Source organism: Octopus sinensis, linkage group LG4 (genome assembly GCF_006345805.1).
Source record: "Octopus sinensis linkage group LG4, ASM634580v1, whole genome shotgun sequence".
NCBI lineage: Eukaryota > Metazoa > Mollusca > Cephalopoda > Octopoda > Octopodidae > Octopus > Octopus sinensis.
This window is the reverse complement of record NC_043000.1, coordinates 15101365-15166780: the sequence shown is the minus strand read 5'-3', so window position 1 is coordinate 15166780 and position 65416 is coordinate 15101365. Positions and strand designations below refer to the sequence as shown.

General features: G+C 36.9%; 2 protein-coding genes across 6 annotated transcripts; both read right to left on the bottom strand.

Moving 5' to 3' along the window:
* Positions 1 to 5621: 5621 nt before the first annotated feature.
* LOC115210940 (39S ribosomal protein L11, mitochondrial) lies at positions 5622 to 11186 on the bottom strand. 2 transcript variants are annotated; one of them, XM_036501794.1, is made up of 4 exons: positions 10967 to 11186; positions 9752 to 9847; positions 7692 to 7785; positions 5622 to 5920 (listed from the first exon to the last, which is right to left on the bottom strand). In XM_036501794.1, exons 1-4 carry the CDS (start codon positions 11150 to 11152, stop codon positions 5658 to 5660), a joined length of 639 nt encoding a protein of 212 aa, XP_036357687.1. In that variant the 5' UTR covers positions 11153 to 11186; the 3' UTR covers positions 5622 to 5657. The 2 variants fall into 2 exon arrangements, with proteins under 2 accessions (XP_036357687.1, XP_029635591.1); XM_029779731.2 differs by having other exon boundaries at positions 10878 to 11093.
* An 11375-nt stretch (positions 11187 to 22561) lies between these two features.
* On the bottom strand, positions 22562 to 60108 carry LOC115210677 (high mobility group protein HMGI-C). 4 transcript variants are annotated; one of them, XM_029779348.2, is made up of 12 exons: positions 59939 to 60108; positions 43858 to 43929; positions 39712 to 39738; positions 36729 to 36764; positions 35396 to 35452; positions 33404 to 33451; positions 29672 to 29719; positions 28628 to 28675; positions 26008 to 26049; positions 25008 to 25037; positions 24292 to 24339; positions 22562 to 23179 (listed from the first exon to the last, which is right to left on the bottom strand). In XM_029779348.2, the coding sequence occupies exons 2-11, from the start codon at positions 43906 to 43908 to the stop codon at positions 24292 to 24294; spliced, it is 435 nt and encodes a 144-aa protein (XP_029635208.1). In that variant the 5' UTR covers positions 43909 to 43929; positions 59939 to 60108; the 3' UTR covers positions 22562 to 23179. The 4 variants fall into 4 exon arrangements, with proteins under 4 accessions (XP_029635208.1, XP_029635209.1, XP_036357686.1 ...); XM_029779349.2 differs by lacking the exon at positions 26008 to 26049; XM_036501793.1 differs by lacking the exon at positions 43858 to 43929 and having other exon boundaries at positions 59939 to 60097.
* Between the last annotated feature and the right edge of the window lie 5308 nt (positions 60109 to 65416).

Sequence of the window (65416 nt, the reverse complement as noted above, 5' to 3'; positions counted from 1 at the left end):
GAGTTCCAACTGGTAACAACATTGCATTTATACCAAAAGTGGTTAGCTTAATGATTTATCTCCAAAGCTTGTGCCACAAATAATCATTTCATAGGAGCACAACCTAGGGCCTTACAACACCAGGCAAGCTACTACAACTAACTGACTCAAGATTTGTGACAAAAAAACTATTGATACATGTCAGCTTAGTCATTCTGTATCAACGGTCTTACATATGGGTACTATGTGTAAGTGTGGAGGCGCAATGGCCCAGTGGTTAGGGCAGCGGACTCGCAGTCGTAGGATTGCGGTTTTGATACCCAGACTGGGCGTTGTGAGTGTTTATTGAGCGAAAACAACTAAAGCTCCACAAGGCTCCAGTAGGGGCTAGTGGTGATCCCTGCTGTATTCTTTCACCACAACTTTCTCTCACTCTTTCTTCTGTTGGCCTGCTTGCTTAGCCAGCGGGGTGGCATCATTTGAAGGCTAAAACAATGCGAAGTGCATCGTGATCAGCGATGTGTAGCAACATCTGATAGTCACGGTGATCACTATGTGTAAGTACAACTTAGAAAAGCAATATCACTACTTTATATGATACGGTTCATGAGCAATACAATGGTGAATGTGACCAGAAGATGACAGTAATAATTTTCACTTGTCTTACAATACATAAAAGTAAATTCATTGAATTCCTAAAAAACACTTTATCTCATATTCTATGAATTAATTTTTGTTTAACATCTAATCAACAGTTACCTTTCATTTCTATCATTAGATGTAAGGAGGCTCTGATGACACCATTTCAGTAATGTTAACTAGTTGACCTTGGTGTCAAAGTAGTTAAACTGACAGACAGCACAGTCAAAGGCTCTAAACCCTAACTTTGATATTGCATTACTTGTCACATATATCAAGTTTCTATCTGGAGATATGTTTATTGTTAGAGCATGTATTTGTACAATTAAATATTTTTCCTGTTACTAAGCAAACAAACTTGAAGTGAGAGTGACATTTATATTTAGTTGGGTTACAAGGAATTGTAATAGAAAAACCACAAACTTTGGACTTGAGCTCTGTATTGCAAATGCCCTTATCACTAAAGCCAATACGCACAAATAATAATAAAAATAATAATAATGAAATTATTGTATACAGTGCTCAGATGCACCACAACTTGTCAAAAGTGCGCATAATGTCTGGAAAGCGAACAGTGTATGAGTCAGATACATGCTTGCGTGTGTATGGAGGGGAGAAAATCAGGTGTAGTGTTGGCAAATCTCAGAAAGCATGAAAATTTTGAAGGATGCAGTGCTCCGACAACTAACAACTGATGCCAGCAGTTTGTTCCATGTTTATAGGTGAATATGAAAAAGTTTGTGAAGGAAAATAACTAAATCTGGTATAAGGGATGTATATAAAAGCTTCTATTTTAATTTAACTCCAGCTCAGAGATATGGTGTGTGAGCACTATCCAACTATACTAATATGTGTACCATCTAAATAAAATGTCCAGCAAGATACTGTGTGACAAATCAGTCATCGATTAGATCAGAATATGCCACTAATGTAGTTATTTGAAATACAGTAGGCTTATAGTGCTCCTAATCATTAACATATACACACTGTCTTTCATGTAAAAAGCACCTGGTACACTGTAAAGTGGTTGATGTTAGGAAGGGCATCTAGCCAGAGAAACCATACCAAAATAGATGACTGGAGCCTGATGCAATCCTCTGGCTTGCCAGCTCCTGTTAAACTGTCGACACAAGCCAGTGTAGAGAACAGACAGTAAATGATGATGATGAAACATACAATATAGATATGGTATTACCAGTTTTGTTAATCTTTTTATTTTATTAAAAAAAAATTAGAGATTAAAGAATCTCTAATTCTTCCCTTTAAACACAAGTTATTTCATTGAAGTTTTTAGATAAAATCTTTGTTGTTAAAACTGGTTACAAAAGAGTCTTCACTCTCGCAGTTCTGTTAACTCTTTAACATGTACAAACATAAAGATCTCTCTTGTCAGCAAACAATAAGTCCTGAATATTACTCTTTTACTTGTTTCAGTCATTTGACTGCGGCCATGCTGGAGCACCGCCTTTAATCGAGCAACTCGACCCCGGAACTTATTCTTTTTTGTAAGCCCAGTACTTATTCTATCAGTCTCTTTTGCCGAACCGCTAAGTAACGGGGACATAAACACACCAGCATCGGTTGTCAAGCAATGCTAGGGGGACAAACACAAACACACACACGCATATATATATATACATATATACGACGGGCTTCTTTCAGTTTCCGTCTACCAAATCCACTCACAAGGCTTTGGTCAGCCCGAGGCTATAGTAGAAGACACATGCCCAAGGTGCCACGCAGTGGGACTGAACCCAGAACCATGTGGTTGCCTGCATTAACTTATTCAAATCCTGTTTGCACCATTTACACACAACTGTTTTTCATTAAAACTGATTCGTAGTTATTTAGATTTGAACACTCCAATGAAACATGTATAACTTCTTCCCAAGAATCATTAATATTATTCATTTCATTACTTGCATTATATAATTTTTCAAGAATTCTTTGACTGACTAATATCTCACTGTAATCAACTGACTTCTAAGATAATATACCTCGAAAACCATAACTACCTGATCTAGGCTGTAAAGTAATGAAGTTGTGTTTGGTGAAATGAAAATGATTTCAATAGATGCACATATTTGAAGTGAGTTGAGATTTGAGGATGCCCATGAGCTTGGCCAGAAGCAGAAGTATTTTGAACCCAAAATATTCTTTTCAAAAAATTGTTCAAATTCTGTGCAATTGAAACTTTTGTAAGATTTCCATAAACAAGCCTTTCATTGCTTCAGGAGTATCAGAAGGATAAACAAAAGATTGTTTAATGCATCCAATTGCATATTTTCTCTTAACAACATGAGATGACCTTTTGCCAGGTTTGGACAGAGAGTTATTTGAGGCACAATTTTCCAGTTGAGACCCACCCTTATACAATGTGTCGTAGCCATGTATCACCTCTGTAACAAGACACCTGTACTTGTCCCGCTATCATATTTTGGCCTTTCAATACCTGGCATACAACCACCTCGCCACTTAGTCCTTTTTTTCTTTTCTTTTCTGCTCTTTATGTCTTGCAAGTTGCTTGGGAAACTCACTGGTGCCAGCAGCATTCAAAAACGCACCCAGTACACAATGTAAAATGGTTGGCGTTAGGAAGGGCCTCAAACCATAGAAACTGTGCCAAAGCTAACACTGAAGCTCAATGCAGCCCTGCAGCTTGCCAGATTCTGTCAAACTGCCCAACCCATACTTGCTTGGAAAACAAATATAAATTGATAAAGCTCTTCCAGTCACCAACCTTTACCTGTTTTTCTAGGAATTTCTCCTACAGGAGTTCAACAGTGCAGAACCAGTCATGTCAACATGAGTACAGGTATGTTTGAGTGGTTACGAAGATGGATCTTGGGTTTGATCTCACTGCCTGGCATATTGAGCAAGTGCTTATTACCATAGCCATGAAGGCATGTGGCTTTGTGGTTAAGGTATTCAGCTCATGATTATATTGGGTTGTCCAGAAAGTTCATGCTGATTTATAGTAGCTTACCTTTCGACTTATTTTAGAACAAGGTTGTGTCCATAAAATAGGATTTGAATACACCTCCATTTAGAGTACAGTTTAAGCTATCTGTTCATTGAAGAAGATTTATGTTCCTATAACCTGTGTTAATTTTGTAACCCTTTAAAATGGAAGATAAGAAAGTTCATTTTCGGCACTTGATGCTTTGGGAACCAGACAGAAATTGCTGCAGCTCGGCTGGGATGTGTTACCCCACCCTCCATATTCACCAGATATTGCTCCTTTGGATTTCCACTTATTCAGGTCTCTGCAGAATAGTCTTAATGGTAAAAATTTCAATTCCTTGGATGACCTAAAAAGATACCTTGATGAATTGTTTGCCATGAAACCACCTCAATTCTGGGAAGAGGGTATTTTCAAGTTAAAGGAAAGATGGAGACGCATTGTGGAACAAAATGGTTCATATTTGGTTGATTAAAAATGTAATGGCAAAAGGTTTAGCAGTATTTCGTCTGCCACTACGTTCTGAGTTCAAATTCTGCCGAGGTCGACTTTGCCTTTCATCTTTTCAGGGTCGATTAAGTAAGTACCAGTTACGCACTGGGTCAATATAATCGACTCAATCCGTTTGTTTGTCCCCTTTGTGTGTAGCCCCTTGTGGGCAGTAAAGAAATAAGAAATATAATTCTGTAGTTCTTAAAAAAATTTTAACACCTTCAATCACATCAATTATCCTTGCTTTCAAGTCTTCTAAAGGTTAATGCTTAGCTGAATAAACAATAGTTTTCACATGTCCCCATAAAAAGAAATCCAATGGAGTCAAATCTGGTGAAATGGAGGCCAAAATAATGGTCCACCTCTTTCAATCCATCATCATCATCGTTTAATGTCCGTTCTCCATGCTAGCATGGGTTGGACGGTTCGACCGGGGATCTGGGAAGCCAGAAGGCTGCACCAGGCTCCAGTCTTATCTGGCAATGTTTCTACAGCTGGATGCCCTTCCTAATGCCAACCACTCCGTGAGTGTAGTGGGTGCTTTTTACGTGCCACCCGCACAGGTGCCAGGCGAGGCTGGCAATGGCCACGGTTGGATTGGTGCATTTTACGTGCCACCGGCACGGAAGCCAGTCGAGGCGGCGCTGGCATCGGCCAAGATTCGGATAGTGCTTTTTACGTACCACCTGTCCAGGGACCCTGGCATCTGCCGGGTGCTAGTCATAGGATTGGTTCAATTTCGATTCCGATTTCACTTGCCCCAACATGTCTTCGCAAGCAGAGGGGGTTGGCATGGGTGCCTGTCGTCAGATGAGGTTCGATATCGACTTCGCTTGCCTCAACAGGTCTTTGTGTCCAAGGGAGGAAAGGCATCCATAAGTGGGCTGTTAGGGAATTTCTCATTCAGAAACTACCTAACCTATTTCTTTACTGCCCACAAGGGGCTACACACACAGAGGGAACAAACAGATTAAGTCGATTATATTGACCCCAGTGCGTATCTAGTACTTATATAATCGACCCCGAAAGGATGAAAGGCAAAGTAGACCTCGGCGGAATTTGAACTCAGAATGTAATGGCAGACGAAATACGGCTACGCATTCCGCCCGGCGTGCTAACGTTTCTGCCAGCTCGCTGCCTTCTAGTTAGAAACTACCTAACCTGCAAAGCAAAGTGACAAGGTGCCCCACCTTGTTGAAAAACTGTATTCTCTATCAGTTCTGATTGTTCAAGCTTAGAAATGGAGTAATTTGGTAGCATTGCACCATGACTTAATGGACACCCTGTATATTAATTGAACAGATTTGCTGTAAGCACTTTCCCTCTCCTCATACACATAAAGACAAAGATGCACACACACAAACATAGAGCAAGGTGAGGAGAGAGAAACATCAAAACATGTCGGGTTAAATAAGTCAGCAATACCAAAACATGTCATACTCGTGACATGTTTTGGTATTGGGTCAAGCAAATCGACCCCAGGACTATCAAATGTGATAAGTGCACCAGCAAACAGTAGAAAATTACAGAGTTAAGATATATCCCTTTCTTTTTTTAAAAAATATTTTATTTTCTTCTCTATGTCTCATATTCGTAACATCTTTGCCTGCTTCAGTTCTTCAAGTCTCTCTTCTTCTGCTTTCACAAAAGCACGTCTCTCCTCCAAAAATTCAGTGTATTCCTCAACATCTAGTGACGGGACAACCTTAATGCCACATGACCGGCATGTTCCAATAAGGCCCTTACAAATGTTCTGCAAGGATTGACCTAAGAATGCTGGATCTTCACTTTTAATTTTAGCAATTTCATAAATATGTTTTAAGGTAAGCTTTCCAGATACTTCACCTCCTGAAATGAAAATAAAAGGAATTATTCAGAAGTAATACAATCTTTTATTACCAATCTTTGAAATAATAACCAGCATCATCAATTACCATCCACTTTTGTTTAACAGGTTCAGTCAGAATTTGTAGAGGTAAATCTTTTTACAGCTAGGCGTCCTCTCTGTTGCCAACTCTCAGGAGCTTTCTCCGTCCGGGTTGCAGATCCGTGGAACAAGCTGCCAGACGAGATAGTGAAGATGCCGACGACCGCTTTGTTCAAAGCCTCCCTTGACTTCAAGTGGCCTGAACTCTTTACATGAACACCACCCTGTACTTAACTCCATGTCCCCCTACATGGCCTTGCTATTTGCTTTTGAGCCAAAATTAACTAACTAACTAACTGTTTCCAAGCAGGATAATATTGTCTCATAGCTAGACATGTTTTCTACAAAAAACTGGAAACTCACTAGCATGATGGTGATGGTCGTATACAACCATTATGTGATATCAAGAAAACACACACACACTCATTATTCCAAACTTAAGGGAAAAATTCAATTCAGAAATACTAAATCAAATTTCACAAAATATAATATATTATATATATATAAATTAGAAAAAATTTGAATAATAACCAGTATCATCAATTAACATCCACTTTTGTTTAACTGGTTCAGTTAAAGAAGTTATTTTATATATATATATATATAAAATGTACTGTTCTGCTATTGGTGTGATCAACAAAAACGTACCTCATCCAGCGAGAGATATCATTTAATATACACAGGATTTAAATTCAAGCCACTGTTAGTTCCATGTTGTGGAAACACAATTGTTGGACAAGCTTATATAGCATCTTGTGTATTTTCAAGCAAACTTTCAGACACAAATATACAACATGGTCAGTGCTTTTTGAAAAAAAAAAGTCCCAAAAAGGATAAGAGGACAGAAAAAGAAAACCAAAAATTGGGAGTTGCTTCCTTTTAGACTGTTTAAATCAGAATTAATATGGTTGACTAGCTTAAGGTGACCCGCTCTGCGCACAGGTGTGGGTGTGCTTGTTACTTTCTGTTTCTTAAATCTTGCCTTAATTTTCAAAATTTCAAACCCATTTTCTGCGCTTAAATTACAAATCCGCTTTCACTTTACCATGTTGAAAATTTGATTGAAAACGGGCAAAAGGTGTCCAATCTAGACCCCCAAAATCAATAAAATCCCTGTTTTCACAGCAAAGCAACCACTGTAGCTTCCCAAAATGTCTCCCAATCAATTTCTCGACTCAAGTTACCCCCTCCTGTAAATTTTAATCCCCTTCCAACCCCATTTAGACCCCTTTTTACATAAAAATCCAATTTATATCAATGTTCACCTTCTTCATTTTATAGATTAGATAAAAGATAACCGACTCTAGCCCCTGCAACAACACAAAAAGCCGCTTTTTTTATTTTAAATTGTACACACCTCTCATCACCTGGCATTAAAGCCACAGCCCTCAATACTGCACCCACTTAATGAGGAAGTTTGTTTTGCTAGTTATTTGGTGACCTCACCAGTGCCAATGCCTGTAAAAAAAACATCCAATACATTCTGTAAAGTGGATGGCATTAGGAAGGGCATCCAACCATAGAAGCCATGCCCAAAACAGACACAGGAGCTTTGCACAGTTCTCTAGAAAGCCAACTCCTATGAAACTGTCCAATCCATGCTAGCATGGAAAACAGACATTGAATGGTAAAGCCACACAGACACACACACACGCGACTGTAGAAACTAATTCAAAATAAAACACATCTTACCTCCCACCATAGCTGCTTTCTCTATGCCTGCTGCTTGTTTGAGGAAATATGATGTTGGTGGAGTTAACAAATCAAGTTGGTAACTGCGATCAGGCTAATAGATAAAACATTGGATGATAAGTTGATTAATAGAAATATTTTCCTATCACACAAGAAAATAGTTTATAATTACAATTGAGAAGAAAAATAATCTGACAAAATGATCAAAATTAAATATTGTGAATATCACAACACAGCTTAAACTGTTTAATAGTGAATACAATAAATGCACCCTTTCAAAGCCTAGCCAGGCTCATGAGCCCCGGTTTCTATGGCGTATGTGTTCCCCAGCTGGACGGGACGCCAGTCCATCGCAGCATTACTCATTTTTGCCAGCTGAGTGGACTGGAGCAACGTGAAATGAAGTGTTTTGCTCAAGAACAAAATGCGTTGCCCTGTCCAGGAATCGAAACCACAATCTTACGATCATGGTGCTGACACCCTAACCACTAAGCCACACGCCTCCACAAACTGTTTAATAGTGAATACAATAAACAACCACTAATCTATCCTCTTATCTTTTTTTCTCCCATCTTTAATCACCCCTGTTTATGCTATTTTCATATTTACTAAAATTTGATTTGTTAGCTTACAAATCATCTTGGTCACTACTGTGCTTCAGTATCATTCAGCCAAATTTCCATCTCAAATAAGATCTATATCACCTTCTTAATATCTGTTCCTCTCCCCTTTACCCATTTTTTTTATATACTCAGCTATGAAATGTTTTGGATTAATCAGGCAAACTAGGGTAATTAAAGTTATGTACCATACCAAAGTCTAAACTCATTAGAATGCGGTCAATAGCACAGCATCTTAGTCTCACAGCCCTTCTGATTCTAATACAAACCTGTACTAAATAATGGCAGTAAGCGCTTGGAAAACTGCTTTCCATGCAGTTTCAATACTCATTTCAGTCAATTTCCTTCCCTCATTCTTTGTAGCTTTCTCTCTTTGCAAGAATAGAGCCCTAACCCTTCCCTGACAAAGGGGTATGAGATGTTTTGCCACAGCTATTTTGGTGTTGCTGATTCGATATGGACTTATTTGATAACAGGCATGCTAATGTTCCTCTTGTTCTCTCCTTCCCTTCCTCTTTGTTTCTATTTATGTGAATATGAGCATATTTCTCTATGCGTATGAGAAGGAAAATGTTTATGTTAAGTGCGTTCAATTAATACCAATATGTCTGTCTCTCTCTTTGTATCTATGTATATATTTCTGTGGGTTTGCCTCCAACACCAAAAAGTGCAGTTGCCAAAACAGGCTGAATGTCCAGTCAGTTGTACCTATTCATCAGCATCCAGTCGTCTCGTTCAGGCTGACGAAGGGCCTGGACTATATACATACAAAAGACTGAATTCCATAAAAAATACCTGAGAAACAAGTGAATGTGATAGACTTAACATAACCCAGTAGTTTTGTTAGGCTTATTGCTCAACATAGTTAACACCTCACACATGCAATACCCTCACATTCTTTGAAATGTGGCCCAACTAAAGTCGAAGATAAAGTTCCCAACAATGTGATTTATTTTATACAAACTAATCAGTGCCGGTACCACATAAAAAGCATCCAGTCCACAGTGGAAAGTGGCTGGCATTTGGAAGGGCATCCAGCTGTAAAAATCATGCCAAAACTAACTTTGTCTGTGTTAGTGCTACGTAAAAAGCACCGAGTCAACTCTGAAGAGTGGTTGATGTTAGGAAGAGCATTCAACCATAAAAACAGACACAGTAGTCTAGGGTAGTCTTCTACCTGGCTAGCTCCTGTCAACCGTCCTACCTATGCATGCATGGGCATGGAAAATGGATATTAAACAATGATGATAATCAATAACTACCGAAAGTGATTCAATTATGAGGAGACGTTTCTTTAATAACTAGATGAAAAGTTAACATTTAATATTTATTTACATATGCAAAAGAGTGGTGAAATGGTTTAAACAGAAGTGTACCAGATTACAGAGCTGTAAATTATATCTTTTTTACAAAAGAATAATAAAACAAAAATAATCTTACATTTACAGTGATTTTGGTACGCATTGGGATGCCAGGTTTAAAATGAGCAGTCTTTTCATTAAAATCTCTACAAAACGTTCCTATCGCAACACCAAGCTGTAGAAAACAGAAACATTTAGATTATAGGATACAACGGTCATAAGGGATCACAATAACAGAGGAATGACTAAACTGTTGAATTTAGTTTAAACATACTGTTACAAGAAAATAAGTTATGAAATCTCTAGACAGAATGGTACTTTCACCATACACGTATATTCATTCATACAATATTAAAGAAATGCAATAAGAATTTTTTTAAATCTTACATCTATTGTTATTTTGGTTCGCTTTGGGACACCAAGTTTAAAATGGGTAGTTTCTGATTAAGGTATCCCAAATATTCTCTGGTAGATAATTGATGTTTCAAATTACTATATCAAGCGACGTTCTAAGGAGATAATTCCAAACAGAAATCGATACCGAACCAGAACCCTAGAAATACACAATGTTTTTGTTTTTTCTTTTAGTCTCAACTGATACCTGCATCGCTAGTATGAAATTATGTTTAACTACAGTTGCACTAGTTATTTGCATTTCTTACACAGACATTTTTTTCGGAGGAAGGGTTCATGCAGTTGATACGAAAAGTGAAATTGTGCCAGGGCCCTTAGTTTAGCCTATACAGGACAATGAATGGGTGAAAGACAAAGTTGACTTCGAATTATTGACAGTAAACAAAGTAAAAACAATATTCAACGAAGTCCACTTAAACACAAATACCTATTTCTTTAGTAACCACAAGGGGCTAAAAACAGAGAGGACAGACAAACGGTTTAAGTCGATTACATCGACCCCAGTGCGTAACTGGTACTTAATTTATCGACCCCGAAAGGATGAAAGGCAAAGTCGACCTCAGCGGAATTTGAACTCAGAACCTAACGGCTACGCATTTCGCCCGGCGTGCTGACGTTTCTGCCAGCTCGCCGCCTTCTTAAACACAAATACCTCTAACTTGTGTACTGCTTTCAATGTCGTAGCTTTTCGAATTATTCAAACAACTATCTAAATATAAGGGGAAAACAAAAACACGACCGATATTTATACACGTGCCCTTAAACAACCTTGACTATATTCTGAGACTTACCTGCCCGAGTCGAGGTCCTAATGGCGGAGCAGCTACAGCTTTGCCACATGGTATAATAGGTTTTAAGGTCTGAGTTTGCCTCTGCTTACTTTTATCCATAACTTGTTTACCAGCCATGCCAGCAGCTTTCCCAAATTTTCTCCCAGCTTTAGAAGCCATCTTGCTGAATGTCGTTTGTGTCGATTATCTCCCTTGATCAAGAGACATAATCCTGACTGTCTTACAATTTCACTTTTTTTAAAGTAATTGGGTTGCAAAATGAGAGCAGATGACATGAACACGAGTCTCACATAGCGTGATCTGTTTCTTTATTACCCACAAGGGACTAAACATAGAGGGGACAGACAAAGGGATTAAATCGATTACATCGACGCCAGTGCGTAACTGGTACTTAATTTATCGACCCCAAAAGGATGAAAGGCAAAGTCGACCTCGGCGGAATTTGAACCCAGAATGTAATGGCAGGCGAAATACCTATTTCTTTATTATCCACAAGGGGCTAAAAACAGAGAGGACAGACAAACGGATTAAGTCGATTATATCGACCCCAGTGGGTAACTGGTAGTTAATTTATCGACCCCGAAAGGATGAAAGGCAAAGTTATGACGTAACGGCAGACGAAATAGGGCTACGCATTTCGCCCGGCGTGCTAACGTTTCTGCCAGCTCGCCGCCTTTCTAACATACATTGATCGTGTAACCAAATGAGACATCGACACTTCATCTCCTATTACTTGTGAAAGATGCTGACTTGTGAAAGAAGACTAAAACATACAATTCAAATAGCTCGTCCGAATTTGGACGAGAGTTTCATTTTAATCTTTCTATGTAGAGGAATAAAGTTAGTTTTCCTTAGTTATACCACAGCATAAACAAGTCTGAGTGACATCGAAATGACCTAAAAGGTTAGAGGATACGATAAACCAAACTAGGACTAATTTAAGAATTGGGGCAGAATGTTTGGATTCCTTCGGAATCAATTTGACTATTGCACTTCAGATGTATAAGCGCTAAACTTTTATTTACTTTTTATAATACGAGGGTGGTCTGATAAGTTCATAAACTAGGATCTTTTCGGTTTGAACGGCTGTTTTTTCTAGCGATGTCATATGAAATTGTCCCCCATAATTATGACCCTAGTATCGATCTATTGCATTTCAATCTGTTTTAGGGTTAGGGTTTTGGGGGAAGGGTATCTTTTTTTCTTCAGAAATATAAATAAACCCAATCTGTTTCTTAAACGAGGGACATATTCATACAGCACAGAATGCTTTTTAACTCAATAGACGTCGCTGATTGGTTGAAATTGCAGAAATTGAAGAAAAAAACAACAAATATCTTACAAACTATAGAATTTTCTCAATAAAGCCAAGAGAAAAAGATGTTTTATAAACACATTCTACCAGTATACGAAGTTTAAAATTTTTTAGTTACCTAGAAATTATGTTAAAAACTGCCGTTCAAACCGAGAAGATCCAAATCAATTTGACTATTACACTTCAGTTGAACGAGCGCTAAACTTTCATTTACTTTTTATAATACGAGGGTGATCCGAGAAGTTCACAAGCTAACTACAAAGAAGTGGTGCAAGAGCTACAGAATATTGCATGCATTAATTTCAACACATTTTATTAACAGCTGCATTGCTTCTTTCCAAGTAAAATGATATCTGACTGTTCAAAGAACACTTCAAAAGTAACTGGCAGCAACATTCCTTGAAAATGGACAAAATTTGGCATCGTGTTGTTATCCTGCACCTGTGGTAAAACGGTTTAGCCACCAATATTCATGTTGACATTGTTGCTGCATTAGGGTATGACACTCCAGCTTTATCAACAGTACAAAAGTGGGCAGCTGAGTTTAGGAGAGGAGGGGAGAGTCTGGAGGTTGACCCAAAGCCTGGACGTCCTGCAACTGTCACCGTTAATGAAAATATTGATCGTGTTTAACTCAGTGATGGATGACATGTGATTGATAGCCAATGCTACTAGAATATCTTGTAAGAGAGCTGAGAATGTTCTGAACAATGAGCTTGGTAAGTTTCTGCTCGGTAGATGTCACATCTATTGACACCTAATCAAAAGCACACCTGGCTGATCATATCACAGGAAAATCTGACATTATTTAAAGCAGATCCAGCTAGTTTCTTTGAACATTTCTTAAGCCAGGATGAGTGTTGTCAGCATCTCTTTGAACCAGAGACAAAGAGACAATCCATTCAGTGGAAACACTTCTCCTTACCTGCTCCCAAAAAGCCAAGGTTGTTTTATCTACAGAGAAGGTGATGGCCTGTTTTGGGGGGATGCAAAATTATTTTCAAAAGGGCCACACCATCAATGGTGGGTACCATCCCAAATTGCTGAGGTAATTACGAAAGGCTATGAAGACCAAATGCGCAGAAAACTGACAAAAGAGGTTTGGTTTCATGAGGACAATGTCGTAGCACACAAGTCCTTGGTTTCAATGGTTGCTGTGTGTAACTGTGGCTTTAAATTGATTGATCACCCTCCCTATTCTCTTGATTTGGCCCCATATTCCCCAACATGAAAAAGCACTTGGCTGGGAACTAGTATTGCACTAATGTCATATAGGCTGCTGATGACTTTCTTGCCCAACATGGTAAGTTAAGTTGATTTTTTGGCTCAAAAAGCAAAAAGCAAGGCCATGTAGGGGGACATGGAGTTATGTACAGGGAGGGTGTTCATGCAAAGAGTTCAGGCCATTTCTGGTCAAGAGAGACTTTGAACCGAGCGGTCGTCGGCATCTTCACTATATCGTCCGGCAGCTTATTCCACGGATCCGCAACCCGGACGGAGAAAGCCCCTCTCCTTCGATTGAGATGAAATCGTCGCAGATAGAGCTTTTCGGAGTGACCCTGCAGCCGACGCTTTGGAGCAGGAGTGAAGAACAGCTCTTTCGAGAGGTTACACTTTCCGCTTATGATGTTGTGAGCAAGAATGAGATCACCGCGGTGGTGGCGTTTTTCTAGAGAATAAAGGTCGAGCGTCTTCAGCCTTCATAAGACAAATGCTTGAGACCAAGAACCATGCGGGTAGCCAGCTTCTGGACTCTTTCGAGATGATGTATGTTTTTGAGGAGATAAGGAGAAGAGGCTTGAATCCCGTACTCCAATATGGGTCTCACCAGCGTGACATAGAGTGGTAGGAATATGGCTGCTGCGAGAATTCCGAATGACTGTCGAATCAAAAACAGAACTCAGCGTGCTTTGTTGGCAGCATGGACGCACTGGGCCGAAGGCGAAAAGGAAGAATCCACCAAGATACCCAGGTCCTTTACCTGGTTGGTCCTCTCCAGCAGCAGACGACCCGGCTCGAAATCAAGTTGAGTTGCAGAAGAGCCAACAGGCAGATGACAGCACTTTGACATGTTTAGACACAGGTCCCATTCGTTAGACCATCTCTAAACTTGGTGGAGGCATCGACGAAGATCATCTATATCACCACGAGGAGCGACCAGTTTGACATCATCGGCAAATAGAAGGGTATGTTGCATGAGGTCATCGGGCAAGTCATTTATGAAGACTAAAAATAATAGGGGCCCAAGCACTGAACCTTGAGGCACACCACTGCTCGCACTGGAGACGTCGGACAGCGAACCATTAACTTGGAAGGAGCGATCTGAGAGGAAGGCACCAACCCATCGTACAATATCCGGATGGAAACTATATGCTTGAAGCTTGACAAGTAATAGGTGGTGGTTAACCGAGTCAAAAGCTTTGACAAAGTCCAATAAAACGATGTCAACAGCATCACCATCATCCAGGATACGTGTCACCAATTCTTCCATTACCAGTAAGTTGGTCAAGCTTGATCTCTTCGGCACGAAGCTGTGTTGGGAATCGGAGATAGAGGCTGTGTTTTGGAGGTGGAGCAACATACTTTTCTTAAGGATGGTTTCGAACATCTTGCTGATTATTGAAGTAAGGGAAACTGGTCGGTAGGTAAGCGGGTCTTCGCAACTCCCTTTCTTGAAAATTGGGCAGATTATCGCTGTTCTCCAGTCCGCAGGTACAACACCCGTCGCCAATGACATATTGAATAGAAGTGTTCAAGGTTCGCAGATGACCGGAGCCAACGCTTTGATAACCTGTGGGTGTATGCCGTGACCCTTGTTGACATCGAGGCCTTGAATAACGCGTTTGACTTCGTCCCGAGTGATGCCCGATCTAGGCATTGGAGGTACCGATCTATCAAATGGAGGGGGTTCACGACGATCATCTTGTTTGAAAATAGTTGAAAAAGCCTTGGCAAATAACTGACTCTGCTGATAAGGGTCCTCAATCGATACACCTGTTGAGTCTACCAACGTTGCAATTTGGTTGTTCAAGCGGGAATTCCGTTGGACATGGGCAAAGAAGGTTTTTGGATTGCGACTGGCGTTTGCCGCGATTCTGTATTCATATCTGAAGTGTTCTTCTTTTTCAATTTTCACGGCTCGGTCTCGTTGAGTTTTGTACACCTCAAAAGCTGCAGTCGAATCTAGATCTTTGAATTTAGCCCAAGCAATATCTCTGAGTCGAAGTTCTCGTTTAACCTTCTTCGTCACCCAGGGCTTGTGTTTCTTCTTATTGGGAAGCCCAACGGGAACTGCTTGGTCAGTCAACCAGATTACATATGCTTTGAGGGACGACCATAGTTCGTCAACTGAGGACATCGTCACTAATGGGATCCAATGGAAATGTGTGGGCCACAAAGGGGACAATGTTGAAAAATAAACCTCATTTCGTCACATTCTATAATAGTATCTGGGTCAACTTATGAACATTTCAGCTGATCCTCGTATTGAAGTGATAAAAAGATAGATACATGTTTGGGATATTACAGTCACCAAGTGGATGGCATTTATTTTCAAATAGTTAATTGGACAAACTACTAAATTAAAAAAAAATTTTTTTTTATTTCTTTTCCAAAATATTGTTACCGAGTTCTTAACACACCAACAGATAAAGCTGTCACTATCTGTTTTTCTTGCTAGTCTCCTCCATTTTATCCTTTTAGGTTTAGGCTGAGTCAAGGTTTGGTGTGTGATGTAGAAGTGATGGCAAGTAAATCTTGAATGTACAGAAGGAAGAAACCGGACTCTAGAGCATGCTCAAGTTGATAGAATGTGGGTCAGAGAGACTTACATCAGTCCATTGCAGTAATATGATCAGACAGGAAACCATTGATTCAAGAGTTGAGATGGATGGAACCCGTGAAAGGGCAACTGACAGGAATTTCATTGCCAGACACAGTGGAAAGACAAAAACAGCATTATTCGCCAAATTTCTTGAGAGTGAGAGTCACTGATGACACAAGAGAGGTCTACAGTAGACCTGGTTTTATAAAAGCCATATTGGTGGTCTTTAAAAAGGAAGAGAGAGGGGTTTAAGATATTGGAGGCTGTTAATAGCCGTCTCCCTCACATTTTACATATGAAGAGTGTGGCAGGAGAGTAATTGGCTGGCTCAAGTTGTTCTTCTCTGAGGGAATGGAATACACTGATCGGGTTATATCCCTGTGGAGACAGATGAAAATGAACGACTGAAGAGCAAGCTTTAGGATGGAATATTTGAGCATAATGAAGAATACATTTCCAATCTGGTGGCCTTGTTGCTTTTGATGAAACTGGTAGTACTTTCACATTCAGTGTGTACATGGTGGGATGGAAAGGAATAGTTTTGGCAGCAATTCGTCTACAAACAAGTGTTGGCATTTGGCCACCAGAACTTCATTCTGCCGAGCCAATCCTTACATATATTAGAAGTTTACTGTTGCAATACCATATAACTGCCTGATGCTCCTATGGCATAAGTTAATAATTTCAACAGAGTTCTTAACACTTTAACCCTTTCGTTACCAACTCGGCTTAAACCGGTTCTGGCTCTGAGTACAAATGTCTTGTTTTCGTAAGTTTTGAATTAAAATCTTCCACCAAACCTAAGCCACAATTTATGTTCATAACACTAGCTGAATGATAACTAAGTTATTTTACTAAGTTCTTTGTTATATTTAAAATTAACTGAAAGAAACACAGAAAATCTCAAAATAAATACAGTAATGAAAGGGTTAAACACATCTCTGAGTTTAGCCATTAAGCCTCACCAGCATCTTGCTCAGTTGCTTTTTCTTATTACATATTTTACTTCATTATTATTGATAAGTTTTCATAATGAAACAGGAATATATGTTATAAATTTGCAAAATCTAGTTATTAGCCTTCATTTCTAAAACATAAATCATGTATAATAACGATCAGGTTCATTAAAATATCAGTTTTTAAAAATTTATACTATGTACCAGTGGTGGTACACAATGCAGGAATAAAAAAAAAAGGTCTGCTGCATCAGTGGCAACTGTGGACTAAACAAAACACAAATATACTTCACATCAAAAGATTATCTACTAAATAATACTAAGTTGACGGCATAGCTTCGAAGCTTCATTTCCTGGTAAAACTCTAAATATTTTAAACATTTTCTCATTATGCTCTAAGACATAAAGATTGTTCAGGCAGAGCTGCCTCCTTTAGCTAAAGACCTCAAAATTGTGGGACCCAACCTAGTTTTTGAGGTTATTTTTGTAGAAAAAAAAAAAAAGAGTTGTGCAAAAATACACTATTTGGCAGCCGAAAGATTACTGAATCTTTTGATACCTCACACGTCAAAATTGGCAACTCAGTTTCCGAATCCATAAGGAACGTACACACAAACTCTGTTTTATATATATATATATATACATCAGCAGTTCTCAACCATCTTTTGGCTATGGATCTCTTAGATTCCTATTTTGCTCTACTGGACCTCCATAGACATTCGATGCATATAAAAAAAATATCCTACTGCATTATTCCTAATTGTATAATAGTAAAATATTTTGTGTATTGTAGTTGTATAAGCAATTTATTGCTCATAAATTTCTAACAAAATTTTACATGGATCCTGGTTGAGTAGGTTGAATCATCATCGTTTAACATCTGCTTTCCATGCTAGCATCGGTTGGACGATTTGACCGAGGACTGGCAAACCAGATGGCTGCACCAGGCTCCAATCTTGATCTGGCAGAGTTTCTACAGCTGGATGCCCTTCCTAACGCCAACCACTCTGAGTGTAGCGGGTGCTTTTACGTGCCACCTGCACTGGTGCCAGTTGGGCGGTACTGGCAACAGCCACACTCAAATGGTGTTTTCTATGTGCCACCTGCACAGGAGCCAGTCCAGCAGCACTGGCAACGACCTCGCTCGAATGTTTTTTCACATGCCAGTAAGGCGATGCTGATCGTACTATAAACTGCTGTGGTGTATAGCGTGACTTCTTGGTAGAGGAAATGATCATTAATATTTCAAGTCCACTTAAGCAGTGAGCTGGCAGCACAATTAGCACACCAAGCAAAAATCTGTGGAATTTTGTCCTTTTTCTACATTCTAAGTTCAAATTCCATCAAGGTCAACTTTGCCCATGACTTTTTTGTTGATAAAATAAGTACCAGTTGAGCACTGAGGTTGATGTAATCAACTTAGACCCTCCTGAAATTGCTGGCCTTGTGCCAAAATTTGAAATCAATATTTCGGGTTTACCTTTCCATGATTGCATGTTGTACTTTGATAGGTCTCCTCTAGCACAGCATGCTACTTGTAGTCCTTTCTCCATCTCAGTGAAGTTCAGCCTCTGGGGATTAGCTTTCACCACTTCTCATGTAGTCTACATGATTCTTCCATTTGCACTCTTATTTAAGTCTTCCTCCTCCATGTCAGTTTTCTAGTCGTTTGCATGCTACATGTGATTCTTTTTTATAGTCAGCCTTTTTCTCAGTATGCATTCTGTTGTTTACTCTTTTACTTGTTTCAGTCATTTGTCTGTGGCCATGCTGGAACACTGCCTTTAGTCGAGCAAATCGACCCCAGGACTTATTCTTTGTAAGCCTCGTACTTATTCTATCGGTCTCTTTTGCCGAACCGCTAAGTTACGGGGACGTAAATACACCAGCATCGGTTGTCAAGTGATGTTGGGGAGGACAAACACAGACGTATATGTATGTATGTATATGCATATATATATACATACATACACATATAGATAGGCTTCTTTCATTTTCTGTCTACCAAATCCACTCACAAGGCTTTGGTCGTCCCAAGGCTATAGTAGAAAACACTTGCCCAAGGTGCCACACAGTGAGACTGAACCTAGAACCATGTGGTTGGCAAGCAAGCTACTTACCACAAAGCCACTCCTACGCCTGTTTATGTACACTAATATTAAACATCCCACAAAGAATGTCTACTTCATTCCTTTCTAGCTTTTGTAAACAATCCAGAATCAGTGGACATATTTCACTTACTATCCAACACCATACTTCACACACAGGTTATCATGCACTTCACTCTTCATTTGAGTAGCTCCATGGACTTCCATTTCATTTTTACTCTTACTAGGATTTTGTAACAAGTCACCTAAGTAATGGAAGTTATCAGCTACTACTCGAGAGCTCTCCACATTTGAATGAATTAATTTTATGGCTGCTCTTACAGATACCCTCCAGTCAGCCTCTGATCACTATGAACTTGTGCTCCCATAATTTACATTTGGTATTTTAGTACTGAGCACAACCACCTTTATAGCAGTAGTTCTGCCTTTTTTTTGTGTGTGTGTGTGTTATAACTTTTTGGATGACAAAGCATGTAATCCTTTGGATCACAAATTCACAAGTAGGGAACATGCATCACTGGTGATATTGCAAGATAGCATAAAACTGGTGACAAACTAAAGGACCTTAACTCAAAACACTTTGTGAATTGATATTTTGATTCTAAAATATCCCACTTCATTTTCTTTTTAAATTTTATACCAACCAGCCTCAGACTCAAAATTTTTTTTCTTCTTTTTATTAAATAGTTCATATTTCAAACCATTCCATCATAGGTTTATGTACCTTTAAATTTCAAGCCCTAGTTTAACATAAACTTTATACCAAATTCTTCATTGAATTGAAAATCACAGGCTGTGAAAGGGTTAAATTTTGGCAAATGGTTTGAATGTGAGTTAATGAAGTAACATTTTACGGATGAATGCTCTCTTCCTGTTGCCAACGGATACTTGCTTTTAAAATAAAATTTCCCTTTTATTTCACTGGTCTTCATATATGCTGAAACCACCAATCTATGGGATGTAATAATTATAGATGTTATCACCATTTTAACTCACCCAGTGAAGATATGCAGAAACACATACAAATATAAGTATGAATGTTTAAACAGGCTTTTGTACAGTTTCTGCAAATCAAATTTCACTCAAGTCATTTGGTCATCCTGAGGCTATAGTTGAAGACATTTGCTGAGGGTGCTACACAGAAGGACGAAACCCCTAACAACATGGTTGCAAAGCAATTTCCAAAATCATACAATCATGCCCACATCTTACAATGCCTATCTTTATCTGTCTTTTTATTTGTTTCAGTCATTAGACTGTGGCTATGCTGTGGCACTGTGAGCAAATCGACATCAGCACTTATATTTTTGTAAACCTAGTACTTATTCTACTGGTCTTTTTTGCTGAACCGCTAAGTTATGAGGACACAAATTCACCAACACCAGTTGTAGGTTGGTGGTGGAGGATAGATACACACACACACACACACAGAGGCCTCTTTCAGTTTTCATCTAGCAAATTCACTCACAAGGCTCTGGTAGGCCCAAAGCTATAGTACAGGACACTTGCCCAAAGTGCCATGCAGTGAAACTGCACCCGGAACCATGTGGCCAGGAAATTTCAATCTACTAAATTTACTCATAAAGAATTATTTGGCCTGGAACTATAGCAGGAGACACTTACTGAAGGTGCCATGCGGTCAGACTGACACTAAAACCACAAAGTTGCAAAGTGAATAATTGTTGCAGTTCAATCTGAAAAACTGACAATATGATTTCAGTAATTAAACTGAATGATGAAGTATAAACTCTTTGCTACAATGTTGAAAGATACCTTTGTTTAACAATTTTACTTGCAAGAGAAATCCTTTTGCTTTGCTCAACATTAACACACTTGTAGGCAAAGGCATGGCTGTATGGTAAGAAATTTACTTCTGAACTACATGGTTCTGGTTTCAGTCCCATTGTGTGGCATCTTGGGCAAAGCCCCAGGACAGCCAATGCTGTGTGAATGGACTTGGTAGAGAGAAACTGAAAGAAACCTATCATATGTCTTTGTGTGCACATGTGAACCCACCCCGTCTATTCCTTGATATTGTGTGGTAGTTGTGAATGAGTGTTGCTGCAAGAACAAAGCTGGGTATGGCGGAAATATTACACTGCTTGGAAACAGTCAAGGGTTGGCAACAGGAAGGGCATCCAGCCATAGAAAATCTACCTCAGTAAATTTTGTCTGAACCATGCAAGCATGGAAGAGCAGACATTAAAATGATGTATCATTAACTAGTTAAAAATTATCAATTAAACACAAGCAACAACAAAATACTGCTGTTTGTAGAAATCTAATTTTTTTTAATGAAATCTTGAAAATGAATACAATCTAAAAACCCTTGTATCAAATAAAAATAACATTGATTTCCTGTACAGCTTGATAAACAAGACATTCTTGAAATTTAAAAATAGTTTGGCAATGGAATTTAAAAGCAAAACAAAATTAAAACTATATCTTACAATTAAAATTCAGTGACAAAATACTAAGGTATTTTTTTGTCTTTTTTATTTAAAAAAAAAAAAATTAATGAGAGTCACTGCTTAAATTTCATCTAACTTCAATTCCCAAAATGAAATGCAATAAATCACCTCCTATTGCTCGCACTGACTTAAAAAAAAAAAAGCAGCAAAGTTAAACATTACAAAATTGAGAGGAAGATAAAAATTGAAATAAGGAATACTACAGGCAAATTTGAAATTAAAACGGAGACACTACTATGTGAAAACAAAGCGTATGCATAAGTAATTGTGTCATGCTTTGTAAAATTCTGAAAATTTCATTGTTAGGGCTTTTAAAAGGAAGGAGAAGAGGTGAAATACTCATTCTCAAGCTTTGATAAAAGCAACAAATTTAGTGATGAACCAAGGACAACAGCAGGTCACACCTTTTCTCTTTTTTTGTTTCAATAAAAATATTTTGGTTGATGAATCCAAAGATGGAGTAAATTTAGAATAATCTGAAAAGATTATAAGGATCATTCAGCTCTCAAACGTACACACATACACCAAGGAGATGGCTATTTCTTGTATAATTGTGATAGGCTAGAAAAGATGTGATGATAATAAAAAAAAAAAGCTAGATTGTAGCTTATTCTATGAAAGAGGAATGTCAAAGCAAAGTGAAGAGATATTACTAAAGCAATGGACCACAGATAAGAAGGCAATGAGATTCAGTAAACGATCCTCTACAATCTGAATCAATGATCCTAGACATTATTAGCTGGGAGATGCGTAATTGAGAAAATATTTCAGCTTTATAAAAAATATTTTAATACATGTTAAATTTATCACTTTCAATTTAGTGTTTAAATTGGTCAAAAATAGAGAGAAAGACTAAGAGAATATAGAAAAAAAAATCCCTCGTTAACAATGTCCTTGATTTCTGAGTAAATGTTCTTGTGATAGAAAGCCCATTTCTCTATCAACTAACTAATAAGAAATGTTAATAATTGGCAATAACAGTAATAATGAAAATAATGCATAACACAGAAGAGACAAAATTTTACCAATTCACTAAGAATTAATTTATTATATAAATCAATCAAAATGGACAGGTTATCTATAAAAACAAATCAAGAGAGAAAATAAAATACTAGATTTTCTAATGGGAAGGTTTGATGGCAGTGCATTAGTTTTCACATTTCATGTTACTATTTGTTCTAAGCAGATGAATAATAACATGCCAGTGATAAACATACTAATTACCTCAGATATCTGTTGCATCCTAACTTATGCAGCATAAACTCTGATTAACAAACAGTGTATCTGATGATGATGAGGATGATGCTATACCACAGCTGTGCCAGCAGAATTTATCTGATTAGTTTACCTATAAACGTTTTTTTTTTTATTTTAAATTTAGCTAAAAGGATGAAAATAGTGCATATTTTGAATAAAAGATTCTTATATATGAACTGGAATTGAAAACAGTCAAATTGCATGCATACACACAGTCACTTGCACGCAGCCACGTTTAAAAAAAAAGGCTTTAGTCCATTCTTGGACCCGACTTAGGTGATGTAAGACTATTAGGTGATATAGATGAAGATGAGAAGTCTTTTGATGCCAACATACTGCTCCTAGCATTATTCAGATGTATTTAAAGGGATCCTGAAAACAAAAACATATACATTTTACTTTATGAATTCTCAGTACAATGGAAGGAGACAACATACTCATAAACAAATTGTTATTATTTAACTCACAATATCATCCATTTCTTAACATTTTAGCAACTGATTTAGGATTTTTTCTATCATGCAGAATCACCGTGAGGAAAAATTCTCATGTTCTCTTGTTGATTACCTTTTGAAATCATTATATGAAAATAAATCTTCAGTAATCTGATCTAATTAATAACTGAAGTTGTATATCAAATGTTCATGGAAGGAAGATTTTGATCCTCTATGAAAAAAAGAGTTTGAATTTTCTGCAAATTAAAAGGTCACATAAGCCAAAGCTGATATTGAAGCATGAAGTGGCCCTTGGACCTCTCAGATCATGTCAAATTATCTGGCCTTTGCTAGCATGGAAGCTGGAGGTTAAAAGATGATTGCTCCTTAACCCTTTAGCATTTAAACCAGCCATATCCGGCCCAAATATTCTGTTTTGACATTGAAACTGGCCAGATCCAGGCTCTCCCACCTACCCTACAATGTCATTCTAAAAATAAACAATCACCTCTTTGAAACCTCAAAGCTATGAGATAATGCATGATTAGTACAAAACAATGTGAATAAATAAGCATTGTGTTTAACAGAGTAATCTGAATGCTAAATGGTTAAATTGCCATCAATAAGTCTTTGTAGAAAGGATTTAAACCAGTAAATCTTAATTTTGAGATTAACCAAGAATTGATGGTTACTGCTGATAGAACTCTATACAGGATGTGCCTGAAGACTACACCTACAAGCTTCCTATAAATAGTGGGTGGAGAAAATAGATGGATTGATGGAAATATTTTGCCAAATATTGTTTACACACTTGAAAACAGAAAATCCAGTTTTAAGTCCACCATGAGTCACACTTGATTTCTATTTATTTATTGTATTCAAAATTCATTTCAGAGTCACTCTTATAAAACCTGAAACATGTATATTAAAAAAAAAAAAAAAAAAAAAATGTGAGAGAAATACCGGAGAATTGATCAAACATGTCACTTTGAAATAACCAAAAAGTTCAATGTATGATAGAGTTTTAATAAAATTACTGAAATGTCTTACTTATTCTTTCCTGGGCCTTCCTGGTCTCCTCTTTCCACGCCCAGTTACCTGAGAGAAAGAAATGGTTAACACAGGATTATAAATTAGAACAACAACACTTCTCCAAAACTATGAAATTCAGTGCTCTACCGAGTACATAAACAAGTACCAAAAAGGCATTTAAAACAAATTATACATTCACATTAATCTTATCTAATCTGGCCTTCAATAGTAATGGCAAAGGAGGCGCAATGGCCCAGTGGTTAGGGCAGCGGACTCGCGGTCGTAGGATCGCGGTTTCGATTCCCAGACCGGGCATTGTGAGTGTTTATTGAGCGAAAACACCTAAAGCTCCACGAGGCTCCGGCAGGGGGTGGTGGTGAACCCTGCTGTACTCTTTCACCACAACTTTCTCTCGCTCTTTCTTCCTGTTTCTGTTGTACCTGTATTTCAAGGGGCCGGCCTTGTCACTCTCTGTGTCACGCTGAATATCCCCGAGAACTACGTTAAGAGTACACGTGTCTGTGGAGTGCTCAGCCACTTGCACGTTAATTCCACGAGCAAGCTGTTCCGTTGATCGTATCAGCAGGGACCCTCATCGTCGCAACCGACGGAGTGCTCCTATTAGTAATGGCAAAATGACAGACACCATGTTGTAATTGTAACACCTCCCTCAACATAAAAATGTAAATTTCCCAAAACGAAACTGAAAGAGGTTAAAAGGGAAACTTCAATACCTTTTTCGGCTTGTTCTCACCATCTTCAGTCTGAAAAAGAGAGAAAAATGATTACATAACATTCGAATGAATGTATTTGATCAGGTATGGCTGTACGGTTAAGTTTGCTTTCTAACCACTGTGGGTTCAGTCCCACTACATGGCACTTTGGGCAAGTATTTTTTTTTCTATAACCCCAGGCTGACAAAAGCCTTGTGTGTGCATTTGGTAGATGGAAACTGAAAGAAGCCATTGTGAGTGTGTGTTGATTTTGCCTTTCATCATTTAAAGGGGCAATAAAATAAGTATCGAAATTGATCAAAAATCAATGGAAATTGTAGTTGTGATACCAGTGCCATGAAAAAGAAGCATCCAAACGTAGCCGTTGCCAGCGCCGCCATGACTGGCTTCTGTGCCGGTGGCACGTAAAAAGCACCCACTACACTCACAGAGTGGTTGGCGTTAGGAAGGGCATCCAGCTGTAGAAACACTGCCAGATCAGACTGGAGGCTGGTGCAGCCTCCTGGCTTCCCAGACCCTGGTCAAACCATCCAACCCATGCTAGCATGGAAAGCAGACGTTAAACGATGATGATGATCAGTTGAGCACTGGGGTCAACGTAATCGATTTACCCTTTCCCCAAAACTGCTGGCCTTGCCCCAAAATTTGAAATCAATATTTGGCATGATTGTTTTAAACAGCCTTCATCATAAAAGCATCTCTAGGAACCATTGAACAGAACTTGAATAAATGAATATTAATTTGATATTCGTCCAATGTTCTAGAAAAACACTTATGCTACAGTGATATAGTACTATGCCTACACAAGTGGAAGACCAGATTCATAAATTTCAAAATGGTAGGCTGACTAAATTTTATGAATTACAACAGTGAAGGTGTGTGGCCGAGCATACCAAACATAATCCTACAGCAAAATCTTTATAGAAAAAAAACTACATAATTCCCATATCCTGGAAGAATTGAAACATCTAAAAATGTTTTTAAAGAAAGCACAGCTTACAGGCTTTATACGTGGTCTTCCTCTAGATTTCTTTACCATATCCTAAGAAAGTAAAGAAAAGGCACAAATAACTAAATGAATGAAAAGTTTATCATTTCAGAAATAGTGCACCCAGTATGGAAAGAAAATGTTACAACCCATTAACCCTTTCGTTACTAACCCGGCCGGGTAAAATTTTTTGGTTCATAATACCAACCTGGCCGAGAGAACCTGTTGTTATTTAAATGTAAATTTGAGCCTAAATCTCGTTGGTACATTCGTTAAAACATGTGATTTCACTTTGTAAATAGTTGGCTTATAGTATCCGACATTGCTTGACGTGATATCTCAACTCAGTGAATTTTGGAAGATTTCTTTCTACATTTTTTTCGGCATCGATTTTTCTTCAACTTTGAAAATGGATAGGAGTTTCATGTTATCAAGCATTGATACCGAATTTAAAGCTTTTTCAACAGAAAATAGGGAGATATCGAGAAAAAGAATGAATGAGGTCCAAAAGCACGTGATGTACAATAATGAATAGGATATTTTTTTTATCCGTTAACCGAAAGCAGCGATTCCGAAGAAACAAAGCGGCGTTGGCGACAGCAAAGACGACTTTACATCGGAATGAAGTAAAAAAACTTTGAAAATGTTTTTATTAGCAATTTTTCTGAGGAGATAGAGTTTATCTATAGTCTTTCTTAGGAAGCGAAACCATTAGACTTTATTTTTTTCAGTATGCTTGTTTGGAGTGATCACTGTGGAAGCAAACTGTTTCGCAGATTGTAAACAAACACAAAATGGGGGATCAAAGTTCGGAAAATTTGTGAAGTAAATACTGGGTACTGCATGGATTAAGTTTTTATAAAGGGAAACTAATGTTAGTCAGCATGGCTTAGGGAACAATGTGGTCTGGAATTTATCACTTCCATACCATAACCAGGGCCGTATATTATTTTTTGACCGATTTCTTTAGTTCGGTCAAACTTGCGGTGGATTCCAGTTTATTCCACTTTTATGGTACACCTGTTGTGCATTAAATTCAACTGATGATCTAGTGATGTGCACAATTCTTCTTTATCAAAATCTTGTTGCATACCCATTTGAATATTAGCTGATGATTCATTTTCTATGGTGATGTTTAAACAAAATTTTAATATTTTTACCTTTTGCTCATTTTAAAATTTTAATATTTTTACCTTTTGCTCAATTTACCTGTAATTAAAGTCACTTTGAGACAAAAGTTATGCAATAGAATTGATTAAGAACCCTTTCTTTAATTATGTTCCAAATACATTAATATGTTGATAAGTAAAAAAGTTACAGTTATTTAATGAAACAAGCCTAAATTCATGATTCATCATCATCATCATCATCAATTTAATTGAAACTCATGAGGGGTGTATTTTGGTCAGAAATATAGTAACGAAAGGGTTAATTAGACAAAACTCTTCTGGACTCTGTACAATGGACAATTAAGTCAAGGACAAAAGGAATACCAGACATAAAGGCCGGTTACTACAGGCCAAAAGAGCCTACAAAATGGGATGTAAAAGAATAAAATCTCTGATGCAAAAGTTAGGTGCTGCAGTGGTTTTAACTTTCACTGCAGAAGGGAAGAGAAACAACTGTGCTTGTGAGTGTGACCAAGGGTATGATGTGGTCTTGAAATTATTACTCTCTTGCAATTGCTGCAGTGTTCTTAGCAAAACACTCCATTTCACTCCACTCCAGCCCACTCAGCTGTAACCCTACCTGCAAAGGAGTAATCTTCCAATCAAAGGGAATGTTGGCCTGCTCACCGAGCCAGTGCAGTAGCATCATTTAAAAGCTAAAACAATGCAAAGCACATTGTGATCAGCAATTCATAACAATATTTGTTTGGTCAATCACATGATCACAGCAGTGAAGTTAAGGACTTTGGAAGAAAAATACTACAAATTTTTAGAAATAAAACTCCAGATAATTTTGTGAACAAATCTTCAAATTTGTGCTTTTGTACATATGGTTGCCAAAATAACCATTCTGAAGTACAAATGAGGTACTTACAATGCTCTCAAGCATGCATCTACCATCTTCAGAGAAATACCATCACTAAACATGACAAGGTTTAACTTTTTAGCATTTAAATAGGCCATATCCAGCCAAAATATTCCACCTGTTTTATGTTCAAACTGTGGTACGTAAAAAGCACCCACTACACTCATGGAGTGGTTGGCATTAGGAAGGGCATCCAGCTGTAGAAACACTGCCAGATCAGACTGGAGCCTGGTGCAGCCTCCTGGCTTCCCAGACCCTGATCGAACTGTCCAACCCATGCTAGCATGGAAAATGGACATTAAACAATGATGATGATGATAGCCCGATTTAGGATCTTACACCAATCCTACAATATCATTCTAAAAATTAACAGATTCCTCATCAAAATCTCAAAGCCATGAGATATACAGGATTAATTCAAAACAATCTGAATAGACAAGCATTACTTTTGACAGCACAAAAGGGCACCACATTGCAGAATAACTAGGTCTGAATAAAAAAATAGTTTTGTCACAGCTAGTGACCCTTTAATCATAGATTTGCTGTGACTAAATACTAACATTCAAGTCAATCTAATCTAAAGAGAAAATAGACTTACTGCATTTTTGCGTGGTCTGCCCCTTGGTCTTTTTTCTTTATGCACCATCTGGAAAAACAAATAAATCACATAAGTAATGTATAACAAATTAACTAATAATGAAAAAACAACAAATACAATAATAAAGACTAATTGAACACTATTTAGATTTAATCTACAAACTGGATATATAAACGACATTTTATATGCTCTGACTCAACATAAAACAGAATGTGTCCTCCAGCAAGAAGCGTATTCTGCTCAGGCCCTTTTTTCTCACATTCTCGAATAAAGCTCCTACACCCCACCCAGGGTTCATAATCTTGCAAGCTACATGGTGACCTCACTAGTGCTGGGTGGTAAAAAAAAAAAAGCACCAATTACACACTGTGAAGTGGTTGGCATTAGGAAACCATGCTAAAGCAGACACTGGAGCATAATGCCATTCTTGGGTCCATCAGATCCTGTCAAACTGTCCAATCCATGCCAGCATGGAAGGTGGACATTCAAATGATGACAATGATGATTGTTTGTAACAAACTCAACTTCAAAAGAACAAAATATGGCTACTTTGGTAATAGTTAGTCATAACGAACTAAAATCTGGTGCTAGTGGTACTGTATTATTTGTGTTTAATTTTAGAATGGCACACTGTTTTACTTTTGTCATCCTCAGTTATAAACAAATTTTAAAATTCCTTCCTAAAAGATATTTCTGATTCTAATATGGAACATTTGATTAGAAATAGAAAGCTATTTTGTTTAAAAACATCTCCTTTATTTCCATCCAATTTCCCCGAGGATATGTGCCTAATGGCATACTTCTGAAAATCTGAACACTGATAGGAGTTACTGAAGCAAAACCACTCATTAATTACTATTAGACATTTATTTTAATTAGAGATATAGTGATGAAAGAGTTACAAGAACCAATTTATACTACAATACCTAGCATACCAAACATAATCCTACAGCAAAATCTTTATAGAAAAAAAACTACATAATTCCCATATCCTGGAAGAATTGAAACACAACTAAAAATGTTTTTAAAGAAAGCACAACTTACAGGCTTTATACGTGGTCTTCCTCTAGGTTTCTTTACCTTGTTATGATCCTAAGAAAGTAAAGAAAAGGCACAAATAACTAAATGAATAAAAAATCTATCATTTCAGAAATAGTGCACCCAGTATGGAAAGAAAATGTTACAACCCATTAATTATACAAGACTCTTCTGGACTCTGTACAAAGGAACAATTAAGTCAAGGACAAAAGGAATACCAGACATGAAGGCCGGTTACTACAGGCCAAAAGAGCCTACAAAATGGGATGTAAAAGAATAAAATCTCTGATGCAAAAGTTAGGTGCTGCTGTGGTTTTAACTTTCACTGCAGAAGGGAAGAGAAACAACTGTGCTTGTCAGTGTGACCAAGGGTATGATGTGGTCTTGAAATTATTACTCTCATACCATAACTGAAGCTGAATATTAAATTTTGATCAGTTCCATAGTTCAATCAGGCATGTAGAGGATTTAACTGTGACAACATACAAATAATACAGTTTTAAAAATAAAAAGGTAATCTAAAAGCAGAAAGGAAATTTGCTACTGACTGCACAGATATAAGAGGTAAATTCATTCTCTGTCTACATATGCATGACATATGAATGAAAATGGTACACCATTTGCAAATATCAATTACAATGGTAACATAGACTGTATAGATTGGTTGAATCAGATGAGACGCTGTAACTTGGTTGAAAGATTGGGCAGTAAGTAGTGGTAATACTTGGTTTAATATACAGTAAATATGAATATTTTTATGATTATTTACTATATACTGAATAAAGAGAAGTTCAAAAGTAATACAACCATTTTCAGTTTTCAAGTTGATGTTGCAGTGCAATTGAGAACAAATCATTTGTAAAAAAAATTATAAAATAAAGAGGCAAGGTGGAGAGTCAGTTGTGAGAAAGGAAAAAAGTCTGAAAGAAGGATATAACTTTAAATTCAGCCAACCTCTGTAAAACAAGAGGGAAAGGGAAACAAATTCAAAGATTGCAAGATTGGGTGCAGAGAATATGATTTCCCAGTTGTATTCTGCAAATGCTTACAGTAGGAAAAAGAAAACACCTGATGAGCAGTCAACTGAAACAACTTTCTGCTGTACATATTCTGCAAGAATGCATTATGAAAGGAGGATATTCTACATTTTTCCATGAAATTTTGATTGGCACGACTGCATGGTTAAAAAGCTTGCTTTGTAACTTCATGGACTCAAAGTTCAATTCCAATACAACACAGTACTGGGCAAGTATCTTTTACCTTAGCCTCATGTTCAATAATAACTCGCAAGTAGAATTTGGTAGAGGGAAACTGTGTGAAAAGTCGAATGTGTATGTATATCAGTGTATACACACACATATATATATATATATTTACACTTTATAGATTTATATTGGTGTAGGAAATAAACACCAAGAAAACAAAAAAAAAAACTTTACAGGTGAAGTTCCTTGCATTAGGTTTCACACTCCATCAAAAATACACAGTAAATCAGGGATTGTCCAATTGGAAACATGTAACCAACAACACTAGTGTTCACAAATTGCTATAAAAAAGTATCATATCAATTTTCATTTTATAAAACAAACTTTTTTTAAAAGCTATTTTACCTTTATGCGTAGCCTGTATTACAGGCTCAAGCTCCCCTGAAAATGCTACAATTCATCTACTTAATGTATATGAATACTAGCTAATTCATTTCTATCACTTACCTTTTTTTCACGTTACTTATGTAATCAGAGATGGTACTAGATTTGCATATATTAAATACTCTTCCCTCATCCACCCATCACAAACCTATGGTTCTGGGTTCAGTCCCACTGCGTGACACCTTGGGTAAGTGTCTTCTACTATAGCCTCGGGCTGACCAAAGCCTTGTGAGTGGATTTGGTAGGCGTAAACTGAAAGAAGCCCGTCGTATATATATATATATATATATATATATATATATATATATATATATGTGTGTGTGTGTGAGTCTATGTTTGTCCCCTCAACATCGCTTGACAACCGATGCTGGTGTGTTTACGCCCCCATAACTTGGCAATTCAACAAAAGAGACTGGCAGAATAAGTACTAGGCTTACAAAGAATAAGTCCTGGGGTCGATGCTCCAGCATGGCCACAGTCAAATGACTGAAACAAGTAAAAGAGTAACTATGGTACCTGTTACACTCTTACCATCACACTTTTCAACTGGATTGGATTGAATTACTTGTGTTCAGTCCACTGCAAGATGAGGGCCTCAGTATGTTCTCTCCACCAGAGAATAGCTTGAGATCATGCTGGTCTGATGAGCCTACACTACCACAACAATTCAACATGGTTTGGCAAAGGGAGGCAGATTTTTGTACTCATACCCAGGAGTAAAGCTGATTACATTGACCCCAGTACTCAACTAGTACTTATTTTATTGACTCCAAAAGGATGAAAGGCAAAGTTGACCTCATAACAGAAAGATAGATGAAATACTAAGCACTTTGCCTGGCTCACTGCCATTTCTATGCTTCCAGTAATCACTCCATCCCTCCAGACCACATTACAGATATCCCTCACTCACCCTTACCATTGTCCACCTTTATTTCTCGCCTTTTCTATCTCTCCCAACCATCATATTCCTGCTTCTTTTATCTTAGTATTCTGTCACAGATCTACTTATTGTTTTACTCAATCAGATTGCCTTGAGTAAAACACATCCTACAGTAGCAAGGACTCTACTTAAGTATAAGGCCACTTCACAAAGGCTGATGCCATAATAAAATGCACCCAACTAACATTGTAAAGTAACCAGTGAGTAGAGACAATTTAAGTCACGAGAACCCTTTAGTCTAGTTGAGGAGATGACTGACCCTAGTTTTGGCATCATGACAAAATACACCAAGTACACTGTAAAGTGGTTGGTGATAGAAGGGGCATCAAGCTATAGAAACCAAGCCAAAAATGACATACAAGCAAGATGTGGCCCTTCAACCTGTCTAAGAGAGTAGTAATTCTGAATAAGAACTGGCTCGAGTTGTGATAACCCTCCTAACCAATGCCAACATGGAAAGTGGATATTGATGTAAATATGATGATGAACTCATTCTAAAAGGTGATATTTAAACAAAATTTTAATAAACTTACATTTCAATGAATTTACCTGTAATTAGAGTAGATTTAAAAAGCAAAAAAGTTCCATCACAGATGGATGGAAGCACTCCATCGGTTACGACGATGAGGGTTCCGGCTGATCCGATCAACGGAACAGCCTGCTCGTGAAATTAACGTGTAAGTGGCTGAGTACTCCACAGACACGTGTACCCTTAACGTAGTTCTCGGGGATATTCAGCGTGACACAGAGAGTGACAAGGCCGGCCCTTTGAAATACAGGTACAACAGAAACAGGAAGTAAGAGTGAGAGAAAGTTGTGGTGAAAGAGTACAGCAGGGATCACCACCATCCCCTGCCGGAGCCTCGTGGAGCTTTAGGTGTTTTCGCTCAATAAACACTCACAACGCCCGGTCTGGGAATCGAAACCACGATCCTACGACCACGAGTCCGCTGCCCTAACCACTGGGCCATTGCGCCTCCACTCCATCATATACATAAAGACACTAAATTTATAAAAATGTACTCGGTTAAGCATTATACAGCTTAATAAATATGTCTTCCACATTTCAAAAATAGTAACTACAATAATTAGCACAAATATTATAGAAGATATGCCCAAGTAGAAATTACAAGTTGTAATATAACTTACAACTGGATGAATTCTTGGCCTTCCTCTTGAACGACCTGTTGGAACCCACTGAAAAAGGGAATACAGAAGATTACTTTTTATCTATTCATAGAAATGAAGTTAATACAGCAAAATATTTACTAATATATTCATTAAATACTTGTAATCAATCTGCTTTTAAAATTCAAATTCTGCAATCATTTACCTCATGATCATGTATATTTCATTACATTATACTTAAACTAGCAGTATCGCCCGGCGTTGCTCGGGTTTGTAAGGGAAATAACTATACAACATTTTTAGAGAGTTATAGCCAAAAAATGCATTAAAAATAGAAAAAATATGATGGTAAAATTTTTTTAAAAATCGTTGACTCATCGTAGACATTTTTAGAGAGTTACTTCCCTTTAAAAAAATATGCATGAAAATGGAAAAAAATGATGGTAAATTATTTTTAAAATCGTAGACTCATGCTAATACCCAGAAGGGCTCGATATGAATCACGACTATAAGATACCCAGTTTTGATTAAACTGCACCGCAAAATGTGGGAGTAGTTAGGAATCTAAATCGAAGGGGACAGACACTCACACAACTACAGTTTTATATATAAAGATATCATCTTGATAGACTAAGCTTTGTGAAAAAACAAAGCAATATCTTAAATAATTGCAAACTATGTGGTTTGGGGTTCAGTTCCACCGATAGGTTACCATGGACAAGTGTCTTCTACTATAACCCTGGGCCAACCAATGTCTTGTGAGTGAATCTGATACATGGAAATTGTGTGCGTCTCCTCACCACTGCTTGGTAACTGCGTTGGTTTGTTATGTCCTCACAACTTTAGAGGTTTAGCAAAAGAGACTGTCAGACTTTAAAAAAATAAGTACTGGGGTCAAATTGTTCAATTAAAACCCTTGAAAGCAGTGCTCCAGCATGGTCACAATTGAATGACTGAAACACGTAAAAAGAGAAGTCAATAACAATACGAAGGGTTGCAACATTTGTTACACAAGTGCAGTATATTTTGCATTTTGATAAATTGCCAGATTTCTTGAAATCCCACATTCATCATCAGATCATTTACTGTTCACATAATACAATTCCTGTCTGCTTAATCATTTCATACACATCATGGTAAATATCCTTATTGATCCTACAATTAATTGAATATTTTCGTCTAGGTTATTTCATTAGAGTGCAGGAAACTCTGGATAGAGATAGTACCTCTGAAGCATACCAAGCTGCTCCCTACCTGTTCGGGTGGACAGGCATCATTGGTTTTCACTCACTCCTTAAATCTCTTATGCACTGGTTCCAAGTGCCACACCCTGGTACCACACCTCAACTGGTGGGCTAAAGTACATGATATGTTGGCTAAGTGTCCAAGACTGAAAGCAACCCACACTATCTTTTATGGACCTCAGCTAGTAGACAAGAGAGACAGCTCCACTTATAGTCTCTTTCCTAAATACACATGGCTAGGCTTCAGGTCAGGACCCTGTCCCTGGAAAAACCACAAGCTAAGAAAACAGTGCCACAACTGTCTCCTGCTGGAGTCAGTAGGATGGTTACTGACTGATCCTGTCAGAATACTTTGATTGTTTTATGCATCACCTGACGTGAAAGTACCCAAGTCTCAGTAAAATCATTTCATTAAAACCTTTTCATTAAAAGTAAAAGTTCTTGACACACCAACCAACAAAAAAACTGGTCATAGTATATTAAAATTATACATATATAAACTAAACTACAGACACATTCAGAACATAATTCTTATGATGACATAACAAGATATCTGTAAAATTTCATTATTTACAGAAACACAAGTACATTTTTGACAGGAACTTGATTCCTGTCCAATGTACTTATGAAGCAAATTTGTTCCTGATGGGGTACTCAAACGCAGGGCAACAAAATATGGATGATTGAAGCAACTATTCCAGTTTAGTAATCTTCACAGCCCTTAAGATAATAATAAACAAGAGTAACTATATAATATGTATGTACATACCTTCTTCTTTTCAGATTCTGGTTTCCTAGGTCTACCAGGGCTTTTCTTAACTTTCACCTGAAAATAATAAAGAAAAATTCAAAACTATTGAAAGACATATTGAAGAGAACAGAATCAATGAATTTTTTTTCACATTGAAATTCCTCCACCCCTTTCCATGACTTTCGTTTCTTTCTTATATCACCTATTTGCTACATGTTTCTGTCAAACTTTTGCTCAACTCATTTCATGTTATCCTCTAAGAATTACTCTATGCCTTCCTAATTTAATTAGACCTCAACAAAGTATGGTCTTCAAACATCTCTGCTAGATCTGTACTAATTGAATATCTATATGCATGCACAGTAGCGGGCACGGTTCTGCTAATCTGCAAACAGCTAATTAGTAAAGCTAACTTTTCCTTTAGTGGATTAGCATCTCTGCTAACTTTGGAAACTGTTAACAGACGAATTAGCTCAAGCTAAATTTAGTTCCGCAAACTTTAAATCTGCTAACAAAATTCATACGTTTGTTCCTGTTTGTTGTGGGCATGTCTTGAAGCATCCATCAGGCACGTTATTGTTTATGAAGGGCAACCATCATCATGTCAAGGTGATGGAGAAGGCCCAGCCAGAATAGTACACCTTGACTGTCATCTGATTTTGGCATGATCCCTATGCTATACCTTTTAGATTTAATACTTTTTGTACAGTAAATAAAGTGTATGTTGACTGAAAAAAACTAATGCTTAATTTCATTTGTTCATTTAATTATTTGCGTACACCTTTATCATCATTTGATCTTGGCATGCTATACCTTTTTGGAAAGCTCTGTATCTAAGCTTCAACATGAAAATTTCAGCTCTCTTGGTCTGTTTTTAAGGGTTTCAGAGCAAACCAAACCGAAGCTAAATTCGTATGATAAAAGTTAGCAGTTATAAGTTAGCTTTACCTTCTAATTTTTTTAGCGTTTGCGAGGCTAACTTTTTTAGTTAGATTAGCAGTTAGCAAAGCTAACTTTTTGGTTAGCTGCGCTCACCATTGTGCGTGCGCAATAATACACATGAACATAATGACAGAGGAAAATTATCTAGGGGTAATAACATTCATATGGAAAGAACATATGGTAATCAAGAAAACTTTTAATTAATGCAAACTCTTCTTGCATAAGTGGTTTACAAAAACTAAATAACGCTACTTCATCTTAATTTCAATTTACTGAATAAACTTGTTTCACATATAGACCATTTCCCTCTTTATCTGTGGACGGTGATCATTTGATTTATAATCAAGAGAATTATGGCTTAAATTTTAAATGAGATATTAATAAAAGTTATAGTTGAGAAAGAAAATACCTCAGTATTGTTATCTGTAGCATCATTGGACTCGGCCTAAAACAGAAGAACAGAAATTAAATCACACGAATACTAGTACCACCAATTTTGTTAAACACCACTCCCTCATGTTATACCAGTAAGTTGTTGGTGATGATAATCCTACATATTGAGAATGACTGCCCACCAAATTCAACTTTTCTAGACCTACATATAACTATGCAGGTCAATACAAGATTCACAAGTTAAATAACACATTGAGCTTGAGTTGAGTTGTGAGAGAAGCAGCATCATGTTGATCACTTTGTAAAGCTTTCTCTGCTCAAGATTATTATTAAGGTTTCAACTTGTGCTGTGATGAATCTTTGAGCTCCATCAGTCACAATCCATCTTCACTTGTGTCGTTTATTTGCCGATGCTTTTCATTCATACACATTAGGTGCTACATGTTTTCAACTTTGCATTATTGTTGAGATACTGCGATCAAATGTCTTGCCTCCTTCCTACCTGTGAAAAATTGTGCAAACCACGTGCTCACAAAACCATTGCAGCTTGTGTGGAGATGTGGATGAAGTTAGATTTTTATTTTTTAGTAAGCCTTGATCATACTCTGCATCGTGGCTGTTTGCCAGCCTGCTCTGGCCCCTATGCCGGTGGCATGTAAAAAAACACCCACTACACTCTCAGAGTGGTTGGCGTTAGGAAGGGCATCCAGCTGTAGAAACCCTGCCAGATCAGACTGGAGCCTGGTGTAGCCTCCTGGCTTACCAGACCCGGGTCGAACCGTCCAACCCATGCTAGCATGGAAAACGGATGTATGATGATATACACACACACACATATATATGCATGTGTATATATATATGTATATACATACATATATATGTATGTGTATATACATATACACATACATATATACTCTCCTTTCCTTCATTCTGCCAGGAGTAAGACTGTTGTGTGGATAAATTTGTACATTTTAAAGGTTAATCCTTTCCCAGTCCTATGTATTACATGTGATACACAAGACAGTAACCCCTGGCATCTGTGCAGGTGGCACATAAAAAGCACCCACTACACTCACGGAGTGGTTGGCGTTAGGAAGGGCATCCAGCCGCAGAAACATTGCCAGATCAGATTGGAGCCTGGTGCAGCCTTCTGGCTTACCAGACCCCAGTTGAACCGTCCAACCCATGCTAGCATGGAAAGCGGACGCTAAACGAAGATGATGATGATGATCCATGCATTCATATATGATACATTTTCCCGATTTTTTTTCAACCACCAGAGTAACTTGGCACTTATGAAAGAAAAGCTTTATATTACTCAGAATGTATGAGGCAAGGCCTAGCTAAAAACTTAAAAACAAGCATGGCCATTTGGGAGAAACTTATAAAAATGCTTTGGACAGGCAAAGGGTTAAACCACACATCACTATATTTCCAACAAATTGCTTACACAATTCAGTTAACTTCAAAACAGTTCAAAAGGGAGGCAAGGTATTATTAACTTTTTAATTAACATCTTAAAAGACAAAGGTTACCCACTGTAATATGTTGTTTTGTATAATAAATTTTTTAACAAAATGTCTTAATTGAAATATGAACCCTTTTGTTACCCTATTCCTGTTAAATTACTTTGCCTTTGTTTCAATTAATCTTGAAAATAGTTAAGAATTTAATAAAATGACTTTGCCATAATTAAGATGGTGTTTGGAACATAAATTAACATTTCCATTAAAATTAAATGTTAAGATCACTTTAAACAAGAAATTTGCATCATAGAACTAGGTACAGATAGGCAGGTTGGTATCAAGAGCTAATACAAATATGAGACAGCTAGGTACCAAACTGGTAAATGAAAGAATAGTCAATGACAATAAAAATACCAGTATATTCTTATTATTATTGAGGAATCAGAGTGTAAAAACTACTCAATATTTGCACTGTTACACAACGTACATAAAACATAAGGTGGAGGAGTGGACCAATGTAATTGCACATACAACAGCATAAAATACCAAAAGTATCAATGTAATACTAGTGAAAGTATAGATATTCAAAACATGGCTTAGATTAATGCACCACTCAAAACCCAGATCATTAAGCCAATCACAAATTAAAAGCTCTATGTCCAAAAGGAGAATTTTCTCCAAGGGCTAATTCCACAGCAAAAGGCCTTCTCATGTCCAAACACACCCAGACATGTTAAATAAGATTTTACATGGCTATATTTTATATAACACTGTTTCATGAAACATTATGTAATTCTGGTTTGACCAAGCTTTATGTACTTCATTGTTTTAATAAGAATAATTTCATACTTCACAGGCTGTGAATGACAGATTTGGTTTTTGTAGTTGATGAAGCAACTACAAAAGATGCAGAAATGCATGCATCTCACAATCTGATGACAGCCTAAGATACCATTTTGCACATGTCTAGGAAGATAATTTGCTCCTGGGACTAGTTATGCAGTGAAAGGTCTTCTCATGTTCAAATACACTTGAACACATTAAATATGACCACACACAAATATTTTATTCACTACTGCTTTGTGCAACATTATTCATATAGTTTACATAAACCAAATAAAAAATGTCACACACAACCCATAGTGGAACACAGATATGGTTAACAGTGTGGATACAAATGTTATGAACAAAAGGAATGGCACAGTAAAATCAATAAAGTGACATTCAACCTGCTGTCTGCTTATCCCTTTTGATCCCAATCTGCAATTTGGTTTTATGATACACAACTGCTTGTTTTAGTGTTCATATCTAAATCAAAGCTTTCATAATTTCTTGCAAAAAACATATTACAAACACCAAGTACAAAATTTAGTAACTATGGTCAATATATTTCATCATCATCATGGGCCACAAAAGAGTCGTCATTATTATATATATATATATATATATATATATATATATATATATATATATTATTTCTGACTAAACATAATATTCCATGCCAATTCTTAAAAGTATATTCACAATATTTACCTCCGGTTTCATTTCTTTTGCAACAATCTGCAAAAATAAAAAAATAAAGAGCTCAATTATAAAAAAATATTGAGAAATACTAAATCTACATCCAACCACAAAAATATTTTCCTTAACCCTTTAGTGTTTAACCCTTTCGTTACCAAACCGCCCAAAGCCGCCCGAAAAAAATTTTGGTTAATGAGACCAAACCGCCCAAAGCCGCCCGAATTTACCTATTCATATTTAAATGAGAATATCAGAGCAAATCTCTTTAGTACATTCGTGAAAACACGTATTATACTTCGTAAAGAGTTCAACTACAGTTTTGAACAATAATCGAAGTGTAATTTTAATTCCGTGAATTTTGGGAGATTTTTTTCCGAAATTTGTTCCTATTGTGTTTTCAAAATTTGTAATTCTGACAAAAAATGGATACGAATTTCATTATATCAAGCAGCGAGTCAGAATTCAAAGGATTTTCTACTGAAGACCTTCATAAATCTAACTCTATGACTGAAAAAAAAAAGCATGTGGTATTTGATAATGAATCTGATGTTTCATTTTCCGAAAGTGAAAACTGTGAATCCGAGATCGACAGCGATAAAGAAAATGAATTGGCACCTGAATGGAGTGAACATTTAAAAACTGTTTCTTTCGGTGATTTTTCTGAAGAAACTGGACCAAGTCACAGACTTTCCCAGAAGAGTAAAGCCTTAAACTATTTCTTTTTACTTTTTCGAATGAGCCTATTTGAAATCATTAAGACTATTTTGCCATAAATATTATTATGGGTATCAGAAAGTTACCCAGAATAACAAATTCTATCGTAAAATTTTGTTGTATACCCAATTGAATATTAGCTAATAACCCATTTTCTATAGCGATGTTTGAACAAAATTTTAATAATTTTATATTTTGTTGAATTTACCTGTATCTACCTGCAATTAGAGTCACTTTGTGACAAAAATTGTAGTATAGAATTGGTTGAGAATATTTCATTAAATTATCTTCCAAAAATCAGATTAATATATCGATAAATAAAAAAGTTATAGTTGTTTAATGAAACCAGACTAAATTTATGATTACGTTAGAAATTAATTGAAACACATAAGGGGTGTAATTTGGTCAGAAATATAGTAACGAAAGGGTTAAACCGGCCATATCCGGCCCAAATATTCTAAATGTTTTATATTCAAACTGGCGATATCTATCCTCTCACACTTAACCTACAATGTCATGCTAAAAATAAACAATCACATCACTGAAACCTCAAAGCTGTAAGATAATGAATGATTAATTCAAAACAATTTGAGTGAAAAAGTATTATATTTAACAGAGTAATCTGAATACTAAAGGGTTAAACTGAAAAGTGAACACATTAGATACGCATCATCTACATAATAGAGACCAGTAGATTTATATATGCCATCCAGACACATGCCAAAAATCACAAAGAGGGTTCAGTATTTAATACCCTCTTTATTTATCCAAACATGGCCGATGCCAGCGCCGCCATGACTGGCTTCCGTGCTGGTGGCACATAAAAAGCACCAACCGATCGTGGCCATTGCCAGCCTCCCCTGGCACCTGTGTCGGCGACACGTAAAAAGCATCCACTATACTCATGGAGTGGTTGGCATTAGGAAGAGCATCCAGCTGTAGAAAACTGCCAGATCAAGATTGGAGCCTGGCGCAGCCTCCTGGCTTCCCAGACCCCGGTCAAATTGTCCAACCATGCTAGCATGGAAAACGGACGTTAAGTGATGATGATGATGATTTATTTGTTTTAAATTTACAATATTATAGCATCATATACAGTGTATAAGAAATATATGCTAGGCGCAGGAGTGGCTGTGTGGTAAGTAGCCTGTCTACCAACCACATGGTTCCGGGTTCAGTCCCACTGCGTGGCACCTTGGGCAAGTGTCTTCTACTATAGCCTCGGGCCGACCAAAGCTTTGTAAGTGGATTTGGTAGACGGAAACTGAAAGAAGCCTGTCGTATATATGTATATATATATGTATATGTGTCTGTGTTTGTCCCCCCTAGCATTGCTTGACAACCGATGCTGGCGTGTTTACGTCCCCGTCACTTAGCGGTTTGGCAAAAGAGACCGATAGAATAAGTACTGGGCTTACAAAGAATAAGTCCCGGGGTCGATTTGCTCGACTAAAGGCAGTGCTCCAGCATGGCCGCAGTCAAATGACTGAAACAAGTAAAAGAGTAAAGAGTATCATATACAGTGTATAAGAAATATATGCTAAGCATGAAAATCACATCTTGTATATGGCATCCATTTCCTACATCACACAAATGTGCTCTTTCTAAAGTGTTTACCATGACACTTCTCAGCATTTCAAGCTTCAGTGATGATTTCAGCCCACATATTGGTCTTCAGCTGTTGGACTGTCCGAGGCTTGTTAACATGAGATAGCTCATTACAAAGAAATCAGAAGTCTTCAGATCTGGAGAATGCATTTGCTAGCTTATATTGTAAGTGCAGGAAATTATTTTTCTCTCAAAAATTTAACTGAACAGTTAGATTGCTAGGCAAGCTGCCACTCCATCCTATGTCGTATTTATTCTGGAACTGTTGGGAGTAAGAAATTTTTTATCATATCCTGCAACAGTGACAAGATTCTTAATGTGGTTTTCAAAAAAGAGTCCAGTTACTTCTCCCATCATAAACCCATACCAGACTGTACACTTAATGGGGTGCAATTTCCTTTGACGAATTACACTAAGATTTTCAGAACCACCAAATCTTGCAGCTTTGTTTTCGTAAAGAAGCCATTCAAACAAAAATGTGCTTCATCTGACATTACCAACTTGTGGATAAATTCAGGATCTCCCTTTGCCAATCCTTGAAATCTTACTGCATATTATGATCTGTGGGCATAATCTAAGGGCTCCAGCTATTGCACTAACTGCATTATATATGCAAACATGTTCATGATTTTAAAAATGCATCAGGGCAACATCCAGAGGGGCTCAAGTTGATGTCCTTGAAACTTTCCTTTACAAGCTCAACTATAGCTTCATTCCTAACCAAGTGAGGCCTGTTTCTGTGGAAGGTTGCTTATTGAACGCCATTTCACAAAACAACTTATCAAACATCTAATTATTGATTCCCTTATAGACACTCTTATGCCATAATGACAATGATGTGCTTATTGCATCAGAATTATTGATCCTTGGTTTTGATAAAATTTCACAATTTGTGTTTGCTGTTCAGTCATAAGTTTTTTTTTTCTATGGTTAATCTCCAAAGTTTTCTTTATAGTAGTCCTGAGTACACCATTCTGGGCTTTTGGATGGATGGATGGAGATAGCTGGCAAGTTCTGAATTAGTTTCTGAATTAGGCCAGACATGAACTAACCACTGAACTAAATCAATCCAGCAAAACAGAAACACAGAGTTTTCAATACAGTATAATAAATAAAATCTTAAAGGTCTTTCACATCATGTACTGGTAAGGGCTGGAAATATCTACTTTTGGAAATTTGTACAAGAAATAAGAACCACTCTTACTAAGAACTGTAAATGTTAGATGAGTATATCAATTTTTGTAAAAATAAATTTTTAAGATATTTGGAAAAAGTCAAATTTCTTAATAAGCTTTTGGAGTTACTTGTGTTACATTCCTGGCAATGACTACAATTCCTTCAAAGAATATTTTGAAACTACAGTTAGAGATTGTAGAGAAAAATTTCTGGGGTTTTTCTTTACCCCATAAAATGTTGAATGGGCAAACTACTCGGTCAATTATCTCCATCTGGCCTTACTGAGGAAATGATAAGGGACCAGCTGTTTTGATTTACTGTATTTAAGAAGAGAAGTCAAGTGAAGTAAAATTGTAGTCATCCATACATACGGGTATGTCCTTTACAGGTGCCAGTACCATGTAAATTGCACTTGTGCAGGTGCTATGTAAACACACCCATACCAGTGGAACATAAAAAGCACCCAGCACACTCTGTAAAGTGGTTGGCATTAGGAAGGGCATCCAGCCATAGAAACCATGCCACAACAGACAATTGGAGTCTGGTCAGCTCCTGTCAAACCATCCAAACCATGCCAGCAGGAAAACGGATATTAAATGAGGATGATGAAGATGAAATCAAAATCTAAGTTCAATGAGAAATTTTTAAAAAAATTCTTACTTCAGAATTAGGTGGGTCCTTCCGGCCCCTTTTGGCATTTCGGGATGACATTCTGGATTCTAAACACTAAAACTTAAAAAAAAAGAAAAGGAAATAAAACTGAATAACTTTACCATGTGAGAAAAATATGTCATAATATCAGCAATAATTAAAGTTGTAGAGTTTAAAGAGAACTCAGCCAGCATTGCTATTCCATTCATAAAAATAACCGTGTTTTATTAAGAGCCAAAATTCCTTTTAATCGAAAAAGCATTTTTTATACTTAATAGCACTTTCAATTTTAAGAAAGAATTATATATATATATATATATATATATAAATTGCCAGAACATGATTGTGTGGTTAAGAAGCTTACTTCTGAACCATGTGGTCTCAGGTTCAGTCCCACTACATGGCACCTTGGGCAAATGTCTTCTACAATAGCGATAGACAAACCAAAGCCTTGCGAGTGGATTTGGTAGATCGAAACTGAAACAAACCTATTGTGTAAATATGTGCATGTGTGCTTGCTTACCCTGTCTCATTATATGGTAGTTGCTATGGGAAATTTTTTTACCTTGCTTGGAAACAGGTGAGGGTTAGCAACAGGGAAGGTGTCTTGCCATAGAAAATCGGCCTTGATTAGATGGTAAGAGTGTGTGTGTATGTATCTTGGATCATCATCATCATCGTTTAACGTCCGTTCTCCATGCTAGCATGGGTTGGACGGTTTGACCGGGGATCTGGGAAGCCAGAAGGCTGCACCAGGCTCCAGTCTTATCTGGCAATGTTTCTACAGCTGGATGCCCTTCCTAACGCCAACCACTCCGTGAGTGTAGTGGGTGCTTTTTACGTGCCACCTGCACAGGTGCCAGGCGAGGCTGGCAACGGCCACAGTCGGATCGGTGTATTTTATGTGCCACCGGCACGGAAGCCAGTCGAGGCGGCGCTGGCATCGGCCACGAGTCGGATAGTGCTTTTTACATACCACCAGACCAGGGATCCTGGATGGTTCAATTCGATTTCGCAGCCCAGGGATCCTGGCTGGTTCAATTCGATTTCGATTGCCCCAACATGTCTTCGCAAGCTATATATACATAAATATAAAAGCCTTTGACATTTCTCTATCCAAACGGGGTATTTTTAAAACAATATTCTACATGCTATTATTTATAGCTTTATCTACTTCAAGTTCCACCATTAAGCCAATTTATTTCAAATCTCTCTTAATTTAAAAAAAAATTTTCTTTAATTCTTGTAATGTAAACATACAATTTTTGCTGTGAAGGACAAAGCGTTTAAAACAGATATAGAAAATTCAAAAGGTTGCACATCTATCATGACCACAGAAGCTGAGGGTTCAAGTCCCATGAGTACACCTTGACTTTTTTTTATGACCAAAGATTTTTTAACCTAATATTGTACATGCAACTCTTCATAGTTTTACCTACTTCAAGTTCCACCATTAAAACGATATATACATTATATGAGGGGGGAAGTCAAAAATTATCTGCACTTTTGCCATAACATATCTTTACTGTCAAGTTGCATGCTTGTAGTTGGTACTATTGTGGTCACGTGATTGAAGTTTGAACCTGATTGAACCATTTTTGTTTCTGGCTTTATAGTGTAAGCATGGCCACTCCACTAGCCATGTGCACCAAAGAAGAACAAAGAACAGTGATCCGATTTCTCTGGTCAGAAGGTGTGTTGGGTGTTGAAATTCATTGGAAGCTTTTAGCACAATACATGATAGTGTATTGTCCCCGTATTGTGCTAAAAGCCTCCAATGAATTTCAGCACCTGACACACACCTGGTCAGAGAAATCAGATCGCTGATCTTTGTTCTTCTTTGGTGCTCATTGCTAGTGGAGCAGCCATGCTTACACTATAAAGCCAGAAACAAAAATGGTTCAATCAAGCTCAAACTTCAATCCTGTGACCACAATAGTACCAACTATAAGCACGCATGTGCAGAAGGCAGTGTGACAATAATAAAGGTATGTTATTTCTGACTTCCCCTCGTATATATATATATATATATATATAAACCCTTTGGTCATGAATGACCATGTGATTGCACCTAGAAAGTTACTCTCCGAGGCACAAGTCTGAACAAGGTTGTTTTATGGAGGACTAGCAGTTGCCCATGCATACCGACCTCCCCTCTCCATGCCACTGATGTCATCCAAGGGAAAGACAAAGGCCAATACAGCTTGGCACCCATGACGTCGCAACTCATTTCTAAGCTGAGTGAACTGGAGCAATGTGAAACAAAGTGTCATGCTCAAAATCACAACACACAGCCTGGTCCAGGAATCGAACTCATGATTGTGTATCACATGTATATGGGCATATTTGAAGCTGTGGATTCATCCCTTCACAATCCTTGTGACTTCCTTTTGAACATTCACTAAGGCAGCAAAGAGCTACTGTCTTGAACATAAAACAGCAAGGGACCCAGAAAATTAATAACCTTTTTTTTCACATGTATTGAGAACATTTATCATTTGTACAAATGAACATTTATGTATGTGTGTGTTTTATTGAACGCTTTCTTATTCATTCAACATACAGCAATGAATGTGTGAGTATGAACTCCCAAAGTTCATCAGCTTTTGCTCCTTTTAGGACCATAAGCAATATCTGATAGAAGTCTCCAGACATCACTGTTACTCCTCTTATTTGAGATCCATTTTCATTCTAGTCTGGAATGTTGCCCTGTTTAGAGCCTCCAAAACTCTTGTGTACCATTATGCATTCATTCAAGACAATTATTTTGACAGCTCTTAACAAAAACTCTCCAGTTCCTAAATTCTTGGCAATGTTACAACTGGAAAATCATACCTCCTTTGGTGCATTCAATGAGAATAGTAGTTTCATTAACATGTAACTTAGGGTTCTAAGCAATCTAGAAATTCCACATGATAGTGAATTATTTCTTCTTGATCCCCAACAGTGTATATTGATTTGTAGGTTTGACTTTCTTTAAAATGCCTGCAGCAGCTGTTGGCTGATACTGCTACACATTGTCATTTATGCTTTAGGTAACAGATGTTGTTGGCTAGGGAACAGCTTGGATAACAATTTGTTTGTTGTATTAACGAATGTACTTATAATGCCAGAAGGAAATTTTCCCTCCCCAACTAGTTAGAAACTTTTCACAGACTGGCTAGACAACCCACTGCCAAAAATATGAAACTTATTTGTAAACAGTCTGAAAATTTTAAGAACTTCCAAAGTTCATCAGCTTTTGCTCACTTTAGCATCACAATCAAGATCTAATAGAAATCACATGACACCACTGTTACCCTTCTTATTTGAGATCTATTTTCATTCTAGTCTGGAATGTTGCCCTCTTTAACCCTTTAGTGTTCAGATTACTTTGTCAAATGTAATACTTATTTATTCACATTGTTTTGAATTAATTGTGCCTTGTCTCATAGCTTCAAGATTTCGATGATGTGATTATTTATCTTTAGAATGACATTGTAGGGTTGGTATGAGAGGCTGAATATCATAAGTTTGAACATAAAAGAAGGATAATATTCTGGCCAGATATGGCCGGTTTAAACAAAGCCTCCAAAACTCTTATGTACCATTAAGCATTCATCCAAGACAATTACTTGACAGCTCTTAAAAACTCTCCAGTTCCTAAATTCTTGGCAATGTTACAACCAAGTCCATCACTTATGCTCTTGTCCAGTAATCCCTAGCCTTCTTTGCACATTGACCAGTTTCATGCAAGAAAATTTTTCCTCTGACCAGGAGAATCTGTGGAAGCACTCCGTCGGTTACGACGATGAGGGTTCCGGTTGATCCGAATCAACAGAACAGCCTGCTCGTGAAATTAACGTGTAAGTGGCTGAGCACTCCACAGACACGTGTACCCTTAACGTAGTTCTCGGAGATATTCAGCGTGACACAGAGAGTGACAAGGCTGGCCCCTTGAAATACAGGTACAACAGAAACAGGAAGTAAGAGTGAGAGAAAGTTGTGGTGAAAGAGTACAGCAGGGATCACCACTCCCTGCCGGAGCCTCGTGGAGCTTTTAGGTGTTTTCGCTCAATAAATACTCACAACGCCCGGTCCGGGAATCGAAACTGCGATCCTATGACCACGAGTCCACTGCCCTAACCACTGGGCCATTGCGCCTCCACGACCAGGAGAATCACATGCATAGCAAAACAGAAAGCACATAATATAATTTAATTATTACAAATACACAATGCTACAGATTGCAATGATCAATAAAATAGAAATAAAATTTTAAAATTTATTTCTTTATGTGTGACTTGTTACTTGGGGACTCCTGCTCTAGATTCCAAGAGGAGTTTGAAAGTATTTTGTGCTGTACCTGCACTTTCAGAAAAAAGTACGCCTGCAATACCTGAAGAAGTAATTGCAATGGCTTTCTTTATTGATAGACTTCCCCAAGCAATATGTTTCCATTTCCATCACAAGCATCAGGTAGATTCCAACTTGTCAATCTTCTCAAAAATAGAATGGACTGCCCTCTTGCCTGCATTAAGTTTGGGATCTTTATCAATCATATATTATCTTAATGATATTGACATTGTATGATGTCTCTCTTTTGGGAGATTAGCTTAAAAAAATATGGCCTCCCTCAACTTAACCATACTGATATTCTTAAATATTTATAGCCTTGAGTTTGTTCTCAATGTCTGTAAGGGTAACATAGTAGAGTTCATCTATGCACAATATTTTCATGACAGAGAAATTCTGTCTTGTTTGAGGCTCAAAATCTCAGACAATATCGCAATAGCTGAGTGAAAGCTGAAGAGGATTGGATGGTTGACAGCATTTTAACTCTTTTGATACCAACCCACTTGAAAGCACCTCTGATTCTGCGATACAGCCCTCCTGTTTTAATGTGATCTAAATTAAAAACTTCCATCAAAATTCCATGTTAATAACAGCTTAATAATGACAAGGTTATTTTAATAAATTTTTCATTATATTCGGAATTGATTTCACCAGAAATATGGTGACAAAAAGGTTAACAGCTAGATAAAAAGAATTCCAAGACTCTTGGTTGTTTCAGACATTGAAGCTTCTATGTTGCGTCCAACTGACCATCATTCTCAGAAATGTATCTAAAAGCATACCTTCCTGTAAGTGGTGCATATTTCACCATTGACAGTTCAGAGATCTTGAAATGAACCTAGAAGAGTGTGAACTATGTATCCCTGAGAAATTGTATATTATGACTTCTCAGGGATATCTTTATATATAAAAGTGAAGTTGTGTGTCTGTCTCCTACGATTTAGATTCCTAACTACTCCCACATTTTGCGGTGCAGTTTAACCAAAACCGGGTATCTTATAGTCGTGATTCATATCGAACCCTTCTGGGGATTAGCGTGCGTCTACGATGAGTCTACGATTTAAAAAAAATTTACCATCATTTTTTTCCATTTTAATGCATTTTTTCGCTATTATATAAGGGAAGTAACTCTCTAAAAATGTCTACAATGAGTCAACGATTAAAAAAAAATTCACATCATTTTTTTCCCCATTTTTAATGCATTATTTTGCTATTTTTTGACTATAACTCTCTAAAAATGCTTTATAGTTATTTCCCTTACAAACCCAAGCGATACTGCTAGTTCAGTATAAACTCTTCCAATGGCATCATCAAAACATGTCAGGTTAGTCTTCAGTTGGGTATCTAACTTGTTTTCATTAACATACATTGTTTCATGTCTAATAAAATGCGAGCGAATCATACTGACATAACTTGAAGAAGCTGTCAGTGTTGTCCCTTGATGCTCTACTTGTAGTGCAGTAGTTGCAGGTGCAATGTAAACCCAGTGGCTATAGCTGCTGCATCCTGAGGTATCTTTCATGAAGGGGAAAGGCAAAAAAAAAAAAAACACTACTACTCATGCATTATCTCTGCTAGAAGTGGCTAACTTCAATGAAGCTGATTAGTTTCATCAGAACACTTGTTACATATTAGCTAACATATTTGATGGACTCTATTGAATTGCAGAACTCAAAATTAATATATGCCTTAAATGTCCAGAGTAGGAGCAGGTAGTAGTAGTAGGTAACTATCTCATTTCTTAGCAATTTCATGCCATCCAACCAAAGTTTGGAAGCTTCCAGCCTTTGATGTTCTTCACCTGTTTGAGTCTCCTTCACAAATGGTCTTGGAAACCAGTTATCTTCCATGCAACATGCGATGTGAATTCCTGCTGAGCACACTACAAGGACCATGAACTATCTGGGTTTTAACAATATTGAAGAAAATTTTGTCCCTGCTAATGTCCCAAAGTTTTGCCGACATGATGGAACTAGTTTGATTGCACATGCTGCAAACCTCCTTTTGCCACTCTATACTATACATGTGATCATTGTGAGGACCAAATATTTTGCATTTAGTAATCAAATCCACCATCTTTCTCAGCTTTAATTGAAAAGCTCTGACTATGAGACCATGTCTTCAATTTGAGCTGGCCTATCGTTTTCCAAAAGGATGATCTATCTTTGTTGATATAAAGAGAATATTGAGTGTATCACAGGATCTACATCTCATATTTTTGACTTATCTTAGCATTTCAGAAAGATACTGCTTTTGTCATGTGGCTCTCCAAAGCAACCTCATTGCATTTACATGCATTCTAATGGCATGAATATTCTAAATTTCAAACTAACACTTGAAACTTGACATAGCAGTTCTTTGCATGGGCTATCAATATCCTTTCCACTCTTTCTATCTCCTATTCTTTCAGTTTCCTTTTCTCTCACTCTTGTCTTTGCATTTACATTTTCAAAATTAATGCACTTCAATTAGACACCAGGTGCCCTACATTTGCAAAATTATTTACAAGTGCCTCATCATCATCATTTAGCGTCCGTTTTCCATGCTAGCATGGGTTGGACGGTTTAACTGGGGTCTGTGAAGCCGGGAGGCTGCATCAGGCCCAGTCAGATCTGGCAGTGTTTCTACGGCTGGATGCCCTTCCTAACGCCAACCACTCCGTGAGTGTAGTGGGTGCTTTTCACGTGCCAGACGGAGCTGGCAAACGGCCAAGAACGGATGGTGCTTTTACGTGCCACCGGCACGGGGGCCAGGCGAGGCTGGCAAAAATCATACTTCTGGAATTTCGCTTACAAATCCGTTTTTCTTCATGTTTAGCAAATTGTTAATAAAAAGAGATACATTTGATCATGACTGTAGTTTGAACCGACATCCATAAAATGTTACTTCCCACTTATGCATCAAAAGAAATTAACAAAGAATGAAGAGGCATGAGAGAAGTAAAAGGTGGCACAAGAAAGGGAAACTGAGAGCAGCAGTGAAAGACGTAAAAAGATAAGAGCGATGGAGAGTAAAAGAGATAAGAAGAGAAATTAAAAGTACAAAGAGAGAAAGGGGAAAGAAGCAGATCAACATAAGGAGTGTTAATAATATTAGTAACAGAGAGGAAGACAATGATAGAGAGAAACAGGGGAAAGCAATAGGATGAGATAGTTGTAAAGCAGTGAAGAGAGAGAGAGAGAGAAGATAAAAGAAAGAGGAAGACTGGAAGACTGAAGAGGCAGAAAAGTGAAGAACAGAGACCCAGCACTGTGATAACAAAGCAATCAATAATTATTTACAAAATAAAAAGAGGGAGGAGAAGGTGGACACACTTTCTTAAATATGTATATCATACATGTATACACATATCTATACATACACAGAAGTTGTCAAGATGGAAGGAGAGCATAATTATTATAGCACTGAAATTACTCTCTTTCGCTACTTGTGACCCTTTGCAGTTCACACAACTAAGTTGCGATCTGTTAAGAATCACAAAACTCAGTAACAAGCAGATTAATCTCCGTGCCATGCTACAAAACACACATACAATAATATACTCTTTCCTCTTTTACTTGTTTCAGTCATTTGACTGTGGCCATGCTGGAGCACTGCCTTTAAGTCAAGCAAATCGAACCCAGGACTTATTCTTTGTAAGCCTAGTACTTATTCTATCAGTCTCCTATGCCAAACCACTAAGTTACAGGGACATAAACACACCAGCATCGGTTGTCAAGCGATGTTGGGTGGGGACAAACACACACATATAAAAACATATATACGACTGGCTTCTTTCAGTTTCCGTCTCCCAAATCCATTCACAAGGCTTTGGTCAGCCAGAGGCTATAGAAGATACTTGCCCAAGGTGCCACGCAGTGGGACTGAACCCGGAACCATGTGGTTTGAAAGCAAACTACTTACCACACAGCCACTCCTACACTTACCTTTTAATACAAATACTAAAAAAAAAACTATTTCTAGCTCATTTTTTAAGTAATCAAGAAAAGCATTCAGATTACAGCCAAATGCAGTACTTCTTTATTCACATTCTTTTGAATTAATCATGCAGTATCACAAAGCTTTCAGATTTAAATAATGTAATTGTTTATATATAGGATGTTGTAAGGTAAGTATGAGAGGCCAAATCTGTCCAGTTTAAAAGTTGAAGGGTGAATAAAATGTTTTTATTTATTTATTGCATTGTTTCAAGCAGAATATACATAACTGATAGAAGTTTGCACTTTAAGTTAATACTCATATTACCAGGTTTCATTGAAGATTTAATTGAAACGTGAGCACTTCAGCATGTAAATCTTTAAAAATGGTATTATGGAACAAAGAGTGATCTCATGTTGCTTCTGAAAGGGTTAAAAAGTTGATTAACAATAGTATGAAATCATCTTTTCAATACTTTGAAATGAAGCAGTAGTTTAAATTCTAATTCAACAGACATCCCACAACAAGTCTGGTTAGAACTTGATCCATATTAAATATCAACTAGCTCGAAAAATTTAATGATTTTTTTCCTGGGGTATCATCTATCTGACATTTATTCAAATTACTACCAAATAACCTGATCAAAGTGATCATAAAATCAATTAAGGTTCAATATCCAATTGCCTTGAATTTTTTTTTTTTTTTACTATTTTGGCAAAGAAGAAAGAGCAGTGACTGTAACCACTTTTATTTTCAGAGAATCCTAAAGACTGGTGGGATGTTATTCTCAAGCAGATGCCCTGACCCAAAGTGCCAGCTGGTGGTATTAAACCACTCACAAACTCAGAATGGAAAGCACCAGAGCAAATATTACACCATCTCATGCAACACTCTAGACAGACAGACAGACACTTTTCATCTCCAAAAGGATGAAAAGAGAAAGCCCTTCCACACACACACAAAATACCACAGGGCATTTTTTTTCTTATGCTGTAACAACTGCTAACTCATCAATTCTTAAGTAGCAGTTGGACACAGTGGAATTTCAGTGTAAAAACTCAAAATTAGTGCCACAAGCATTTTGTCTGATGCATCAACAATTCTGCCACCTAGTGACCTTAATGCCTGAAATTTAGGGGTAGAGGGCTAGAAGTTGAAAGAAATGCTGCTAAGCATTTTGTTCGGTATGCCACAAGTTCTGCCAGTTCCCAGCCTTCTTAATGATAACCCTTTTTACTAAAGGCACAAGTCCTGAAATTTTGGGGGAGGGAACTAGTTAATTACATCAACCCAGTATTTCATAGGTAATTTTATTAATCCTGAAAGGATGAAAGGCAAAGTTGAACTTGGCAGAAATACCAACAATACAAAGTGGGAAATTTTTTTAAAAGTTTTCAACATTATTTCTTTTCTTTTAATATATATATTCTATTTTTAAAGAGAAAAAGTATTGGGCATGGATAAGATAAAAGCCGCTCTCTCAGCAGAGTAAATAAAAAAAAATGTCAGGTTTGGTAACAGTATTTCATTAACAATGTTCTTTACCCTGTACACATGTATACACATAAATTACATTTTGCAGCAGGAAAGACATAAGAATTTATAAAATATGAGTTATTATAAGTTACCACTAATAGGCATATGATAAACATAGATGAGACATTTTCTAATATAGTAATGCATTAAGAAGCAAATAAATGAACTATGTACATGTAATACCATCTGAATCTAAACCTAATTATTAGATGTCATTTTAGATAAAGATTAGATTCTACTGAAACCTAATAACAGTATATGATCTTTATTGTATGTTCACAAATTTAATGGAACTTAATTACTTTTAATTCATGAGAAAAACAAACTATGTTTTCAGCTATCTAGAAAGATAACATATTTTCACTTTTGCAAATGAATGACATCAATAATGCTCTATGATGATCACCATTGTTGTTTAAGATCTATTCTCCATACTTGCATAGGCCAAATAGAATTTGTTGAGGCAGACTTTCTTCAGCTAGATGCTGCCCTTCCCTTTGCCATCCCACACTTGTTTCCAAGCAGTGTAATATTTTCCTATGGCTGGACATATTTTCATGGAAGACTGGAAATGAACAACATCACTTGAATGATGATGGTGATCCTTTTTACAACCACTACATGGGTGTTAAGATAGAGTACACGGAAAAACTCACACATAAATGAGGGAGAGGGGCATGGCAGAATAATAATCAATAAGAAAAATCAAATTCTTCTTTCTTTTCACAGAGCAATGACAACCAGTACTTTTGTATTGGTACTTCCTAGACTTCAAGAGCAACAAAATTAAACTCATAACTCTTTCGTGACATATTAAGGGCACCCAGCACATTCTGTGGAGTGGAAGGGCATCCAGCCATAGAAACCAAGCTAAATCAGACTGGAGCCTGGTACAGCTCTCCAGCTTACCAGATTCAGTCAAACCGTTTAACCCATGCCAGCATGGAAAACAGACTAAATGATGATTCTGAAAGTACATCCATAGAATTCATTATTTAAATACAATTCCTAACACTTTAGCTCTAGTTCCTCCAGAGGTAACAGCTAATTAGACACCAATATCGAAATTAAACTCTTTTTACAAAATAAGAAAACCTATAGACTGAAGAAAGCAAATTTATGGTCAAAGACCGGACATGACAAAGATGCTATTTAGTAGTGAATTAAATATTTTGAAATACTTCTTACACACAACAGTGGTGCTCTAGCAATGCCAAAACCAGGTCAAAGGAAGAAGTAAAATAGTGAACCAAATGTTATGAAGTTCCCAATACAATAAATACAGCACCTCACAATCCTTTATAATTATTGTAATACTAGCAGAGTTACCCGGCGTTGCCAGTGTTACATGCAATTGAAGAATTAGACTTTTCTGTAATACCTGTTTCAAATTTCATCAAAATTGCAGATGAGGGTTATTTCCCTCTTTACACACCCTAAAAAAATTGTAATCGTGCCACATGTATCCCATACAACCGATTTTTATGCACACATTCCACAATTCCAGTCTTATAGAAGTTAAAAATGGAAGTCATGGAGCTCTAAAATGTGAGAGTTAAGCCCCTATTGGGGGTGGGCGTCTTAATCTCAACCAGAGAAGTTGAATTGTTGAGAATCTTTTTAACTTGGGTCTTATATCTATTGTTTGAATTTCTTTGAAATAGGAAATATATGTTCACAGACACACATTCTCAGTTTTAGGTACTTGTCAAGTGTAGTGGTCCCGGTTTCGCGCGCGCGCCAGACGTAGGTACTCGATACTCGAGATCAGAAAAAAAATTAGAACCTCACACCACCACCACCACCACGTAATTCAAAGTTGTTCATTTTGATATGGCTCAAGAGACATGATGGACTTTTAAATGGAGATTGAGAAAAATGGTTTCAATTAGAAAAGCAACATTTCTAGAAAATAGTAAATTGAAGTGTGAACACAGCACCTTACAGAGTATAAGTATATGACATTTATTTTTAAAATTTAACTTCATTTGTTTTATATTCTAAATAATTTGCAATTTCAAAAAATATATTAATTTTGCGTTTTTTAATTTGATAAATTCTACGGAATAATTTTGCGCGTTTTTTGATAAATTCTACGGAATAATTTAGTGCGAAAAAAGACCTGTTGAGGCAAGCGAAGTTGATATCGAACCTCATCCGACGACAGGCACCCATGCCAACCCCCTTTGCTTGCGAAGACATGTTGGGGCAAGTGTGGCACCCGGCAGATGCCAGGACCCCTGGACTGGTGGTACGTAAAAAGCACTATCCGAATCGTGGCCGATGCCAGAGCCGCCTCGACTGGCACCAATCCGACCGTGGCCGTTGCCAGCCTCGCCTGACACCTGTGCGGGTGGCATGTAAAAAGCACCCACTACACTCTCGGAGTGGTTGGCGTTAGGAAGGGCATCCAGCTGTAGAAACATTGCCAGATAAGACTGGAGTCTGGTGCAGCCTTCTGGCTTCCCAGATCCCCGGTCGAACCGTCCAACCCATGCTGGCATGGAGAACGGACGTTAAACGATGATGATGATGATGAGAAGAAATTAATTCATTAAGTTTACCAAATTATATACGTCTGTAAAAAAAAAAAAGTTTCACAAATTATATACGTTCGCGTTTGTGTAAAAAACATTATTATTTAAGTTTTATAAATTATTTACTTTGTTCAAAAAATATTATTAATATTAATTAATTTTCAAGAATTATTTAATTTATATAATTAATTCATTAATTTTATTCTGTAAAATAGTAATTAATTCATTTATCTGTAAATCCGCGAGGAAAGCGACTGTAATTTTTTTGTGTAAAATTGAAAATGTTATATACACACACACACACACATATATTTTTAGTGAAATCCAACACCTTTTTGTCTTAAAAAGCAGAAAGGTATCTAAAAAAATCCGTTTTTTTTTTGGGGGGGGGGTTAACGCGCATGCGCGAGTCACCTCGTAGGATCTCGACTATCGAGTAGCTGCGTCTGGCGCGCGCGCGCGAATTCGCGTGTGCGAAACCGGGACCACTACACTTGACAAGTACCCAGTATTATATATATATAGATATAGATAACAGCAGTATTTTGAAATACAAGGACTGATATTCTGATCAAATTAAACTGATTTGGTTGTAACCTCAAGTTATGATTTCTATTAGTCAACATATTTAAATACATTCAATTGTTTCCATCCACAAAAAGGAACATTAGAAAAGAGTAATAAATCAAGGAACGTATTATTAGAAAACAGCCGATACTTTCATACCAACTCAAATATGAAATACAACGGTCGTTATTCAAATCGAAACTGATTAGTACGTAGTTCAGTTTTATAACTCCGTTGGTGAACAATAGCGTCGGTAGTTACGTTTTTAACGAGATAATCATTGGATTACTGCATTTCTGACGGTAGGGCGACAAATTAAATTCTACAACTTAATACAGACAGTAGCGTAGCTGAAGGAAGGTGTCCGCTCCAAGCGATGCTTTTATAGGGATGGAACTTTTGGGTTTGCTGTATAAGATGGTATAGACCCCAGGATAAGGTGGGGAGTAAACTCAGTGAATCTCCTAAGCGACACACAAACTGGTTACACCACGGAAATATTGTGTGAGATTTCGTTCGAAAGAGAACTGTATTTTTTCTCTCGGAATTTACGTCTTTCGTCAATACATCAGCGAAAGATATATAGGCATGCCTATACACACCTACTTATCCAAGATGCCACGCACTGAGAGAGAATTCAGAACAACGTTTTTTGGCGATCCTTCGGTATATGTACCGTAAGTGGCTTTGTTTACATTTCTGAAGATAACAGGAACCCTTTTCTCCCACCCTAACCCTCCATATATATATATATATATATATATATATATATATATATATATATGGCATAGTTTCGGTTGTACGACATGCGAAACCTCGCCATATATATATATATATATATATAAAACACTTTCTTGAAATGTATCCGGTACTTCCGGTACCTATACCGAAGTTAGGCCCATCATAAAAAGGACTTAATCATTCAGTCACGTTTGTTGTTTAGGTTAACAATAAAGCACGTGGTTCAACAATCTAGTATGTCATTATTTAATCTTTACTTGGCACTCATAAATGACAGGCGATATCACGGTTGAACATTTTGACTTCATTGTGTTAGCTTGCAGACAACACACGTTAAAGTTCCAGAATGAACCTTGATTGCGGTATTGGCATAAACTAAATGGAATTACATCGATCCCTTGGAAACAAGGAATGCGTGTAAGTTGGGATAAAAATCACAGACACCTTTTTACTCATCTGACGTGCTCGAGTGTGCGACCTGAGTTGCGCGACACTGCAGTCTGAAAAACACGAAATAAATATCGTAATCTATTGTGTCATTAACCAATGGTGCTTTGATAACTCGCGGGAGTTATGAACAACATCACTTTCAAGTTTAAACCGCATGGTTTATTTTCGTAGGCTTTCGGTTGCAATAATGATATGTAAATTTTTAGACTGGCCACTAGCGCGGTTATCGTGGTAGGATTTATGTATTTAATTATCCCACAGCTGCAGAGGGAAGGTAACAAAATAACTAAACCCCTAACATCGAATCCCAGCAATTGGAAAGTCTTCACTGAAATAAACTTTAGGAAGTTATTTTTAATATAGATTTATTTTAAAATAACATTAAGGATACACTCATGTTTATTTATATATATATATATATATACAGTTTTATATATAGAGATATACACATATATATGTATAATTCATTGAAGCTATACACGATTCAAATCTGATGAGTTGAGATGGTGTCAATGTAAAAAAAAAAATTAACATTAAAAAAAAAAGGAATGCCTAAAGGAAACAGCAGAAAAGTGAAAACTAATAAATTTACTAATGACAGGTTTCTGTCGGAGAAAGGAGCGGTGAAAAAACAACCGTAAACACGGCTCTATTGTACAAATACCTGAATAAACTCTTTTAAGATGAAAGTCGACCAAGGCGGAATTAAGAGAAGACAACTCTCAATATTTTGCACAGATTTTTTTCTTCTTCAAATTTACAATAAAGTGTAATTAAATATCTATAAAACATCGATCATACAAAAAAAAAAAATGAATAATTTCCTTAAATAAAATATGCAAAATATAAATCCATAAAAATTTTTTTAATTGATTTACAAGAGGACCCCTAAATACCTATTTTTGCGACGAGATGACTGCAAAGGCGCCATTAATATTAAAAAATAAATAAATAATTACTTCTAGGCGCAATTTCCCTCAAATAAAACAAGGGAAAAGTGTTGGAAATCCTTAAGAAATTTTTATATGAATACACTAATACAATGTAAAGCAATTTTAGAACTAGTTTATTTTGTTGGTATTCGAAAAACTTTTGGAATACGAAAGCTAGAGGGTTAGTGTTTATGGCAGTAAAGTTAGTTTTTCCTAATTGGGCAAGTTTTTGATTTTGTATTGTTTGAAACTTAGCATCCTTATGACGACATGATTGATACTGACAAGGACCAGTGGTAAATATTTAGATTATATGCGACAATTAAAATATTTTGAAAATGTTAATTATAACCAAAATCTCATTCTACATCAGACGTTTGCAATAACAGATATTTTTTAAATATTTATAAAAATATTTTGGGCAAATATAAATAAATAACCAAAAAATATATAAAAAAATTTTTTAAATAAAATTTGTTTTATGTAAAACTTTAAAAAGTTGAATTTAAAAAAAAAAGTTTCAAGAAAGAAAGATTAAATATCGAAATAACAAAGGAACAGAAAGAAGATGAACAAAAAGAAACAAGAACGCAAACAAAAGAAAAGCAAGTCTGGGAAAATGTGAGAAGAAAAAAGATGAAGAGCTGAAATATTAAATGAGGGATCAGTTTAGCCAACGTTTTGTGTTAAAAGTCGATCACTATTTTGTGACCAGCTGTTTTTTCTCTAATTTTTGCATAGCTTGTTTCGGGGGCAGTGTGAAATTTAGGCCGAAGGTATTTTCTATTATTTTCTACATAGCAGGAAAGGGTTAAATGTATTGAGAGAATAAAGCAACACAGAACCATCCTTAACAAACAACAAGCACGTTTCTTACAAAACTGTGCACACTGAAACATATACACATACATATTATATATACATATATATATATATATATATATACACATATATATATATAGCCGTATTCCGGATTTAGTGTGATGATTATTTTTCGAACAAAAGCAATTTAAGAACACATATATAATCGTTCATGTCCAATTATTTTTTTTCTTTCAACTTAAATGCACATACCTCAGGGCAGAGATCGATTTCAGTGAAAGAAGCACTGATGGGTGATACGAATAAACCACGCGGCAAAAGCAGTTACCCCCTCTCTCTCTCTCTCTCTCTGTCTGTCTATATTTCACCTCCCGCTCACTCAGTCACTCTCTTACTTCTTTCCTCGACCTCTCGATGATTAAAAATAAAAAAATAAAAATCTATCTCCTCTCATTTTACAGCATAGTCTCGAGCTTGCCTCCCTTGGCAGTCACGTGACTACAGCCGCATTCCAAAAATTGAAAATGGCGGTTCTTATTAAATTCGTGAAGCATTTTCTGATGGGTTCCCAGTCGAAAATCAGGAAGACAAGTTCTCGACATGCCAAATCCACAGCTTAGCTTCTATTCTCTATATTATTTTTTCTCTTATATCAGCAATATCTCTTCCTATATAAATATCAATGAATTCTTTTTTTTTTTTTTTCATTTTGCCATATATCTGAAGCCTCAAGCCAACATATTAAACTGCCACATTACTATAAAGCATAAAATATGACCTCAACCATCCAAATTCATAACCCCTTTATCAGTGCCTCTTAAAACAACTTTACACTGTTAACATCATCAGAAAACTTTTGACCATTACAACATCCCATTTTGCCTCTCTTAAACTTACTGGAGAACTAATGATTAGTTTATATGGCAGATTTAATTTATATTTTGAATAAATACTGATTACTTTAACTAGATACAAACCATTGATACATATGTAAAGATGGTGAAGAAATGTGTTGTGATGTTCATTTTTTTTCCATGGGAATACATTCGTTTGGATATGGTCCAGAATTTCTCATAAGAGAAGGGCTGGGAGGATTGAAAAGTGGGTGGACAAATTGTTACCTATATATATATAAAGTTGAAGTTATCTGTGTGTGGCAGGTTTGGTAGTCTTCAACTAACACTGTCTCCTCCAAGACCCTGCGGCACAAGTTGACCAAAATTGAGAGTATGATAGAAGAAGGCTTGCTCTTCATTCTGTAGATGATAAAATTCAAATTGGACCATGTTAACACTAAAAATTATTTACATCAAAAAGGTGCTTTTTTTCTATGAAAATTCCTATTTTTTATGATGTGTTGGCTGCTGTGTCGCCATTTTTCGGTGTATTTCAACCAGAAAAATGTTCACTTAAAGAGAATAACAAGCTACATAATGCAAAATTTTTACTTTTCAAAATTTCCAATTCTAAAGGGTCGAAACAAACCCGAGCAACGCTGGGCGATACTGCTAATATTTAATAAAATTAAGATGGATGTGAAATTTATTTTGTCATTTCATTAATAAAGATGAAAAGAATTACCAAAAATGTCCACTTTTTCATGGGGAGTGCTGATGCTTCTCATTTTGAGAACCACTGTTCTTGGATGTCTGTAAGTGTAGCAGTTGTACTCCTAGATTTGAGAGCAATACTCCTTTGTGTCTTGGAAAGATCGTCAGTGATGGTGAGACCTAGCATTTGTAGTAAACTTGAGGTCTCAAGTTACATGATGTTTGTGTTTAAGGAGTAGAGTACAATACTGATTTCTTGAAATGTACAGAGATTGTGTCAATGAAAGTGATATAGTTTGCATAAACCTGTTGGAGAATGCTTTCAAAGTCTCTCTTTACAGAGTTAGTGTAAATTTGTGAAAGGTTTCTAGATTATGTTTAGATTATGCTTTGGTACAGACTTAAGGAGATCTGAAGAGTAATATCAAAGACAGAGGAATGCATTGTTGAAGGTAATAGCAAGAAAATAATTGATATATAAGAGAAAAAGTGTTGGGGGACAAAACCAAACTCAGTGGCACACTAGAATACATAGAATATGGGTAAGAGATGCAATCTAATAGGAGACCTCTAATTCAAGAAGAGAGAAATTGTAGTGTGATGGAAGACAACAGAAAAAGAAGCAAACGGGAGAATGAAATACAGAGACCTTACCTGTTGACCTAGGCGGGATGAGCAATCACTCTCAAGAAGTAAACGTGTCCTTGTACGCTGCCGTCTCTTATCGAACTGTCTGCATGTGCTTCCGTCCCATGGCTGTTCTGCTGGCCCCTGCAGTCTTCACTTCCGTCTCTCTCATCTGCAATCCTCTCCACCAACACCACATAGCTCATCACAGCCCATAACACCACAGAAATGAATAGGGTTTTAGTTTTATTAAGAGATTTGCATACCAGATATGATCAAATGCATTGATATCAATTGCAATGATACTGATTTTGAGGGCTAGAACCCACTGGTAGCAGAGGAGAGTAGGTCTCTTGTATATTGGGCTTTATAAGAGAAGTACTTATGTTCATTAAAGAAAGAGTGTGATTCAAGGTTTTGGAAAAGGTGGTTGTTGATGACTGTTTCCATCATATTTGAGAGGTTGTAACAGCAATGGGTTGATAATTATGGGATCAGAAGGATTGCTCTTCTTGGAAAGGGAAGATGCTGTAAGCTCTTTCCAATAGACAGAAATAGACCTCTGCATAGAGAGAAAGACTGAAAAGTTTGAAGAGGATAGGAGCAAGCTTTACGGTACCTTGTTTAAGAGTAACAGAAAGAATGGTCAGGCTGGTAGCTTTGTTGATTTGCAGCAAGTAGAAGTGCTTTCACACATGATGTGTGTATGTGAATATGACAGTGAGCTTGCTGGAGTGGAGAGAAATAATTTGGGAGGAGATTTATCTAGTGTATGCAGTGTGGAATTTAATGTAACATGTGCAATCTTTACTCAGTCTTTTCTTTTTCATACACTCTGTTACCACCCACAAAAGATGTTATATCAAATACTGCACAACGTCTTTTCTCTTTGTTAATGATAACAATGTCTGGTCTTCTGGCTTCAATCACATGATCACAACTGAATGTTAAAATCTTAAAACTTAACATCATTTTCTTCCACTGCATTAGGTTGAAGTTTGCTCTATCCAAATTATATTTTTTAAATCGTTTCCAATGGCTAATGCAGGCAATGTTGCATTTCTTTTGCATAAATATACTGCATTTGTTTATTTCATGGCTAATGTTGTCACCTTTTTCATCTTAGAATCTACCTAAGGTCAGTTCACTGTTCATATTGATGTGGCATTTCACATATTCTGTTCTAAGCACTTATTCATGTGCTATACAGATTAAACACTTCTGGACTGATTTTTACATTAATTTCCGTGTTTCTTACTATCCACACTGTTATTTATATCTTTGAAGAAAACTTAGCAACTGTATCTTATAGAAATCATCCCTTATACTGACAAAATGGTATCTGCTAGTAGATTATTGGAAGAAAAGCATTTTAGTCTGAGATCTTGTCACATTTCAAAGTTATGTTTTATGCTTCTCAGATAACATAGCTGAATAGAAGACACTGTATAACAAAAAACCCAGCTCTGACTCTGTAGTATTAATGTCTTGTTTTCATAAGTTTTTCATTAAAATCTCCTACCAAACCTTAGTCACAATTTATGTTCCTAACACTAGCTTAATGATAAGTAAGTTGTTTTACTAAATTCTTTATTATATTTAAAATAATTGAAAGAAACACAGAGCATCTCAAAATAAATACAGTAACAAAAGGGTTAATTTTGGCAGTTTGCCATATTTTCTTAATCTAGTTTTACAGGATTATTTCAATCACTCTAGTCTCTCTCCTATAAGCCATTGTTCTTTTCTAACAATGCTATCTATACATCAAGATTGTAGTTGAAGCCTTTTCTGAATACAAACTGTTCTATTTAAAACGATAATGTCATTGTCAGATTGTTGATAATTTTCATCTTTAATTTATTTCCACAGGTTTTGTCAATCTTTTGTTGTGCTTTCTTTAGGGCTTTATTCAGAATTGAAGTCTTAAGTTACTCTTTACTCTTTCTCTTTTACTTGTTTCAGTCATTTGACTGTGGCCATGCTGGAGCACCGCCTTTAGTCGAGCAACTCGACCCCGGGACTTATTCTTTGTAAGCCCAGTACTTATTCTATCGGTCTCTTTTGCCGAACCGCTAAGTGATGGGGACATAAACACACCAGCATCGGTTGTCAAGCAATGCTAGGGGGACAAACACACACACACACACACACACACACACACACACACCACACACACACACACACATATATATATATATATATATATATATATATATATATATATATATATATATACATATATATGACGGGCTTCTTTCAGTTTCCATCTACCAAATCCAATCACAAGGCTTTGGTTGGCCCGAGGCTATAGAAGAAGACACTTGCCCAAGGTGCCATGCAGTGGGACTGAACCTGGAACCATGTGGTTGGTAAGCAAGCTACTTACCACACAGCCACTCATATTTGTTTTGCAAGATTTTTGATGTGAAATCGTGTGTTGAAACAGATATTGTTGTATTTAGGAATGGTCATTTTGCCAGTTTAGCCAATAAAAACACACACACTATATATGTGGTGTTACTTTGCTTCAGCGTTATATATTTTTTACATTAATCTAAATCTTATTTCGGCCAGAGTTCTTTCGTCACACTCCTATGACCTCATCAGAATAGGAATACAAAATACAAAATGGCTCACCTTTAGTAAGGAGAGACACACAAATAAGAAAGAAGAAAGCAAAGGACCACTGATGGGGTCATAGGTGTGTGACGAAAGAACTCTGGCTGAAATAAGATTAAGATTAATGTAAAAAATATATAACGCTGAAGCAAAGTAACACCAAATATATAGTGCGTGTGTTTTTATTGGCTAAACTGGCAACATGACCATTCCTAAATACAACAAAGTCTTCAGTTATTTTCTTCATATTTATTAAAATGTAAGCTTTGTCTTTTACTTGCTTCTGTCATTAGACTGGATGTCTCAGTTGAACAAATTTCTCCCAGTACTTATTTTATCAGCCCATTTGGCTAAACTGCTAAGTTACAGGGATGTAAACAAACCAATTCCAGTTGTCAAGCAGTGGTGGAGATACAAACACAAAGATAAGCACTCATATATAGACAGGTTTCCACAGTTTCTATCTCTCGAATCCACTCACAAGATATTGGTCGGCCCCAGGGCTATAGAAGACATTTTTCCAAGGTGCCATGCAGTACCCCAAACTTGTAGTGGAGAGGTAATCAATTATTCTTTTACACATTTCAGTCATTTGACTGCGGCCATGCTGGAACACCACCTTTAGTCGAAGAAATCAACCCCAGGACTTATTCTTTGTAAGCCTAACACTTATTCTATCAGACTCTTTTGTCAAATTGCTAAGTTTCGGGGACATAAACACACCAACATCGGTTGTCAAGTGATGGTGGAGGGATAAACATATAAAAATAGTAACGTATATCCTATTCTTAATAATATATTTTACTGACTATATTTTACATGCAGCGGCAATACACATAAGTTTGGAATGACAACAAGATTTCTTTTTAAGTTATATACATTATTTATTTTACATATTTTACAATCATGTTTGATGTTGGAAGTTTGTAAG

Bases quoted from the DNA above. Each gene is read 5' to 3' on its own strand.
- LOC115210940 (XM_036501794.1), bottom strand. From the start codon at position 11,152: ATGTCATCTGCTCTCATTTTGCAACCCAATTACTTTAAAAAAAGTGAA. The intron at 9,848-10,966 runs GTAAGCAGAGGC...TGTTTTCTACAG, and splicing joins TAAACAAGTTATGGATAAAA to CTTGGTGTTGCGATAGGAAC. The intron at 5,921-7,691 runs GTAAGATGTGTT...TTTTCATTTCAG, and splicing joins GAAAGCAGCTATGGTGGGAG to GAGGTGAAGTATCTGGAAAG.
- LOC115210677 (XM_029779348.2), bottom strand. From the start codon at position 43,908: ATGTCATCCCGAAATGCCAAAAGGGGCCGGAAGGACCCACCTAATTCT. The intron at 36,765-39,711 runs GTAAATATTGTG...CTTCTGTTTTAG, and splicing joins CAAAAGAAATGAAACCGGAG to GCCGAGTCCAATGATGCTAC. The intron at 29,720-33,403 runs GTAAGTTATATT...TTACTTTCTTAG, and splicing joins GGCCAAGAATTCATCCAGTT to GATCATAACAAGGTAAAGAA.